Source organism: Arctopsyche grandis, chromosome 1 (assembly GCF_051622035.1).
Source record: "Arctopsyche grandis isolate Sample6627 chromosome 1, ASM5162203v2, whole genome shotgun sequence".
In the NCBI taxonomy this organism is placed as follows: domain Eukaryota; kingdom Metazoa; phylum Arthropoda; class Insecta; order Trichoptera; family Hydropsychidae; genus Arctopsyche; species Arctopsyche grandis.
This window is the reverse complement of record NC_135355.1, coordinates 20,259,590-20,331,678: the sequence shown is the minus strand read 5'-3', so window position 1 is coordinate 20,331,678 and position 72,089 is coordinate 20,259,590. Positions and strand designations below refer to the sequence as shown.

Genomic DNA, 72,089 nt, shown 5'->3' with positions numbered 1-72,089 from the left:
TTGGATATCATCATCGTTGTGTGGCGTGTTCGCTGTCGTGACGCCACCGGCGTCGTCTTTATGTTCGTACGCGTCATCGCGCGTCTTAACCTCAACTGTCAAAACTCCGCGTCGTCGTCTGACCGCTCCTGGCTGTCACTGGAATGTCTTCGGGCATCCCGGACGAGCCCCCAAATATAGGATCCGGATGTGAAGGATTCCAAGTGAAACGCAGATTAAGTCAGAACTATGTATTTATTAACACATGCTTCGGGCTTGTTCTCCAACAAGTGACCATAACAACACGCATCCGGTCTTTCCCAGGCATACCACACACACTCTATCTCGGCTCGTTTAAAAATCAATTCTACATATATATATATATATATATATATATATATATATATATATATATATATATATATATATATATATATATATATATATATATATATATATATATATATATATATATATATATATATATATATATATTTTACATCGCGTACAAATATATATATGTATATATATATATATATATATATATATATATATGTATGTACATATATATATATATATAGCAGCATAGCTCGGACGTTAAGCTTCTGCTTACCGTCAAGAAGGTGCCGGGTTCTATCCCTGAATGAAAATGAAGTTTTCAGAGTATGCTGTTGGTCAGACCTGGATTTGTGACTCCAGGTTGATCGTTTCCTATCAGAATTTGCCAATTTTCTCTGATTTCATTGTTGAAACGGTTCCCGGAAAAAAAAATTGGCTAAAAATCCTTCCTACCCACTATGTCACCACTATTTGAAAAATTTTTGATTGATGTACAATAAAAATTTATGTACAATTCATAGATGTCTCGTTAATTTGCGAGTTTTTTCAGTGTCTCGCAATTCAACGACTTATAATAAAAATGCTGTATTTATATTTGTAATTGGCCAGGAAGGCGCATTGGGATTTACCTGTAAGGCCTTCCTGGTACATATGTAAAATAAAAATAAAATATATATATCATAATTTCAATACATTTACTTACTACGATTTGGTTACTTTCTGTTGCCAATGAATTTATCAATTTAAAATAGCCTCATTCAATACTAAAAGTAAACGAATTCCAGACAACCTGTATTTATTTGTAAAAATAGTAAACCAATTATAATATTATAGATATAGATTGCTGTTTACATTATATTTTTAATTGACGTATTCAGAAATTCTATCTTTTTGCTATTGTGATATTATGTAGAATCTTGTAGATTATCGTAAAATAGCCTTTAGAAATAGTTACGTTTTGGTGAATTCATATAAATTAAATCAACTTGTCAGTTAAGCCTACGTAGTTTACGTTGAAATATCATTAACTGGGTATAAATTCTCCACAAATCATTAAACATTCATCGTTTCACATTAAATTTAATGTTATATTAAATAATCTGAAAAAAAGAGCAATTTCAATATAATTATAAATTTACATACATATATCAGTTTATCGAGTCAACTCGAGTAAACCTTTTACAACACCAATTGACATTGAATATACGTTATGTATGGTTTGTATGTATAATATGTACCTGACAGTGATTCCCAAACGTTTGACATTGACTTTAGCTGTTGACATTGTATGATTCAGCGGATTTATCGCTGACAAATTTATGCAATAATTTTTCCTATGCAATTCAATTTCAACACAGATAAATACATAGATATAAATGTATGTACATACATATTCTAACATTTCACCACTTGTAAATTTGACATATATTTGTTGTTCATGAAATCTCCAACGGAATTTGAACCATAGGACAAAAAAATAACAAAAACTTTGGTCACATTTATGTATAAAAAAATATATCACAATAAAATTTACTGCTTGCTTGTTTTAAGTATAATATATGAAATAAATACGCTTAAATTTTATTAAAACAATGGATTGAAAGAGTTGTTATTTGAGAGACTTTTTTATTATTCCTAGTAACGACATTTACCTTTCATAAAGTTTGCATAACTATACATAGCATGACGTAGTATAGTAAGAATCTAAATAGTACATATGTAAATTGACAAATATATTCGTACATATGTATGTACATGTAAAATGAATATAACGATTAATCAACATATAGTCTTACCGTTTTGTTAAGATTGTAGATAAATTGAATAAAGCTTTAAATAACCTTCGATTTAGTTAAATTTAAAGCTTTTGTCATATTCAATAGAGTTTAAAAAAATACTGATAAGATGTCTGAAAAGGTCATTATGGACTCTGAAGATATAAATAAATATCTTCAATTATTTCGGTATATCCAGAAATAATAATATAAATATTTCAAGTGGGAATTGAAATATCTATTTTCGTGTAACTCTTACACGTAATTCAGATTAATAATATTATAAATATACCGCAACAAAATCAAATTAATTGGTCCTGTTATTTTTGTCATGAAATTAAATGAGCAAAAACATTATTTTATAAGATATAAAATTTGAATAATAATTTCAAATTATTAAAACGTAACTTAATTTTAGCATAAGTTTTTGATTACCTTCATAAAATACATTTCATTTTAAACTGTCAAATATGTACATATTACCATAAAAGGAACAAGTATAAATACATATACATATGTACGTTCATGCAAAGGATATACGAATAAAACGGATATAAAAAATCCCATATTGAATTCTCAGAAACATTTAAATACGGATCTACATACGATAACGATATACATATAGCATATGTATGTATGTATGTACGATTTATACAACCAATACGTAATCCTTTTAGTGTATGACAGGAAATAATAATGCGTTATCTGAACGCCACAGTTAAATATACCTTTTTTCCTCGTGCTTTGCGTGTTTTTCTAAAACATTTTCACATGTACTGTGGATTCCCCTTTTCCACGAAAGCCTGTTCTATGATTATTACAATTGAATTATCCTATCGTCGTGTACGTATGTTGTATTGTATATACTTGTATCTAAAATGACTACACTTAATAGACAATTGTAAACTTGTACGCATGTACTTTGTAGGAAAAACCTGACACGGTTATTGACGACCTCCATTGTGCATAACACGTTCGAATTGTTGTCGTCACATCTACATCACAATCACATTTTGAATGCAGCCTCTCTGTTAGGTCAAGACTGTGAACCCTCTCCATATATTTATAACTTTTTCAAATACAAAATCTTTGCAATAAAATTTTCAATTTTTTCAATTTTAATTTGTATGCCAAACAAAAGCAGTTGAATGAGATTTAATTTCAATTATTTTCAAAAAGAATATATAACGCTGAAATTTATTTCATTTTATTAAAAACTTTTTAGCAATGGAGATGAAAATTGTTGAACGTTTTTAACGCTAATATTTAAACTATCAATCGATTTGTCTTAATATAGAGAACGTTTAGAATCTAAGCTTTAGATGAACATGAATGAACATTTCACTCAAACCAAATATTTATGTGTATTTAATTTATTTTATATTAATGATCTTTAGCCGTAATAACGTTTTTATACCTATGTTCTTCTTCTTGTTAATGCCTTGTCCGCATCCGGACGTTGGCGACCACCTCGTCGATTATTTGAATATATCCGCATCGGTCTTCAGCGGCTCGGAACAGCTCTTCGGCGCTCATATCGGTCCACATGCGCATGTTTCGAAGCCAAGATAACTTTTTCCTGCCAATCCATTTTTTTCCTTCTATTTTCCCCATGGTTATCAAACGGAGAAATTCGTATTTTGGACCCCGTATCATGTGTCCGAGGTACTCCATCTTTCTCCGCTTGATGACAGAAACAAGTTCCCTGCCTCTCCCCATCATGCCGAGGACAGCTTCGTTTGATATCTTTTTGGTCCACGGAATCTTCAGCATACGCCTATAGACCCACATCTCAAAAGCTTCAATGCGGCTGATCATCTTGGTTTTCAGAGTCCACGTCTCACATCCGTGTAGTAATACTGTCCAGACGTAGCTCTTCGCGAATCTCAACCGCGTATGAAGATTGAGATGCTTGTTTGTAAGGGCCGCCTTCATTTTTACAAATGCTGTTCTAGCCATCTCGATGCGGATTTTTAGATCTTCATCTGGGTCCATCTCTTCATTCAACCAGGTACCCAGGTATTTGAATCTTTTTACTCTTTCTATCACCTCTCCATCCAAGGTTAGATTCCCGGTGTCTGTTTGCATTCTATCTACTATCATAAATTTTGTTTTCTTTAGATTTATGCGCAGACCTCTTCGATTGCTTTCTTGATGTACACGGTCTAGAGATCTTTGCAGGTCTGCTAAATTTTCAGCGACTAGTGCCGTGTCATCAGCATATCTTATATTGGTGATCGTCTCGCCGCCCACCTTGATGCCCTCCGCCTCTTGGAGAGCATCGTGGAAGATGGATTCGGTGTAGGTGTTAAAAAGAGTAGGTGATAGGATGCATCCTTGCCTGACGCCCCGTTCTATAGGAATCTCATCAGTGAATTGATCATCGACACGTACTACTGCAGTCTGATTCCAATAAATATTTCGTAGCAATCTGACATCTCTGTCATCCAAGTATATGTACATGTACATACCTATGTACATGTACATATACTTGGGTATATATGTACGACAGAAAATATAAACTTTCTCTTTACTTTGGATATTTATTTTAACATTAGTTTTAAAACAAATATTGTATACTTTTACATAAAATAAAATGCTCACTTTTACAAAAGTTTAAAGGCGCCAGATAATTATTTTTCTGCTGCAACAAATTGTACACAGCAAATAAATTTTATACATAAAATTATACCAATAACGTATACCGCCAAAACCCTAAAAATCTCATTTAAATCTTTGAAATTTAATTAATAATATTAATGGTATTATCTCCTGTAAAGTTGAAGAAGTTTTTGTTTTGATCTTAAGCAGGATTTAGAAAATTAATTCGAAGTTTGAATATCCGTAATTGTTTTACCTATAAGAGATGTTTATTGGCTATGAAGTTAAATCAATTTAGACTTGACAAAATATAATTATATATAAAAATTTGCCGTTTAAATATTTAATAACATTGTGTAAATTTATAATTTTGTGAACAGTTGATTTTACTTTTCCAAAACTTTTAAATATACATATGTACATATCTCAGACAAACAATCTGAATTACTCATCACAGAAATGTGCAGAATTTCTTAATGCCAAAAATCATTTTCCTTGGCATTATTTATCATATATGAACCATAATAGTATATATTATTATCTATAGCCCATTAGACAGTAGCACAAGCCATACTAATTAAAATAATGCTCAAACACAATTTCTAAAATTACTCATACCACAAACATTCCGAATCAACATAAATCATCACAAGAATACAAACACGTATATATGTACATTCAATATATAATATGTAAGTGTGAAGTTCTAGAAATGCTATTTCATTAATTGAATATTAATCGACTGAATCGTTGAAATACATACATTTCACTTTGTAGTGCGTAATAAACGTTAATTGAGACCAGGTAACACGTAGATATTTACACGTGCGATTTAATTGTCAAACGTGCTTGTGTCATACACTTCCATATTAGTTCGGAAACGCGTCAGAAATTACCCTCGTGTATACATATGTGTAAATATATATATATATAAACATACATACATATATCAGGTATACGAGTATGTACAAATGTGCGTAAATAGATATTTATGATTAGCGTGTTAGCTTACGCGATTTCTCACGCTTGTAGATGATCTCAATCGCGATCGACAGTTTGTTAAAATAACCATAATTTGTAATATATTTTTAAGCACAATTATTATAATTTATACATATTTCGATTAATTTAATATGTGAATGTAGATATTTGTATGTCCAAGCAAACATAAATGTAGATATGTATGTATTTACCCAACCATTTACATTTCATGTTGAATTCAAATTTGAGTTTGATTTCGAAAATTAAAGTACTAGTAGATTTACTCGGCTTACTATATTAAAAACTGTAGATTTTCATTGCGCAAGCAAACATTCATTCGCATATTTAGATACATATGTACATATATCTCACAATCTGATCCGTAATTCAAAACAATCATTTTTAATTTTAATCCTACTACAACATACCTCAGTTGATGGCGTATACATAATACTAACAACTGAGGGATCATGGGTTTGATCCCTGATCCAGTGTTGCTGGCCAGACCTCGGATATATGTATTTTTTACATAGATACGTATATACCAGGAAGGCCTGACAGGAAGACCCCGATGTGCCTTCCTGGACAATTAACTACAAACAATGCAGCATTTTTATTACATAAATCACTGTATTTCGAGAAGCTGAAGAACATGAAATTAAAAATGAATGAATTAATTAAAGAATTAACCCATTGAAACATCTATGGATTTTAGACTTGTACATATTTTTTTATAAATTGTACATACATACATACATAATGTGACAACAGGTCCGATGATGTTTTTTTTGCCAATTATAAGGAACCGTTTCATCAATAATCAGATAAAATTGGCAAACTCTGATAAGAAACGATTGACTTGGACTCACAAACACCCAAGTCTGACCAGCAGTAGAGCGGGCTCGACCCCAACAATCACTTGGTGCTAAACATACACGCTGAGCCACTGAGCCATACTGCTGATATTTTATTTTATTTTTATTTTATTTTACATATATACCAGGAAGGCCTTACAGGTAAATCCCAATGCGCCTTCCTGGCCAATTACAAATACAAATGCAGCATTTTTTTTATTATAAGTCGTTGAATTGCGAGACACTGAAAAAACTCGCAAATTAACGAGACATCTATGAATTGTACATAAATTTTTATTGTACATCCATCAAATTTCAAATAGTGGTGACATAGTAGGTAGGAAGGATTTTTAGCCAATTTTTTTTTCCGGGAACCGTTTCAACAATGAAATCAGAGAAAATTGGCAAACTCTGATAGGAAACGATCAACCTGGAGTCACAAATCCAGGTCTGACCAACAGCATACTCTGAAAAATTCATTTTCATTCAGGGATAGAACCCGGCACCTTCTTGACGGTAAGCAGAAGCTTAACGTCCGAGCTATGCTGCTAGCTAATATAATATGTGACTCCAAGTCGATTGTTTCCTATCAGAGTTTGCCAATTTAGTTTATTTTCATTGTTGAAACAGTTCCTATCAAATTGGCCACCTATCCTCACTTATCACCATTATTTTAATTTAATTTAAAATTTATAATAATATCATCTATATATGTATATATATAAAATTGAATGTCTGTGTGTGTGTCTCGAATAGGCTCCTAAACCACTGAAACGATTACGATGGAACTTTCAGGATTTGTTGTATGCGTGTCTGGGAAGATTACCGTGAAAAAAAAACGGGAACGGAAACGGGAAAAATGGGAATGAGTGTTATTGCAACGCTATAATTTCAAATGTTTTCGTGTCACGACCAACGTGTTCGCTGCCTGCGTTTTTCCGACAAATGGGAATGGGAATGAGAACGGTAACGGGAACGGGAATTGCATGCGTTATTGTGGCATTGCAACGCATGCCGGGTTCAGCTAGTAAATTTATAAAAATTACATATATATATATATAGTATGTGCACATTTGGCCGTAGGTGTCGCCTTGGGGGCAATCCCGTAATGACACCATTGTAATTTAATATATATTTTTTAATATTATTTTATTTATATATTATATATTTATATGTGGCTAGAGGAATGGACGAAAGGTGGACAAAAGAAGTGCTAGAATGGTACCCGAAAGAATGCAAAAAGGTAAAAAGAAAACCGCAGGGAAGATAGGTAGACGAAATTAGGAAAATGTCTGTGGTGAGATGGATGAGAGTAGCACAAAACAGAAAAAAAGTGGAAGCGTGTTGGAGAGGCCTTCATTCAGCAGTATATTGTGAATGCCTGTAGATGATGATGATGATGATATACATATACAATCCTTAAAGCTAAGAAGCTATCTAACAGAATCGAACTACCCTATGGAAGCAATTTCGAGAGGTTTTATAAACTGAAAAAAGTTAAGTTTTATAAACTGAAAAAAAAGGCAGAACTACTACTATGTTTTGACACTACTACCAGGCGTCAAAAATGTAGTACATTAATGTGAAAATGACATACGTCACTAGACACTAGATACAACCTGTCACCTGCTCCCCACCCCCATCGGCCAATTTACACTTTGGCCGGTGAACCGAAGAAGTCCGTTTTTTCCAATTCATTGACGTCAACGGACGCAGTCAACCTTCCGCGTATATAAGCCAATGTCAGTGTACTCGTTTATATCACACGACGACGGTCACTCAGTGGGGTAACATACGCTTCTAGTCGATCTTCACTTACGATGTATCCGAATCCATTTGACCGAAAGCATTCGACCATCCGACAGGTGATCGATCGCCTCATCAATCCGGACGCGGTCAAGTGCAAAAAGAAAGGATGTCCGCCGAAGGCCAATCTGCACAGATACGACAGTTCAAATTCCTCAGCCTCCAGCGAAAGTTCCAAGTCTTCCAGATCTGTCAAGCAAATGTTTCTAATGCCCATCAGATCTTGAAGGAGTGTGATCTGTGCCAAATGTGTTCATCGAATCTGTGTTGATGTTAAAGATTCGTCTATTGTGATATTGGTGTCCAAAAAAACTTTAATTTATTATTAGCTTAGTGTGTGCTGTGGAGACGACGATATTTTAAAGTGAGTAACTTTTTTAATTATCTGCTGTAATAGAATTTGTCGGGGCAAAAGGATACTGCAAATTTTTTTTTAACTCATTCAAAATTTCCTTTTTGTGCTGGAATTTCCATATTTTTTTATATACCTATGTATACGAGTACAGAATTGAAATTAAGCTAATTTTTTGATATAAATTAACATTATATGTACATACATAAAATGTTCAAATTCTGATCAATATTGATTATGGACATTATAAAAATACATATGTACAAATGATCCGTTATATTTGAAAGTGGCATAAGTCCACTTTTCTTCATTTCGAGAAATAATTCATTAAACATTATGTTTTGCGTTTAACAATATTTAAAAAATATACTGGTGGCTTGTAATACGTTTATTCTGCTCTTTCCGAGATTCGGGACAAATTGAATTAAAATAAGTGATCACAATTTGTGACTTAAGTCAAACAGAAAGTGTTTTTGGAACTGAAAATTAGACTTCCGCCACTCTCAAATATAACAGCTCGTATATTAACCTACATGCGTACATATTTTTATACATAGGAGTATAACGTTTTTGCTATGAAAATATATTTTTTTATTATAAAATATTATTTATCACAATCCATTATTTAACTTCGTTTTATAATGGTAGATTTTATATAGTTCCTTTTTTGCGTAAAATAGGTCTCTTTAAATTAAAGTACATAGAATTTGCAAATTCATATAAGAAAAAAATTTCATTAAACCTAACAACTTTTCAAATAACACTTCAATATATAAATAGGCCGGTTTTATTTTCAATACAAATATCAAGAATTGTTCTTCAATAATACAAAAGGTGTCCGTTTATTATTGAATTTTAATATAATACAAGCTACTTTGGTAATTTCCCCACAGTATATATTAAGTATATTTATTTAATTTACACAGTAAATTTAATTTAATTTCCAATACCAATACGTTTTTATTTTCTTTTTTTTAATTAAATTTCTACATTTTTTATTTAAAAAAAAAATCCGATTTCAACAAAAGCGTATTTATTTACAGTAAAATCGATGAAACAGCACTACGTTTGTTTGAAAAGAGCTACTTATGTATTGTATATAATATGCATTAAAATATTAAATTGATGAAATACAAATTGCAATTCTACTTTTAAGTAATTGATAAAATTAAAATGCTATATTTTTAACAATACAAGTGAAATTCTATAATAAAAAGCGATGACATGTACAGATGACTTTCCAGAACGATCGATAAATTTCAGCAGTACGATATGAATAAGTTCTAACATACATATTTGTTCTTGTGTATATTTTTGTTGATTTATATTATATGCACTGTTAACTCCGGTCCATGTTAATTGACATTGGGATTTCCCCAACCGGTTTTATCTTCATTGCCTTTTTGCACACTTCCCATGCCGAATAAAAGTCGTATACATGTCTCACTCCCTTGAAAGTACAAGGATGTGTAATTTTGTAGGAAAAAATGCGTTAAAACATTTCGCAAAGCAGATACAAATAAGGCAATCCACTCTATATTATACAAACCGACATTGTTATCAGCAATATGCATAACAAAATTCAATGCACTTCATATGCATACATATTTACGTGGTTATCGCTATTCTTCAGTCTGGAGATAACGAGTCTCTTCTGAATGTTAGATACATATGTATGTACATAGTTGTTGTTTTATTTTTATTTTTAATTTAATTACAAACTGAACACGCCACTCGATAAGTCCAATTTATTGACCTGAAAATCTTGTCTTACTTAATTAATTTTGTTTTTTTTCTTTTGTTCACAGGTTTGTCGAAAATATGCTTGGATCGTTGAAGGGAAAATTCTTATTGACTTGTTATATGTATGTATGTAAAAGAAAACATTGTATCTACAAATAATATTATTTCGAATGAAACAGTTCCAATTTAGCAATACTTGTACAGTTTGAAAACAAAATTTCAATGAATCAAAATTTAAATTGTTGTCTATTTTAAATACATATACATATGTATGTATGTAAGTTCACTTTAATCAAATTGTGATATATTTTTGTAAGGTATTTATTATATATTATTTTTATACATTAAAAAACTAAAAAGTTAAAATAACTTATGGTGTCTTTAATTATTTAATTTATTTAATTATTTCATATTAATCAACAAATTCGAAAAAAATTCCTTTGGAGTGTTTTCTTTAAGTTAAATAATAATCAAGAAAAATTTAACTTCTTCCAAATAAATAAATAAATTGGTAAACCAGCTAATTCTCGGACAAAATACACGATTCAGAAAGTTTATCGAGATTTTATCTAAAGAAGTAAGTATTTTTACTTGAAAAATATTGAGCTGTACCATCACGCCGGTTCTGAATTTTTAACGAAAATGTTTCTCTACTTTTTTCGCATCGCAATTAGCACTATAAATTATTATAATATTCATTGTGAAAAAAGGAGAGGATATGTATAAACACATCGGATAACCTTTCTTTATACAATTTTTTTTTAAACATCGAAATTTATGAGATTATTGGAAGGTTCCGAGAAGTGGAACTGAAAATCGACCATCCTGTTCCTGTCGCATTTAAAATCAGTTGAAATATACATACATATGTATGTGTATGAAATACACAAACGTATGTACATAATTTGTTCTTAGAAATTAAAAAATTATTAGATTCTTTGTCAACGTGGACTTGGATTTGCAAATTAAATTATTAAAGCACATTTTTAATAAATTTTTACGTACTTCGCGTTCGTCCCGTCGTTTATGTAAAATTGTTTGATTTGTCCCGTTTTGTCCGTCCGCTGATGAACAAAAGAATTGTTTTGAAAAAAAACGCTTTGTGCTATTTTTTTCATCATAATTATTTTTATACAACTAAAATACAACATAAAACTATATTTAATTTTTATCTTATTTTATTTTCTCTTTTTAAATTCTGATAAAAATTATATTACATAACAAAAGAACAAATAAAAATTAAAGAAACTAAATATATATATATATATATATATATATATATATATATATATATATATATATATATATATATATATATATATATATATAAAACCAAAAAACCAAAACCAAAACCAAAAACCAAATGATCGCAATCAGATCAGAGAGCGGAGTAATAATTAGGAATAGAGAAGAAATCATAGACAGAGTTTACACGTTCTATGCAAAACTATACGAGAACAACAACGGTCAATTCCCCGCTCTGGAATCGACACACGGCCAAAGGGTTCCTGCAGTATTGCCTAGCGAAGTAGAGGCCGCGCTAAAAACTGCAAAGAACGGTAAAACTCCAGGGGAAGATAATATTCCCATTGACTTACTAAAATGTGGCGGCTCCCCCCTAAATAATATCTTAGCTAGGCTTTTCAGCAAATGCATCCAGAACCAAGCTATACCAGAAGGATGGAATAACGCAACTATCATCTAAATTCACAAAAAAGGTGATAAAAGCGATATCAAGAACTACCGACCCATTAGTTTACTTTCAGCGGTCTACAAGCTTTTCACGAAGGTTATTACAGAAAGGCTGAAGAATATCCTCGACGAGAACCAACCTATAGAACAGGCAGGATTTAGGGCAAATTTCAGCACAATGGACCACCTCCAAGTAGTTGGCGAAATAATCGAACGCGCCAACGAATATCAACGGCCATTGTGCCTAGGTTTCGTCGATTATGAGAAAGCCTTCGATACAGTGAGCCACAATGCAGTACTTAACGCTCTACAAAAACAGGGAGTACCAGAACCCTATGTGGGGCTGTTAGCTGCAATATACATATAAGAATGCCACAGCTTCGGTTAAAATTTTCTCAGGTACAGATAGATTTAGCATAGGAAAAGGAGTAAGACAAGGAGATAAAATCTCGCCCAAGTTATTCAATGCGGTGCTTGAGGGAGTTTTCAGGAACTTGGAGTGGGACACAGCCGGAGTAAGCATCAACGGTCGTTTCTTGAGTCACCTACGGTTCGCAGACGATATAGTTTTAATAGCTCGTGATGCAGCTGAACTACTTAACAGACTAACACAGCTGGACAGGGAAAGTAGAAAAGTAGGATTAAAAATTAACGTAGATAAGACCAAACTAATGTTCAATAGTTATTGCATGCCTGATAGCATCCCATTAGATGATAAACCAGTAGAAGTAGTAAATAATTATTTATATTTAGGTCAAATAATTGACATGTCAGGTAGTAAAGATGAAGAGATAAAGAGATGTATGAAATTAGGATGGAGTGCATTTGGACGGATGAATGCTGTTTTTAAATCAAAAATGCCACTCTGCCTGAAGAAAAAGATCTTTGATCAATGCGTTTTGCCAGTGATGACGTATGGATGTGAAACTTGGACACTGAACACCAAGATGCTACATAAAATCCAATGCACTCAAAGAAGTATGGAGCGCTGTATGCTTGGCATAACGAGGAAAGACAGAAGGTGGAACACGTGGGTGAGAAGTATGACAAGAGTAGTGGACATAGTGGATAGAGTGAAGAGATTGAAATGGCAATGGGCGGGTCACGTAGCTAGGAGGATGGACGAAAGGTGGACAAAAGAAGTGCTTGAATGGTACCCGAGAGAATGCAAAAGGGTAAAAGGAAGACCGCAAGGAAGATGGGTGAACGAAATTAGGAAAATGTGCGGGGTGAGATGGATGAATGTTGCGCAAAACAGAGACAGGTGGAAGCGTGTTGGAGAGGCCTTCATCCAGCAGTAAATGGCGAGTGGCTGTAAATGATGATGATGATATATATATATATATATATATATATATATATATATATATATATATATATATATATATATATATATATATATATATATATATATATATATATATCTTCTTCTTCTAATGCCGAATCCGTATTCAGACGTAGGCGACTACCATGTGCAGACATCGTTTATGGCCCGTGCGAATTCTTCCCTATCATGGGCAAGCCGAAATAACTTTTTGAGACCGAGTCCCATCCATGACCTGATGTTCCGGAGCCAAGAGAGCTTCTTTCTCCCAAGCCACCGTTTGCCTTCTATTTTCCATAATATATATATATAAATATATATATATATATATATATATATATATATATATATATATATATATATATATATATATATGTATATATATATATATATATATATATATACATATATATATATATTATGGAAAATAGAAGGCAAACGGTGGCTTGGGAGAAAGAAGCTCTCTTGGCTGGATATACATATGTACATATGTATGAACGCCATCTGAGTTGGTCAGAGTGCACGTTTACATACATGCAAATATGAGACTAATGTCTCACCGGTATCACAAGATTTGATGTTTTGTCAAAATTTAATCAAAGTCAAGGTTCAAATTTATAAGATTCATGTAATGTCGCCAATAAAAACAACATATCTTTTATATTATTATAATTGATTGAATTGCTAAATCAAATTGCTCAAAAAGATTAAGAAACCCTGTTCTAACAAATACATTTGTACTAAATGGAGTTCAATAAATTAAATAAGTCGTTACAATTGTCGATTTTCCGTTTCGAAAAAACCCGTTCCGAAAATCTTGACATAGCGCTCGTTACGGGTCATCCGATATCGTCGAGATAAATTATATCGTACAAAACATTGTGAATTCTTGTGTCATTTATTCAAACTAACCTTGTTTGGTATCTTATAAACGAAATTACATAATTTTTATGATATTAAAGTCAAGTACATATGAATTTAGCCACGTGCAATGCAATTTCAATATGCAATAAGCGATTATGGCACTTGCATATGTATGTATATGTTACACCGAATCCGTGAAATTTTCTATTACACACATTCGGCAAGAGAATTGCCGAATGCGTGAAAAATGCAATCACGTCGCCCAGTTCACGGATTCGGCAAATTGTTTGGCGAATGCGTGTAATCGGCAAGAATTTGTTTGCTCAAAACGTGAAGTCGGCAAATAGACAACGGCGCTCCGGTGTTGTTTTTTAGAACTAATCAAATGTCATTAGATCAGCGATCGCCAACATTTCGGACCTCACGAACCACTTATGTCATAATTTTAAATCCTTTTGACCACTAATATGATTATTATGGGTGACCGTGAAAAAGTCGAAAATATTCGTTTATCATGCATATGTTACACCGAATCCATGAAATTGTCTATTAAAAGCATTCGGCAAGAGAATTGCCGAATGCATGAAAAATGCAAGCACGTTGCCCAGTTCACGGATTCCGTAAATTCTTTTCCGAATGCGTGAACTGGACAGCGTGTTATATTATAACCAAGTGTCAAAGTGACAGCTGAATAAGGATGTTTAATTTAGTTTAAGTTACATATTATTATGTATAACTATGACTACATACATATGTTTCACTGTTAAAATATTGATCAAAATGTATAAAAATGACATTAATCTATGTATAAGTCATATGAGATGATCGAAACATATGTATGTAGTCATATTATACATAATAATATATAAATTAAACATCCTCATTCAGCTGTCACTTTGACACTTGTCCACGCTGTCCAGTTCTAAAAAACAACACCGGAGAGCTGCTGTCTATTTGCCGACTCCATGCTTTGGGCAGACAAATTCTTGGCGAATACACGCATTCGCCAAAGAATTTACGGAATCCGTGAACTGGGCAACATGTTTGCATTTTTCACGCATTTGGCAATTGTCTAGCCGAATGCGTGTAAAAGACAATTTCACAGATTCGGTGTAACATATATACATACATATGCAATATGTTTACCTGCACCCTTTTTTTTATCTTTCGACTTAAGATCTTTCGATTTTCGATCTTTGCCTTCCGATATTTGCGTTTTCGGTAATTTAACATTCCGGCTCGTCACGGAGACCGATATATATTATATGTATGACATTTTATTTATATAGGCTGATCTTTATTAATTAAATTCATAATCAGTTGTTGGAATTTATTTGGTGAGAGTATTAAGTTGAACTTTCTTTGGTAAAGATTACCTTCAAGTTGAAATCCGTCTAATAATATATTTAATCCGTCGAGTATAATTTGTCAAGGTTCGCTTCTTAAATTATTTTGAAACCATGTTAAAAATTTAATCAGAAATTCGTTACACTTACTCATCATCGAACTTTCCGGGGTGTTAAAAATATAAAAATAAATGGCACTCAGGTGCACATAATCTATTTAACTGAATTATTATACCTACATATGTATGTATGTACATATGTACATACATATGTATATAATTTAACATTGATACTTTTAATATTAAATTTACATTCATGTGTTATAATTAAAATATTTGTGTTATTATATAAATTGTTATGAGGTCATTCTTAGTAGTACATACAATGGTTAGCTTTTTTCTGTATTGATTATACTGTTCGACACGATAAATATGACTTTCCTTATAGATCTATGCCCAGTTAACACGAATCTGGTAATAAAAAATGTTGATTGGCTCGAGATTTGGAGATATAAATATGTGTTTTTTAAATCTTGCGATTTTTCTATATCTTCGTGTTGTTCGGTCGATGTCTCAAAATCTGTCAATTTCCTGTTCGAAATAAATATCACAACCTATAGTTGGGTATTTTATATTTTATTTTTAGTACTTTTCAGCTTTCCAATTTCTCTAAGTAGTCGTCCAGTTCAAATCAAAAGTCAAAAGTACGTATTTTCACTTGGGATTTTTTCCCACTGTTAATACTATTTTATATTGAATATTTTCTATTGAAACATGTTTATTGGGATAGTGTTCTGGCCACACTATTTTTTTTTTCGTTTAAATCCTATTATAATTATTATTATTATTTATATATTTATTTTTTATTATTATTCTATGTATACTATTGTTTTATTCGTAATGTTGATATTTATCTCAAACATTGTATTTATTGAAAGTACATATTATGTATATTTCACAAGAAACTCTTATGTATAGTTAGGGTTGAACCCTAAGGTCAATTATGGTACCAGGTTTGCCTTCATCCGAGAATTCGGAACCCCGATATGTAATTCACTTCGCAACGGGGTCTATTTATAAAATTGAGCCTATTATTCATGACCCTGCTCTCTAGTCGAATTTCACGTTTGAAATGCGCACTGTGAAGTTTATATATCATTGCGATGGCTGATAATACGGTTCTGTGTGGTTGATCATGGCTTAATTGCCAGCCGCGCCGTTTTCCAAAGTTTTGATTAAGCTCTCTTAAGGTTATCATTCGTGGAAAGTTTCCGGCGAACTTTCTCGAAATTATTATTGTGCGGGAATGACAGATACACACGTTAACTTCAAATAAAGCACGTGCGCCTTCCGATAGAATTAACAGGTCTTTAAATCCTCTCATTATGTCGTCGATAATTTCTGTTTATTTTATTTTATTTTATTTAAAATTTTGCCATAGTGAAATTACAGAATTGCTCCAAGTCGATACTATAGCCAAACAAACAAAAGATACAAAAATAAACATGGATGCAAATACAAAATAAGATAAAAAACAAATATATGAAACAAATCAATAAGTAAAAACAAATATAATATTAGAATATATGTATTTACGATCTCAAATAAAACAATCACTCAACCAAATCAGCATATTTTAGATTTAAAAAAATCCAAGCTAACAGAAATCTGGTTGAGGAGCTTGATGCCTCCTGGAACAGGTGACAAAGCTATGCAACTGGTACGTGCCACAGGACAAGAGAACAAACTGCGGCATGTAGTGCACCTGAGCTGGCTGGGAACAATGAAGCTTAATTCTGTATGGATTTGAGGATTGGTCACCCAGCCAACCAGTAACTTGTAAAAATGTTTTCCTAAATATATACATATACATACATATGTATTATTTATAGAAATTGACCTATTACTTAAAGTTCTTATTCACCATACAAGGATATAAAATTACATTTTCATTTTACTAAGATGTACATATGTATGTACATATGTATATAAAACTTTCGGGTCTACATCACGGCATCGAAAGGTCGAAAGATCGAAAAAGCAAATATCGGAAAGCAAAGATCGAAAATCGAAAGATCATAAGTCGAAAGATCAAAAATAATGTATGCATGGTAAACGGTACTATGTATATATAATATATATCAGTGGCATGCGGTTAAATTATCTCTCTTATTACATACCTCTTTTATATTTCACGTAAGATTACTATTATTGTCGTGCAGCCTTGCTTTATGTGCGCGGGCAGGATACGGGAAGAAAAGTCTGTTCCTCTTGTATCCTCCTCGCGAAAATAAGTGAGGCTGTACGACGGGGGGAGAGAGAGTTTTACCGCACGCCACTGATATATATACTACCCGCTTTTCATATGTATTCATGGTAAACTAACATTTTAGATTTTTCGACCTTTCGATGCGATGACGGTCACCGAATTGATACTTATTGTACCTATACATATGTACATATAAAGTTAGCTGTCGGGGCCGTGCCGTGCTGTATGATACAGTGATGCGGCCACATCAGGCGGCACCTAAAGCATAAGCAGCGAAATCAAAATACAATTTTTCTATGAAAAAACTGTCAATGAACCCTTGACTTGACAGAGGAGAATAAATTTAAAATCAAATTTTACAATTATATTCTTGAAATTACCTTTAATTCTCTGAATGAACGATTCACGCTTCGGAAACCCATAGCAAATTTTTTCAGTTTTTTTATGACATTTTAAAACTCAAAGATATACATACATACATATGTATTCTAGAAAAACGCTAGAAAATTATTGTACCAGTCTCCAGTCAATTCTTTCGTTCGAAAATGAATCACATAAAAGTGCAAATGATCTTCAAGAATAATTCCGTGTTGTATCTCGAATGCTGCTACCATATTCTATGAAACCTTAGGGTGTTTTAAATTATTTGTACCAAAATAACTTGATTACTTTGTATCCAAATACTGCTGTATCTCTGAGAATCTTATTAACACTCCTTGTTCCTGTAGCTAGTGGGAAAAGAAGTTTTTCCAAATTAAAATTAATAGAACACTACATAAGAAGTTCAATAAGCCAAAGAAAACTTAGACATCTGTCATTAATTTCTATTGAATCTACATTAGCTGCCACTCTATACTACACCCTATCCCTAATTAACAAATTTGCTGAAGCTAAAGCTAGAAGGGTAAAACTGCAGTATGTAGATTACCCTTCATTGTAGTTGATTGTCATAGTTGATATCGTTATTTTAAAGTAGTTCATATTTTAAAATCAAAAATAAAGGAGGTTTGTAATAGTATTCGTACACTTTGTGCAGTTTTTTTTAAATCACAATCGAAGGTTAGAAAAATCATTTTGGGGGAGGCATTTCGAAGACTTGCATAATACGGAGAAAATCTACCGCACGATCCTGTTGGCTGTACATAACATAACTTTTCCTATAATGTTACCTTCATATTACCAGTTTAGAAAAAGCCGAAAACAATAGCGTAAAAGTTTCTAAGCGGATCGGCAAAAATATTATTATGCGATATCATAATGCGAATACATACATATATACATATGTATTTATATGTACATACATATTAACATATGTATTTATATGTACATACATATATACATTTGTATTTATATGTACATACATATATACATATGTATTTATATGTACATACATATATACATATGTATTTATATGTACATACATATATACATACATATATACATATGTATTTATATGTACATACATATATACATATGTATTTATATGTACATACATATATACATACATATATACATATGTATTTATATGTACATACATATATACATATGTATTTATATGTACATACATATATACATACATATATACATATGTATTTATATGTACATACATATATACATATGTATTTATATGTACATACATATATACATATGAAGATATTTATATCTTCAGATTTTTGCAGAGGATAGCAATATATGTACATACATACATACCGATATATACCGTTGGGAAAAAATCAATTTACCAAAAGGTCACACGGTCTGAACGGCTGTTTAAAAATTCCATTAAGCTTTTGCTATTTCCTCGAGGCACAGAAGCGTGAAGCTCAATAACATTGTATTTATACGTAAATTTAGTATTTATACGTAAATACGCTTACAACACAATTTTCCTTTGATTTTCAGTAAATCCTTACACAATAATACATACATCTTTAAGAAAAAAATATAATTGAGATTTCAGTATGAGCACAACAAACGGCGCACCGACATCTCAGCGCAAACCAACTTAGCGCCGACCTTTCGGCGCAGACAACTCAGCGCAACGACATTTCAGCGCATGGACTATTCAGCGCAACGACAATTCAGCGTATAATATTTTTTTTCAATATGTTTTAAATTGGTTGAAATGCACGATATGGTCACCCATTGAAATGCACGATAATTTAAATCAATGGTTGATAAATACGTCAAGGCATACATACGTATACGCTTATATTTTAAATATGAATAGCAGAACCCATGAAGACGGGCTTGCGAACCTCCGTGTAGAATTCGTTCATACGTAAGATTTTATCCGGGTGTGGAAACTCTTTTTAAGAAATATTTTTTGCGGAACTTAAATTACAAATTAATTAAATAAATAAATTTTCAATAGTTCACGCTAAATGCTCACAGACTAATTTGCCTAGAGAAAACATTGGTAGCAAACAGTATATATAGAAGTCTTTTTCTTTTGTAATTATATTCGTATATTATATATTATATACCACCACAGCATTCACGTGATAAAATATGCTCCACGTATTTTTTTTCTTATTTATGTATACAAATACATATATGTATGTATGTACATATATGTATCTAAAACATACGTTCATAAAATGCAAACAACAGTACTTTGTTTTATTTCCTCACTTTTAGGAATTTTGTTTCAGAATTCCTCCTGGAAAACATTTAACCTTTGTTGCCTTTGTTGTCATTTTTTGTAGACATTTAATGTCAAAGTTTTTAAATACGTGAAACTAAATTCAAGCTTTCCGAACAATAATAAAATATAAATCTCAAATAGACATATGTACATAAATCTATAAAAGTCTTGCGAACTTATCATTTACGCTGAAAGTTTCTAACTGTGATTGCCATGTATCCCTAGAGAAGGTCGGAAAAAAATAATATTTGAGAAATCAACTCATAAGATATAAAATTTTTCGTTATATTGTTTATTACACTATTTATTACACTTCAAAACGATGTACCCGAAATTAAATCGTTATGTCCATGAATGGATTCCCTTACCAATCGAAAGGGTGAAACATATTTCTTCATTTAAAAAAAAGGTTATATGTATTAATATCTAGTACATACGTATGTATATGTATAGAACAGTGGTTCACAGGCGAAATTTTACCGTGGCCGCACAGGTGATAATAGTGGTCCCATGGAAATGTCTGGTGGCCGCACCAAATTTAATCAAATAAATTAAAGTTACAAAAAAAGTGGATCAATTTATTCATAAAATAAAAGAAATTTTAACATTTTGGTATCTACTTATTTAATAATAATGCAAATGGAAATTGCTCAATACTCCTTTCTTCCAATGCAAGCCGCATTGCTGCTTCTAAGTTTGCGTCTGTCAGTTGGTTTCTAAATTTGTATTTAATAAAGTGCATTACACTGAATGATCTTTCGCAATATACGGTAGTGGGAAAAATAGACAATATTAATAAAGCAATTGTTGCCAAATCTGTATATTGGTTTGTTTCATTGTCAACGTATATTTCCGACCAAAATTTTTGAACCGAAATATTATTAAAATGGTTATTAAGTACTTGATCATGACTAATTTCTAATAATGCATATTTTACGTTAGCCCAGTTAATAAATCTCAATACTGAAAATGATTTTAATCTATATTGTAGTACTATGAAATTTTCATTTGTCATCATAATATAAGGGGAAGATACAAAAGAAACAGTTTTAAAAATATTCAATTCGTCGAACCTTTTATCAAGTTCCAGATTCATAGATTTAAGACACTCTATTATTTTAATTTTGAAGTTATTTCTGTCATCTTATCTATGAAATCACTAACATAAGATAAAATTGTCATTTTCAACTTCTGTCACAAGGCTTTTCGCTATAATTTTAGTTTGTCGTTGATGAGCATGGTTTCTATAATATTATTGTTAAGTTACTTTTTTGTAGTTTTTAAAATATATTAAATTTTTTTTAAATATTAGTATTATTTACTATTAAGTCGCTGGTGGCCGCAGTAAAATCCACTAGTGGCCGCATGCGGCCACCGTGGCCGCACTTGAGAACCACTGATATAGAACGTATGTATAAACACAATTATATATTTATTTATTTTAATTTATTTAATTACAATATAATAAAAAGTCATAAAATATGTTTTTATATTGATCAGACCCCTGGGTCAATAAAATATTCCTATTAAAAAATTACCTAATCCTTAAATGTTTGGAAGCCCCTGCTAGATATCGTTTATAGCAATCAAAGAAGTGACCTTAATAATTTATCCAAAATTGCCATTTACTGACCGTGGTGGACTTTTCTTTTAGTGAATTTTCATATATATTCTATTTTTCTCGCCATATTTCGCGTCCATTCAACATTAAATATAGAGCTACTCGTTACGATGTTCTGTATTTTTTTTTACTTTTTATAGTAATTTCGAATGCGAGAGCAAGTAGGTGCGGCTCATGCTACATACTTTCGTAAATCATTGAATTTTATTCATGAAATACATAAAATGTGTTAATTAATTAATTAATCACATATCTTAAAATGTAATATTAAACAAAAAAAGACGTTAGAATTTTATTTCACTGAGGAGGAAATTTTAGACACGTCTCTCGCTATTTCCCGATGATATTTTCCCAAACATGATCAATGACCGAGATCACGCAAAATTTCACCCACAATTCAATAAACTAATTCGGAAACTTTTGGGTGTGTCTATGTACCTACCTACATATGTATGTACATACTAGTATGTATCTGCGGTGACCAACACTAAATCTGGGTAATTTCCCCAGATACTTTTGGCCACTTTTGACCCCTGTCTGAATTCGACTCGTTATACGCTCATTTATAACGCAATGTTCGAATAAATTCAATTTCTTTCTATTAATACTACCACTTCTGAAGAATTCCGATAAAAGAAGTGAATGGTTCGCACATTAAATTTAATTGGAGGGCAATATCTGCTCGTGAATTATTTATGGATTCCAATTTTATTAAGTCCGTATTTTTTCCATCGAAATTCAATATTGTTTGTTTCCTAACTTAGTGCAACTAGGCCTTTCTTTTTAAAAAATCTAGTCTTAGTGCCTCCCTCTTTATTCCATAAAATAATATAAACACATTTTTAAATGTATTATACAAATATAATTGACACAATAATAAAAATTTTCTTCCAACTATATTATCAGCAAACGGTATTTGTCGCAACTGTTTCACATATGATTCGCCTCGGTCTCCGTGACGAGCCCGAATGTGAAACGCCGGAAAACGCAAATATCGGAAGGCAAAGATCGAAAATCGAAAGATCTTAAGTCGAAAGGTCAAAAAAAAGGGTGCATGGTAAACGGTACATACTCACTTAATTTGCGCTAGCAGGATACAACAGGAACAAAAGGAACAGGCTTTTCGCGCGCGCGCAAAATATGGGAGGAAAAGCCTGTTCCTTTTGTTCCTGTTGTATCCTGCTAGCGCAAATTAAGTGAGTATGTACCGTTTACCATGCACCCTTTTTTTTTGACCTTTCGACTTAAGATCTTTCGATTTTCGATCTTTGCCTTCCGATATTTGCGTTTTCCGGCGTTTCACATTCAGGCTCGTCACGGAGACCCATAGCAAACACTTTGGTCTTTCCAAGACAACTATAATAGCACTTATAAATAAATCTCATTGATAAATAGGATAAATCGTATTTTCTTGTCTTGATATTTCTACTTCCTTGTTCCCTGTAGCTTATATTCCTACTATGTATATTTACTTATATTACCGTCAGTATATTCATTATTAATGGATTTTCTCTTTTAACCAAACAAAAATTACTTGCGTTTCAGAAACAGATTTCAATCTCATGTTAGGAAAATTTATTTATAAATATATATTATTTTATTTTATTAAGTTATGTTATAAACTAACTTTTCGCGCCTGATTTGTACAAATCTTCCCAGATTGGAAATCGCTGATATACCAATGATATTTCAAAATAAAAAAAAATTGCCATATTATGTAGAATAGATGAATATACCATCCTACACGTTTCACAAATAATACATAGGTGTCACTACATACATACATAATTTATAAAATTTAGTAAAATTCAATAGTACATATTATATAATGGTTCTAGGAACATTCCACTGTATTATTCATTTTTTTGGCTTTTGATATGAAGTATTAAAATTACCAATTACAAAAATAAAAAACAATTTTAGCAGTTTTTTTATTCCACAATTACTTTAACATAATTCAACTTATATAAATATAAATTGAAATTATCTGGTTAAACAATAATCAGCAAAAATATATGATACAATTATTATAACCTGACATGGGAGAATTTTAGTTACACACTAAAGGTACAATTAAACGTAAGTAGCTCATGTTATAATATAAAGATAGTACGACAATCCATACTTATTATCATTTGAAATACTGGAACTGCATTATTGAAAGTTAATTTTGCTTCCATGTGGTATCACTTTTATGCATGAATAAATAAATGTTACTGTGTCATAGAACCAAAAAACATTACAAAATTCCACTATTTTATATCCAAAATGTAGGTTAAATCATTAGTAATTATTAATCATTAATCATTAACACATACATATGTATATGCTACTTGGACTTGGAGGATTCACCAAGACAACAAATCATGAGTTAGATTTGGATTTTCAGTGGAGAAAAAAAAAGATGTTAGAAAATGAATCATGCAAATAAAAAATAGATTTGCAAAGAAAATTTTTATTCAATAGACATACAAAATATACTTATTTTTACCAGGTAAATATAGGTACATAGTTTCAAAGCATCATAGATACTTACCAAACAAAATAATTTGAATTTAAAATATGTATGTACATACAATGCCATGAAGAACTGCACATGTTATGAATACATACACAATAAGTTACTTTTCTCCAGATCAGAATTAGGCGGCCAGAACGCTTTAACCCACAAAAAATTGTCCACTATTGTCAACCTTTTTTATTTTTGCTATTTAGCTTTGTAGGACAATAGTAATTGACAATAGTGAACCATTTTTGTGGGTTAAAGCATCCTGGCCGTCTAAGTCTGCTCATGATACACAAATAAATGGAATAAATTACATATTCACATTACATGTCATTTTTCCGTAAGACACCAAACATGCAATAAGCAATTTTTTACAAATAATAATATTGAAAGAAATAATTAATGAAAGTGTGATAGAAAAAATTACAATATAAGATTCATTAAGAAAATATTATTTAAATAGTAAAGGTATTGTGTTACCAACTGCCATACAAATTAGAATATTAAAAGAGCAGACATAAATATGTATTCCAAAATCAGTTTAACAATGCACACAAACGTTTGTTTTATTTTAGTATTCAACTTATCTCATATAATATAAAATATTATTTCAATATAAAAAAAATTTAAACAGCATGAATTGATTAAATTGATGCAGATTCGCCTTCACATTTATATAAAATAATTAAAACATTATGTAGAATTCGAAATATGTACAGACATAAAATTGCCACATGTGGAAAAACACAAGTAAAATGCCAATTATATTCAAAACTACATTAAAAAATTGGCAATATTTGTATTCACCTCAAGCCTCGTTTATGTGTACATATTTTATAACTTGCATGTCTCATTGACAAGCGGCGGTTTACTACTTTATACCACGTACATTCATGCGCTTATGGAGCAGCTTCTGGATTATTACCTGTGAATTTCCCTTCATCAAAAGCCTTACGAGCCTTTTTCAGTTCTTCATTCATCGTTAATAAATCCTTGACTCTAGCATATTTTCGATGATCTTTGCGAACCAAGAAAACAATATCTTCAACTTGAACGCGTCCAGTGCGTCCAATCTCCATTGCTCTACAAATTAAAACAATAAATATTATTATACATATATTTGTCTTTGCGTCTACTCCGTTTCACTGACTCGAAAGGTGTGTCACGTTTCAATGACTTGACTTGTATGGGGGTGTTGTTACATATAATAAGCTGCCGGATGAAATTAGAAATATAAGTAATATTTATAAATTTCTAGTAGCTGTAAGACAACATCTATGTATGAAGGTGTAAATAGTTATTTTTAATACTTGTGTGCATGGGCGTGTATGTGCATATATGTATGTACATATGTACATATATACATGCATCAGTATATACGGGACTACCTCACGAGACCGAAAGTGAAAAGGTCGAAAAAGCAAATATCGGAAGGCAAAGATCGAAAATCGAAAGATTTTAAGTCGAAAGATCAAAAAAAAAGGTGCATGGTAAACCGTACTATGTATATATAATATATAATATATCAGTGGTATACGGTGAAATTATCTCTCTTTTTGTCATACAGCCTTGTTTAATGTGCACGCGCAGGATACGGGAGGAAAAGGCTGTTCCTCTTGTACCTGTTGTATCCTGCTCGCGCAAATTAAGTGAGGATGTACGACGGGGAGGAGAGAGAGTTTTACCGCACGCCACTGATATATATACTAACCGTTTTTCATATGTATGCATGATAAACAAATATTTTCGACTTTTTCACGGTCACCCGTTTTGTATATATACAAACTTGATGCCTTAGATACACAAAAAAAGTCGAAAAAACGAGTGTTGATAAATTTCAAGTTTGTGGAAAGGAGCGCACCGAACTTTGCTATTACATACAATCGAGTGTTAATATTACCGATGGGTTGTCTCAGTTATGAATTCGATAACGAGATCTTCAAGCAGGTCGACACTTTCTGTATAAGGATTTTGGTCATCACCAAATCCATACATCATACATCTCAATTCCTTGCTAAAGAGACGTTTTCTTCCAGAAGGAGTTGCTCCGAGTTGAGGTTCAGCATTTTCATCTTCATCAAACTTAAACAATCAATATAAAAAGGCAATATTAATTATCAATTATTTCAATATTACTTTAAATTGTTTTGGTAAGTTTCGCTGAAATAATTAAAATAAATAATTTATTGTGTGTTTACGATCAAAAGTTTCACAAGTTCTTCATACGTTAATATTGGAAGACTTTTATTTATGCTTCTGCAGATTTTAGATGAAGCATAAGACGGATCATTGTTCATTGTATGTATATCTACTAGAGCTCAAATAAACGTTCAACTTCAAAGACAATATAAAAATAAATGAACGAAAAATATAACTGCGACTATAAGAATGATTGAAATGTAATCTAAAATTCCTCTTGGATATTATTATATATGAAACCTCACAATTTCAATAGAAATGTGAGATTAGAGCGTCATTCAATTTTAGGGTTATGCGAAAATGTTTGACAATTAAAAATATATCATTAAATCTATTAATTACCAGTGCAATTTACCTCAAACGTGTCAATGAATATTTAGTGATTAATCAGATGATTAACAAATACATATTGTCCTCTTAAAGAGATCAATATTACATTGTATTATCTAAATATATAAAAAAAATTAGAATGGAAATATTATAAACATTTAATGCGTCCCTAGAAATGTGATTTGATGAGATTGCAAATTTTAAATATGTTGTCGTATACGAATGAAATAGCATATTGCACACAATTCAGTTATTTGATAATAAGTAATTTGATACTCCATAAGTCATAACAAAATAAAACAATGTCAGTAACGACCACAGTATCATTAGTGAAAGATATCGATTGTAGATCTCCGAGTATATTAAACAAAATAGATAATAACCTGATCGAAGACTTCAGATGCATCTTGGGAGGCCATCCCACGGCTTGGAGCCCCAATTTTAACGAGTATTTAAAAGCCCGCACTTAAAAATTGACAACTACCCTTCGGCCGATCGTCACAAACGTCACTATTTGGTCCTAACAACTTTAAAATATCTAAAAATTATTTATTTTACAATTTACTTCAAATGTAGGTAGATTTGTATTTTCAAATATTTTGTCATATTTTTCAACTTATAAAATAAAATACATCCATTTGGTTTGACGATATCCTCTTGACGGACAATGATGAAATTATCTCAATTTGTAAAAGTCAAATTTGTATTGCATATATCATACAACTTAAAATACAGTAAATTACAATATTCTATGTATATAGAAAGCATTGTCTTACGCTTTCATGGTTGGGCTCGAGTCTGACGCCACATTATCGCTTTCAATTCAAAGCCTAGAAAGACAGCATGTTTGATAGACGGATTACGAACAAAAGTTATAAACTTTACTATTTTTGTCGAATTTCGTAGACTAATTCGTCACCCTCACACATTATACTTTTTGAAGTGAATCTAAGCTATCGCAAAATATGACATTGTGTGTCAAATATTTTGCTTTTGCAGCGCCCCCCCAATTTGATGCGTTCGGGGGCATCAATAACCACGTCTCCCTTGTTACATCACTGATATAGATATCTTGTGACCACCGAGACTCTTCATAAGAATCTTGATCTGGTTATTAGTAATTTTTTCATAGAATATCCTGGTTAGATTTATAATAAAATCTCTTTTGTGCTTGTCTTTTTCCCATTATCCGGAGGCATTTATTTTAAACGTAATAGACATTTTTTTATTAAAATAAAACCTAAAATATTTTTTCATTAATTAAATAAACTTATATAAGTAATTTTGAATTAAATTATAATGCAGATTCTGGAGATCAAAAGTGGCTTGAATCGCTCGAATCTATTGGCTGTCTCTAAATGAATTCGACTTCAAGTGATAAGAGATTGTTCTTTAGTGTCATTTATTACACCACCATTTTTGCGTTCGACGCTGCAAGAATAGACATCAGAGTGAGGATCAGTAGTTGGGAGTTGTAGCGATAATTGACTTTGCAATTTTCAAATCCAGTTTTTTTCCATTTCTTCAACTTCAGTTAGTCACTTCAACTGAAAAGCAAGCACTAAAGTTTTCCAAAAATCCATTATTGAGGAAGTTCTCTACCGGAATTATTATTTCTCTTAGTAAATAAGTTTTCGACGATTGCTGTTTTTATCTCCTATCTACTATTTGGGTTATTTGTTAAGATTCTCAACGTAGATTTCTCCCATGTAGTTGCTCCAGTTGTTAGTTGTGTCTAATTTGTCCTTGCACAATTTGACTGACGTCAATACTCCAGCCCGACAATATAAGAAATTAACAGACGTCACAAATGGCAGATGACTGTTCTCAAACCTATTTCCATGTCGAATGTAGGATTTCTTTTAATAATATAATTAAAGTTTTATTTCATGTTTTCTTGCACACATATATTTGCTGCCGAGATTCCTCTTTTTAGTTAAGAATATCACGCCATATTCTTCGGTAGATGGTAGAGGGAAAAAGTATTTTTTTTAAACGCAAATAATGTAAACATATTGTTTTAAAAAAATGCCTCTAAATAGTGACAAACCAGAGATTTGAAGCGGAGCGTGGAGCAGTGGAGTAACGAGTTTTTACGCGGAGCAGGAATGGAGCCGAAGCTCTGAAATTTGTTGCGCTCCACTGCTCCGATATTTTTTCAATTATAATTTAAATAATAATTGTAAAATTATATAATTTAAATAATAATTATAATTATAAAATTTAAAAATTAAACGAATACGTTTTTAAATTTATAACAAATTCAATATTTAATGATTTATAGCCCTGGTATCATTTGACATGTGGCACATCATGCAGGCTAGTTATATTATTTGTATTGAATGGTAAACGGACTACTAGTCATATGTGAAGCAGTCACAGGACAACCGGTCGCTCTAGATCGGTCACACGTGATCACCCGTCACACTAAAACTGGTCACGAGAAAGCTGATTGACCGATTTTAGGGTGTGACCAGTTTTCTCGTGATCATTTTTAGAGTGTGACCAGTTTTAGCGTGACGGGTGATCACGTGTGACCGATCTAGAGCGATCGGTTGTCCTGTAACTGGTTCACATTTGACTAGTAATTACCGAACCGTATTGAATATGTATGTATTTTTTAGAATATACATATATTAAATATATTGTTTTATATAGTTTTATCATTTATTGTTGTTTTGTATAAATTCATGTAAGTATATACTTTTTTTTTAATTTGCCGTCGTCATCCCTTTCTAGTGGGATGAAAATATGAATAAATTGTGGCGGCTCACTATACGACATGGTCGAGTTTGGTCACCTTCCTGCGAGTGGGGACCAACTCGACGTGTGTTCAGAGTAGCTACCTCACTCTGTCTTCAGCTGTCATAAATAAAGCACGTGCATCAACATGGCAGTCGTCTCATTCGTTCATCCCCCATAAAATAATAGAATTATATTTTTGAACGAATGAAACCAAATGATATTGAAAAGAATTCATGACCTTGGATGAAAACTCTTAATATCCAAGATTCCAAATTCCGAGACCGTCGTAGTTGTTACTTGCAAACCGCGTATTTCGAACAAGCGATAATAACTAATAGGTTATTTACGTAAAGCATCCGACTCGAACATAAATTGAAAATTTACCGTACAAATGCAATTCAAGTGTTGTATTTGTCGATGGCATTGACTCAATGCGAGTATGTATAAAAATGTGTCGATTTGTAAATCTTATTGGTATACATTTTTTTCAATTTTCCAATTTTTCCAGGGAAAAAACCCGGTTTATTCCCGGGAATAAACCGGGTTTTTTCCCGACGGCACATCTCCAACTGTGGGTAGGCAAATGTGCGACAATATTGTACAATCGCCAAAGATGAGCCGTGGCGAAAAGCTGACTGTCGTGGCGCCGCCGGTCGCCGGTCGCCGGCCACACTCGGGCTCGCGTCAACAGGGGAGGGGGCGAGGAAGTCCACGGCCGAAGCGGGGGAGGGGAAGCGACACTGGCGAGGAGTGCGTATAATATATGTGTATGTGATTGTATTGTGAACCAAGTGGTGAGGGCGCGGTCGCGATCGCGGGTTCTGAGCTGCTCTCTCGCTCTCGCTCTCGCTCTCGTCCCCGTCCCCGTCCCTGTCCCCGTCTCCCTCCCACCCGCTCGTTGTCGCACTCCGGCTGGCAGTGGCAGTGGCAGTGGCAGTGTCCACTCTCTCGGTCGGAGGCCCGTCGCTGCAGCCACCTCATCTCATCTCGTCTCCTCTCGTCTCGTCTCGTCTCGTCTCGTCTCAGCGCGTCGGCTCTCTCACCACCGCACCGGAGCGAAAGCCTCCTCACCCCCACCCCCACCCCGCCCCACCCGTAAGTTACCCCGTCTAACCTCAAAAGCACACGTCACGTCATCAACGCCCACCCCTACTACACTCTACACTCCACACTTCACACTGGAAGTAAACAGCTACCGGCGTCTCCCCTCATGCATACGTGCGAATGCTCGCGAGCGCGCGTGAGTGTGTGTGTGCGTGTGACGAGTCACGTGACACGTCCGAGATATCTGACAGCGGGGCCTCACCTCGCCCCTCCACACACATTCCACTCTGACTCTGACTCCGACTCCGACTCCAGCACCGGCCGCTGCGTAGTCGGCCTCCTTTCGTAGTGCACTTTTCAGTGTGTTCAAATTTGTGCAATGTTTCCCCTTTTCAAAAAACTTTCTTTAGTTGACAGTTTTCTGGCCGCCTCCATGACAGATGACGCGAACATAACCTCACTTTAATATTGAAAAATGCGACTGAAAAAATACCATCCCTAGTGGCAGTTTAAACCGATGTAAATATGTCGATCCCGGCTCCCATTGGCTGATGAGTTTTTGTTGTAAATATCTTAGCTTTATTATGGTTCGGTGATTATTCCGCACAAAGCGATCTCGCACACGTCACTAAAATCTCGATCACGGAACAACTGGCACCTGAAAATTAATTCCATACATCGAGTCTAACGCGCTAACCATCATACTAAAGAGAACTCGAATGCCAGATATTCCGTATCAGTGGCGTAACTAGAAAAATTTTTCCCGTATGCAAAATTTACCAAAGCCACCCCCCCCCCCCATATTTTTTTAATGAAATAAATAAATTTTAAATGTCCTTAGCCTATATGTAAATTTTAAAGGAATTTTTTGAACTTTTTCATCCTAATATTTGAAGTTCCCAGAACAAGTAGAATTTTTTTATACATACTTCTACTGTCTTCAATTAGGGCGAATTGTTTTTCCTGTATTATTTTTACTATACATATGTATTAATATTTGGAGATCCTCCCGATCCTAAGGGTTCGCATGCACCGCATACCCCCGCGTCTTAATGGTTACGCCATTGTTCCGTATACGCGATCGTAATCTGCGACATAATCCGTTTACCCTTTATTATAACGTATTAATTCACGGGCTCCCAACCTATTGGTATAATTTTCGTGTTTAATCCAAGTTAAATGTTCGAATAATTTTTTTATTTCTATACATTAAAAATGCATTGGAATCGTCGGTCGCTAGGCTCTTATAAAAAAAAGGGGGTCGCCAAAACGGGTAGATCTAAGCTGACCAATAGGAATCGCGTATTTTTCTTCCTAATGCCGAGTAAATTCAAATGATGAATAAGTTGTGTGAATGCGTCAAAAAATAAAAACTTTATAAATCTAGCCTTAAATCAAGTCAATATGTCTTTTATTTCTTTTACATACTTATATATTATTGACTGATGGCTATATAAATCTTTTATATTGAATACATTGATAAGACTAGAAAAAGATGAAAACATTGTATGTATGTATATGAATCTTAAATTCCAAAAGCTCACGTAATCTTAATAGATCTTTAAAGCTTTTTCTTTGATAATATAATTTAGATTTTACATATAAATATTATAATGTAACTGTAAATTGCACAATTGCAGAGGTACTGTATAATATTTTTAACAATTATATATGCAAATTTGGAAACATTCATCATTCAAAATCTTAAATGGCATTATTAAGACCTATTAGAAATGAAATCCGCCAAATATGCAAATCTCACTTTGAATAATCAAACGAATAAACGATATTATTTTACTAACAATACAACAACTGTCAAAAGTGAATATATTCTTCCATGATATATTTGATACTTTGCATAAATAATTACTACAATATTCAGTACTAGAAATAGATGTCCAATTGACTTGACTTTTTGACACGTCATTTTAATAATTGAACACAATCATAATGAAGAATGGAATCTTAATTTGTTATATTGATATAAACGTGTCTCACAAAATAATGTATTCAAATATTTATTGACAACTTAAAATTTACTGATATAATATTACAAAAACCACCCAACACTTTTATGCCAACTTCGTATTAGTCGAATACAATTATAAAATTAAGATTGTTTTTCTTATTTTCAGTTTCAACAAAGCGGCGGAGAAAATAACTTCCAAGATGCCGAAATCAGTATGTATTAATTTTTCTTTATACAATTATGATAAAACCAAACCGAATCAAACTCATACCTATTCTTAGTAAATCATATCTGCGAGATAGAACAGTCACGCTCAGTAATGTTAGATTGTGAAACTTTTCTGTGAAGATATGTGTGAACACACATACCTGTGACGTGAGATTATGCTTAGCACAGTCGTCAAGTCAACACTTTGCTTGTGGATTTTGCTCATGGTCGTGTAAACCACTCGAGGTTTGAGGTCGTGGAAACCTATCTAGATATATCTACATATTGTGGTTTTTTTTGTCCGTGTGCCAGTGGTGGTCGTCCTTCGAGTTTGGCCACTGGGGTCACTGGGACACCTGACCCATGCAGACGCACTGGCTTCATGGGATGCTGTGAATAAAAAGTGAGAGGCGACACGTGGTATCTCGCAGTTCGTGTAACGGAGATCGATTTAAACTCGATGTTGTCACTTTTATGTGTGCATTGCAGTGACGTGCCGTAAAAATCTCCCTGTTTTTATCGTACAGTCTCACTTACGTGTGCGCGAGCAGGATACAAGGGGACTAGGTGACGTCATGCCGAGTCCCCTTGTATCCTGTTCGCGCACACGTAAGTAAGGCTATGCGACAAAAACAGGAAGATTTTCAAGGTACGCCACTGGTACATTGTTTTGCCATTCTGTTGATTTCGATGCATTTGGCCTTCCCTGAAGTCGCCGTTCGAACATCCGTGTATCGATGACGTACGATTTGGGTCCCTTTTCCAATGAAAAGTGACCGCACACATCTTCGAGATCTTCACAGATTTTTGGTTAAAGGTCAAGGTAATGTTTCGGTGGAAATTCGTTGACTCTGTGCGGAATAATGGTAATATACTTGGATTCGGCGATTGGTATCTGTGCCGAGTGCCGTTATTTCGGCATTTTTGAAATTGATGTTTGTTTGTCTTGACTAGTCAGTATAACGCTGTGTCATGAATCTGCAACGTATGAGAAATATGTGTAATCACCTCCATAATAACGAGAAATTATTTAAAAAAAAACTGACAAACGCATTTTCTGTGTTATGACTGGTAATTATTTCGCATGATCATTGCCATCGCTCGGTCTAGTTTAAAATGATAGCAAATGAAGCACTTATGGTTATGACTAAACTGAGCAACAACAAAAAATCACGTTTTTTTACTTACTGGAGCGGAGACTAATCAATCTTTACTAAATTCGACCCAATGAATTCGAATATGACAATTTTTACTTTATCTACATATTTACGTAGTAACAATAGATGAAGCTTTTATTTGTTGGCTTACTCTCGTTTCAAAGATATGAGCGTTGAATAATAAATATTTAGTTCTTTTGTGCCAAAAGTAAGTATTGAAATCAATAGTCAAATATTTTTTCTATAGATTGTGATATATTTCTTTAAAATATATATAATTAATTGTTTAGCGAATTTTGAGTCAAATATATTTTCATCGCACGAACATTTCATTGTCGGGTCCATTATTCAAATATTTGGAGCAATGTTGTTTTGAATCAAAGTTACTCCTTTTTAATAAAAAAATAATTGAAAACTTTCAATCCTTCTTTTATCAACAAAACAGAATACATTAGAATATTTTGTTTGAAAAATTTTACTGCGGTATAATATAATTAAAAAATATATTTGCATGAAATCTGTCAGCGAGTTGTCCTCGCGATGAAATACCACTGCGGTGAAAAGTACGTGCGATAAAATGCCACCACGATGAAATGTCCGGACACGTTGGTGTCTGGTTCTTGCTATAGATTTACGATCGAAATTCGAAGAATTCAATCGACGCATAGTTATAAATTATCAAATTCCGAAATAAAACAGTGCGAAGGACCGCTCCATCTGATTCGGGGGGGGATCATCGAATCAAAAAATTAAATAAAAGTGTAGATTATCTGATTTATGTCTGCAGATATAAAAGAAGGCAATGAAAAAAAATTTCGCCCGCAGTGCGAAATTCAATTTTATTTTCGTAATTTCTATATGTTAAGAATTATATATTTAAATTTGCACTTTTATTTCAATATATTGTTACGTACGCCGTGGATTGAGCGAATTGTACTTAGACCAACGGATATCTGTTATCGGATTAACTAAATGCATGCACTTACTTCCAAAGATTATATCTGGACTCTAAGTGCATTTAGGCTAAACAATGACCGATATTAGTTATTTCTCAGAATCGGTACGGGGAGACCCAATATCGGGGAAATACATATCCGAATACGTGACTATACAACAGGTAAACAGATTAGGCGTCCTGAGAGATCTACCCTTTATAAGGCGGTACGTAGGCGATATCAGGTCATTCTGGACTGAACACTGGCAATACGTGTATCTCCTGAATCATCAATAAATGCCGTGAAACGACTGTTGGCCTTTTACTTGGATCCTCCACCCACCCCTACGCAACAATATTATACAAATTTTTGGAATAGTTGGCCCAGGGCATCACTAACCCTCTGCAAACCAATATTCTCTGAAAAATTGAGTGTTAACCATAACGTTATAGGGCCCGGATTTATTTTTACAGGGCCCGGGATTCCTCTCGGCGGCCCTGTGTGTATATAATAGACACTAAGATCACATTTAAGAATATTTTCATTTATTTTATTTTATTCAAAATTGCTAAAAAATCTATCAGGAATTCCTATAACGCCAGTTTTTTTGTCATTATTTCGATTCGTGGGACTTTGACTTGGTAGAGCCCCCCATTGAGTGCAAAGGCGGCCATAGGTCTAATTTTCACGCATTCCCTATCATTTACTTTCCAATACCTCTATTTGATGTATTCGACTAATGCTAATAACAAAAGCAAACGTCTACTATATGTGCAAAAAAAAATATTTTAATAAAGATGCACTTACATGCTTTCACTACATGCGCAAATTTGTTGTACTTACATATATGTATGTACATGCAAATGAGTTATTAGTCGTGATATAATGACTAATAAGTCATTATATCACGACTAATAAACTCACCAGTCTTTATGATGCATTACCTTTATCTATACACAAACTAAGATGCTGGAAAATTCCAAAACAAGGTTATTTTATAATATTAGTGTGATTCTGTCGGCCAGCTAAATGATCATTATGGGTACTTGGGTGGAAATTGACCGATGTGAAAACAGTTTCCTCGGAGAGTTAACCGTTTGGGTGTCGCTGACCCAGGTGTCTCGAAAACTGGCTCGTTTCGATTCCGGGTCAAGTGTGTGCCGTTATCGGCCCGACACCAAAACGACGCGTGCACCTGCACCTACCTGCATTCTATGAAAAGTGCACTCGACTGGTACCTCTATCGGACGTCTGCGATGATGTTTGTTTGGGTTTTTGTCATAGCCGTGCTAGGGATAACGTGACCGTTCACCTAAAGCAGCGGCTTCCACCTTGTTTGACTCACGTACCCCATGGAAATCCACTGACAAACGTTGTACCCCTCATATTAAAATGTTTTGTAATTTAATAAGCCAACAAACGCTTCCCCTACCTATCATCCTTACTGCGCTTATATAACTCGTACATATTTCAATATTCACTATACATGCTTACTAGACAAAGCCAAGTGACCAAATGGTCATCGATACTAAATATGATCCATAAATAAAAAAAAACAGGGTGGTCACGGGTTTAAATCCCACTGGTTTCTGCTGGCTTGGATTTGTGACTCCAGGTCGATCTTTTCCTATCAGAGTTTGTCAATCTATCTGATTTACATTGAAACGGTTCCAACAAATTGGCAACCTTACCCATTTTCTCGCAAAATCTTGAGTTTTCGGCAATCTTGAATTTCGCTGAATTGTATAAAATGCATTTTTGGTCAAATTTGTAAAATTGCATTTCAAACAATTTAGTATTTATTAGACATCGGATAGGGATTGGGGCAGAGGGTTTTACTATTGCTAACTTCGTAGAAAAACCTTTTTCTTTTTGCTCTTTTGCTTTGAACACTGTTGGAACGTACCGTTCCAACTTTGCCATTTGGATATTGTTATTTGCAATTTCCCTGATGACCAGCCGATGTTTATTTATTAAAAATCCAGTGTTTAACTTATTTCCATTTAGTATCATATTCTAGATTCTACACAAACGAATTTAACGTTTGGCAAAAGAGACAAAAATACTTAATAATCGGTTCTCGGGAAAGTCAGAGGTGACAGTGTAGCAATGTTTATCCGTCATTATTAATATTTTTCAAATATTCCTAAACCACTTATCGTTACCCCTCCCTGGTTGGGAATCGCTAACCTAGAAATTTTTCCGTAAACTTATCTCGTCAGGTTTCGTGACTATGACATTTGTCGTATATACATATGTACGTCATACATACGTACTAAGAGACAAATCTCCCGACTTAATTTCTAAGATTTTGCTAAATGCATTTTTTGTTTTGAAATGAAACCATATTATTTGATCACATTATACCTACATCAGTGCTACTCAAACTATGGTCCGCGGCCCATTACTGGTCCGTGCATCGGCGGTAGCCGGTCCGTGGGCAAAGAAGTAAATAAAAAATTAAAACAATAGCTTATGATAACGTTGCATCATCTCATCCATTTCATATAATAAATGACATAAAGACATGCCCTACAAACTCGAGATTATTCGGGATACTATGCCAAGATATATGGGCGGATTATAAACGACTATAATCGCATGCTGCCGTTAGTTGTCAAGCGATAACATAGGCGGATCCAGAAAATGATCAAGGAGGGGGCCATTTCGAAATTGAACATAAAAAAATTAAAAATTATGTGATTTTAGACTTTAGATAACATTACAATATACATATATATATAAATAATAGTAGATATGATACTTACATTGTAATTATTTTTTTTAAAAGAAAACTACTATGATGTAAAACCCCATTCAGGAAAAATGTGTTAATAAATTAAAAGAATATAAAAGAAATGTTTTTCAAGAAATATTTATAAAAATATAAATCCGTTATAAATAATATAATATATATTTAAATATGAAAAATTTACAGTATATATGAAATTAAATTCGTCCCAAGGGGGGGGGGGCATGGCACCTATATTTTACTACTTATATTTAATACTATTTTTATTTTTTATATGAACAAATTTTCACTCATATACATAGATAAACTTTTTATTTAAAAATATGATGCTGGTCCGTGAGAATTACTGAAAAATATATGATGGTCCGCCAACTGAAATAGTTTGAGTAGCACTGACCTACATACATACAGTGCCTTTTTTCACTAAGAACGCGGCGGAACATCGAAATTGGACGAAACAATATTCGTCCATATTTATATAATTGGCCAAATGATAAAATATGGCGTCCTTATGAAGAGGATAAAATATGGATGGATTGGAAATTTTGCGCAGAAAAAATATGACAAATTTTGTTTAATTAAATTTCATTTAACTGATATTTGAATATACTTTCCCTTGGTAAACGCTTAACAAGGAGTGCGCCTTGCTTACATATGTATATAGAAAAACAATACATAAACAGTATTATTCTTCAATAACATTCTGACGCACAACTAGGATCATCCGACCGATTGTATTGTGGTTTGAACTAAACCTTATCCATCTTAAGTTATTGCTCTCTGAGAAACCTTTACGACAGACAATTTTGGTCAGAACAACTAGTCTGCAGACAAATCTTTACGTAAATGTCCACCTTTAGATTAAATAGCTGATGTTTAAAAATTTTGTGGATTTCGTGGAATTTCGTACTTCGTTATGTACATTTATGTAGGTTGTATGGTATGCAATTGTTAGATCGTGAGTTTTTGATTATAAACAAGTTAGTAAGATACGGGTTTCACTTAACATTTGTTATCGCTCTAGTTCAGGGGTCCCCAACCTTTTTGGGAAATGGGCCGGTTCAGAATTGTAAAATTAATGGAGGGCCCGATGAAAAAAAATCTTATTAGAATGCAATTCAAACAAAAATGCATATATTTTATATGTATGTACATACATTTATTAAAAAAATATTTTTTTTTATTATATGAATATAATTTAAACAAGCATTTTATACCTAAATTATGCCTACATGTTTATGTATGTATGTACATACAGTCCCTGCTCAGAATATTACGCCACCCCGATTGAACCGCGTTCGCGCCCATTTGTAACGGTTATAAATAATTCACAATAAGGTCTTTTGGGCTAGTTTTTTTTTTGTAAGCTCATCCTTATTTGCTACTCTATTCACCAACAAAAAATAATACAACATTATCCTTCAAAATTTCTTCAAAAATAAAAGTGAAATGATAGAAATGAGTTTGCTCCTGAATTACGTAAAGTATATACGAGCGTTTCTGCGAAAAATTTTTATTATTTCGTTAACAACACCGTGATTTTTTTCCTTTGCTGCAGCTTTATTATATTTTTAGGGTAAGTTGGTGATTAATTTGTAAAAAAATTACTTTCATTTATGTTTTAAATTGCTCGTGAGTCTTAAACAGATTATTTTTTAGATTAGTCGGAAAGCAATTTTTTTTAAAGAAAGAAATGCAAGTATTATAGCATTAATAAAACTGGAATGTTTTATAAACATAAAATCGCGACAATAGAGGGTGTAAGTAATACGGCTGTTTGCAAAATAAGGAAACATCTGGAACAAATTGGCGATCCCACACTCAACAAGCGGGTTAAATGTGGCGACAAAAAATAATTAACCCCCATGACGAGCTAAGGATTGTCAAAATTGTTACTAGGAACTGCTTTATAACAAATAAAAGGATTTAACAGGAGCTGAAAGACGAAAATGTGGAGATAGACGAGAGGATCCAGCGCTATCTCGCCGAGGCTAGGTCGAAAGGACGGCACCTTGCGAAATCGAATCATCAGAACTATGTACATATATATTGCAAAAAAAATAATAACTTACTCAGACCATTTTATTTTATTTTGATTGACTTTTCAAGTTAATTAGCATTTTTTTTTTTATAAATATTTGTACTACCAATATTAGGATACATATTTTTTAAGTAAAGAAAAAAGTGGGGGGTCGTAAAAATTAATCACCACCCTGGTACTTTTTTATTTAGCACCTCACCACTGGTCTTAACTACCTGGAAGCTATACCCCAATAGAAATTATAAAGGAATTTGACCTTTTGTTCTTGTATAAAATATCACGATCAGGTCAAAAATTTTACATTTTAAATTATTTTTTTAAAAATCAGGTAATTTTTTTTCCTTGGGCCGGATGAAAATCTTTCGCGGGCCGGATCTAGCCTGCGAGCCGTAGGTTGGTGACCGCTGCTCTCGTTAGTTGTTTTGAACCTTTTTGTCGAATTAGATATTGTCCTTCGGTCGCGTTGATTTATTTTTTATTGGAGTGTTCGTTTCTACTTCTGCTTCAGCTCTAAATTTATTTTTCGTGAAAATAGTCACAAATAAAAAGTGAAATAAGCCGTAAATTATTGATGTCGTGGTAGTAGCCAAATTATTCGTATTATATTGATGTATTTAAATTATTACTAGAGGTCGGACCGGAAGCGTGCCGTTCTTTGTTTATTGTTCGTTGTGCATTGTTCATTTTTATGATGAACCTTTGTTAAAGGTTCGCCGAACCTTTTTTTATTGCACTCTGGCTTTGTGAATAGACCCAAAATGCCGTGATTCCTGGAAAAAGCACGCTCTCTATCCGCCCTTTAATTATTTTACACTGAGCAACAAAAAAAAATACCAGAGTGGAGACTAGCCAATCTTTTCTAAGTTTGACCCACTGAATTCGAATATGATATTGATTTTTGTTGGTGGGCGATCGTTTACGAGATATGAGCGTTTAAAAAAATCCGTGATTTTTACAGTTTTTTGGCTTTTGCGGTCTTTAACTCAAAATTTAGGATAGTTACGCTCAAACTGAGTATTGTAATCAATAGTCAGATATTTTTCCTATTAATTGTTATATTTCATTGCTTTAAAATACCTCTAATTAATTGTCTAGCGAATTTTAAAGTCAAAAATATATATTTTTTTACGGATTTTTTTTTCCGTGCTATTTTTCATTTATTTGGCAAATTTTTTATTTCACCACGTTTATAAGGATTGGTTTTATATCTCAATATTTTTTTTTTATCTAAACGTACTAACTAAAGCGGTAATTGCAATTTAAATGCTTTCGTTATATATATGGTTGTATCGCGTAATATGTTAGGTGCAAGCGAGATGGCATATAATCCACCTCACGGTCTGACTACATGCCATCTCGCTTGCACCAATAATTCCCACCTCTACCATGCTGTTGATTTCGCGTAAAGAGGGGGCACAAGGTGGGGAACCGAATTGACTGAAAATTATACCAAAATATGAATTTTAGATTTACATGTTCAATGAAATATAAAAATGACCATTTTCCGTATCAAGTTACCTTGGATATTGAATAAAAACTGTGTATTACGCAATATATTTTATCTTTTCATTTTTTAATTAAACAGGGAATTTGTCTAACGAAATGACTTATGATATCGTACGATTTATATTTTTTTATATCGACAGGAGGGTTGAAATGCCTTTGTATCGTTTTCAGCCACTTTTCACTTTCATCTTTTCATTCTCAAAATTGGCATGGTATTCACGCCATTTTTTTTTATTTCACACGAATTTAACCTCCATTAAGCGTCACATCTGACTAGAAAGGAAACTTGTCAATACGAAATTTACGGAACGTTTTTCAAAATTTGACCTAGACATCGATTTACCCGTAGTTAAAGAAGAAAAAATAGAAAAGTAACTCTCACGAAAATTAACGTTAATTGCATTCAAAATCGATTTTCCTCTGGAATTGCTCAATATTCCACAACCTTGATTCTAATAATTTAATTTTATATTTATAATTTATTTTCATCGGAAATAACTTCGTAGTGAATAATTCAATGTCTCACTTTTTTGTGTCTCATTATCAACGTATACACTTGTAAATGGATGTTAAAAATTTGCGATTTCGCCCATAAATTATGGCATCCAAATAGTAAATTGTGCGTATCTTTGAAAAATTCCGGTTGAAGCTATTTGAATTAGCGGACATAGATAACTACGAATTTGGTATTCCTCGCGCGTCTAACGTTTGCTATCCACACTGAATATATTATCAAATTTTCAGTTCGTCATCGGAAGTCCTCCTACTCTTTTTTTACGTCCTTCAACCGTCATCACATCTCATATTTTTCAATATTTGTCTTGCTGTATCACCTCCGAACTAGTTTCCCTACTTAAATTGAAATTTAATTATCATTATTTACCTTAAGATGTACATATACATTCTAGAATACCTAGTGGAAGTTTTCACTGAATCACTGTATGATGAGTAATTCGCAACTATACGTAGATGTGAGTGAGGCTGTTCTCGGGCGCTCTTATCGACAATGGTTTCTATAACGCCTTTTTGATATTAGTTTATGTCAACTTACATAACCATTCACATCTAATCACAAAAAGTTTTGAATAAAAGAATGACGTAAACAGTAAACGTTACAATGTATTATTCAGTTTGATTTTGTTTTTGAACACTTGCCGCATTGTGATGGATAGCGTGACCAGGATTTATATTTTTTTATTTCTCCTGATATGCTGAATACCGGGTCTTCATATTTAACGTATTCTTCTGTGATTCGAAATAGAAACCTCTGTAATTTGAAATAAAAACGAATCGCATCTCATTACGAGATAAAATCTTTTATCAACAGAAATCATCATTTTCTCGGTAAGCCTCTTGTACACGTGCCTCACAAATGCAAGAGAGAGTGGGACTTCAGTACTCCGCGCTCAACGGTCAGTGTTAGAATGATATCCGCCTTAGAATGACGGCTCTGCTTCAGCCGTTATTTTTTTCATTTCTTTAACTATTTTGGATTATTCGACGCCCTAATACATGATAAAATTATTTTTATAGCTAATTACAATAATTAAAACCTTGCAGATTTTACTTTTTTTTTAATTTAAACACATTTTCAACTGGACGCTTTGCGTCTAGCATAGGCACTAGCAGATGTTTTTAGCACAGTAAGGCAAAAATTTTGATGCTAAAAACACCCTTTTTTATTTGTTGGTATTTGTATGCACTTCTTCAAAGAAAAAGTAACAGTGATTGAATTCTTAGAATTCATAATGGGAAACATCCCCTTTCAATGTCTTTTTGAATAAAATCGGGAGATTTTTTTCTACTTTTGGTCATTCTGGCGAGGGCGTTTGGACGAAAAGATTTGTTATGTTTAACCTGTTTGTAGTTTTAAACCAAAACGTTTTTGTTAAATTTTGCTAGATATTTCCATGAACAATAAAAATAAAATGCTGAAAACCAGTGAGTTAAGTGAATCCAAGAAGGTGAAAATTGTTTTACTCAACTTTCAATGGGTGAATCAGGCTAAAATTGCACGGCAATTGAACTGTTCACACAATGCAGCTTAAAAGATGTTTAAAAGATTATGAACAACCAAATCAAATATTACTTGTTCGATCAGCAAAAAAAATGTTAAAACAGTAGCAGAACCGCCAAACAAAAGCGGCTTCGACGAAGTACGATTATGAAGCGGATTCTGGTTCATTGAGACACATCGGAGCTGAAACACTTCTACTAGGATATGTTGCTCGATTATCTGGAACATACATAGTGTACTGACAAATATAGCTACATCATAAGATCACATTTTAGTAATTGAAAAAATACTAGGCACGGAAAGGGTTAAAACCACCGAGTGTCGGTCAAGGCAACGCATGCCATTTGCATCGCGACATGCGTTGACCTTCGCACGTCACACGATTTCATTTATTCAAATAAATTAAATTAAAATATCATTTTATCGTGCAGATATCATATATATATTTTTTATATAAAATTTTGCGATCGTCCTGTAGATGGATGCCCCGCGTCTCGTTCAGCCGAACGTGACGCACCGCCATTGGCCAGTTTGAACAGCGTCTGGCCGTTTTTCATCTCATGCACCCCGTACACTCCTTATCGCATCTCGTATAATATAGTATAATACATAAATGTATTGTCGGTTCTTTTTATCGACTTTTACGCGCCCTTGTAAATTTTTATTATAGCGTCTTATCGCGCTCGCGATCGTCACGCGGCCTGTTAAAATATTTTCCTTTCCGCTATTGTTCATGTAATTTTGTCACCATTATAGTTCAATTATATTATGCAACGGATACGAATGATTCGTATTGTTTAATAACTTCTGGTTCGATTCGGTCGCTAAAACACTCCAAAGTTGGCGTTAGATTATGCTGCCGAAGTGCAAATCGGATTCTGAAGTTAATTTTACAAATTGACAGATCAGCCAACGTTTTCGTGATAAATATTTGGAATTTTTTCTAAAGAGTATCTTTATTTTACAAATTGTATCTCTCGAATGTATATTTTAACCAAAATATATAATTTACTATTTTTAAAAGATGATTTTTTCTTAATTCGTTTATTGACTTAAATTCAATTCGTGTTACATTAGATTCGGGCTAAAATTGTTAGTTGACCAACCGCATCGTTTTCAGCAAATATCAGAGGCTCGGGATACAAAAAAAAAATTTTTGAATAATACTTGACATAAATGCAATATTAAAAATATGGTTCGATGATTTTGGGTCTCCGCCAAAATTTGTATATGTGTTATTAGAGGCTTCATGATTCATGAAATGCCATTAAATTAAAAGTAAAATATATTTTTGCACTAAGTAAGAAACGAGACGACTCTCGTTTTCTTACCACAGGTACCTTGCAATTGTTGACGTTTTGATAAAGAGAGATCGGATGATGATTAGGGCGATGGCAATTCACAATACACGTTCCAACAGTTCTGAATGCAATAGAACAAAAAAAGATTTTATATGAATCAAACAATACTTCAAAAATACATATACCATAATCACCATCCGCTGTCTATTTGGTAAACGGATTATTTCGCACATTGCGATCGCGCACGCGACTATCATTGCCACGAAAATCGTGGATACGGAATAGCTGGCACTCGAGTTCTCGTTAGTATGATAGTTCGCGTGGATAACTCCCGATGGATGGAATTTTCGGATGTTCCGTGATCGAGATTTGAATGACGTGTACAAGATCGCTTTGTGCGGATTAATCACTGAACCGATTTTGTAGCATCTCGAATTCGCTGATATATAAATATACTAATAAAATTTATCGATTAAAAATTGTTATGAAACCGATACTTGAATGATGTCCATAAAAGTAGAATGAAATAGAGGTAATCGGAAAAAAAGTAAATAGTGCAAGACAGAATTACTGAATCCAGTAGTGGATGATGCATGGCTAATAATAATGAAGCATGTGTGTAGATTACGAGTTGAATTTTTTCACTTTCATTCAATATACATTTTTGTTGATTACGTCACATTTAATTTAAACAACCGCTTTTAGTTTACATATTATATGAACGTATTTAAAATATACAATTCGCCTTTGACGACATTTCGGTGCGTCACACTTGCAAACTTTGATCTGGAAACAATCGAATGCCTACTACTATTAAAGTACACGCCGTAAAACGCAAAAATAATACACATATTGGTAATAATAAAATAAAACGTTTCTCACGTGCTATCGGTGGTGTGCGGGCGCCCTGATGTAAGTGGCCGCACACCTGTGGCAGTTGTGCTCGCGACGCTACTTGCAACGGACGCTTACTCCTCACTTTCGGAGACGAGAACACACCTGGTGTAACCTTGAACCTTAGTATCAGGAACAGCATCAGTCTGCCAAAATGGTGGCCGGTGGGAAACAGGTACGAGTCGACGAAAAAAATACTATTTTGCCAAATTTCACTAATTGCACATCTTTTTGGCCTCAATTCTTCATACATTCAGTGTATGTAAATTGCCGCCAATTGAATTTATCGCAGGTGATAAAATTTCAAAGCGTTTTCAAGTGAATTGCAACCTCTTAGCTGTGGTGTCATTTATTCCCATTTTATGTGATTTGCCGTACTTGTCTATGCACAGCGTATGCACGTCCTCGTTCATGATGGCAATTAGAAACGATCGTAATGATGATTGCTGGTGTGTCATTGATCATCCGACTGGTATACAATGTCATCGTGTCACTATTATATGTACATACATATGTGTTTTTAATTTGTGTCGTCTTCCTGTTCTTTTATTTTTATCTTATTGGAAACACAAAATTACTATATCGGTTTTTTTTATTTAATACTCGTGTTTGTGGAATGTCAACAACTTAAAATGACACATTTTTCCACGATAAGATAAAACATTTTTCGCTTAAATGTGAGTCAACGGTCCTTAAACTCTTTTCAATATTTAGTCGCCCTGTTTACCAAAGATTATATTATAAACATAGTTGCCTCGACGTTACATGCAAACTTGTGATATTTTATTCTACTTAAAAGAAGACATTTGATGTTTCTCAATTTTAGGAGAAATTCTTTACAAATTTTATACGTTTTTGAACTTGTGTATTCAATTGATTTTTTTTTTTCTTTAATATGATAGCAAAAGTCAGAGCAAAATGGTTAAATATATTTTATTATATAGACGGAAAAGGTTAGACGGCTCTTTTATACTGCACGTTTCCTAGTATAGTAGGGTTTACACATATTTATTAAGATACATATCAATAAGTGATAAGATATCAAATATTTGCGACATATACATTTTAGGAAAATATATCGATGGGTGGGGTATTTGAATTTAAATAACATTTTCATTTTATGTATGCGTGAAATGTTTAAATTCATATGCACGCATTTTTTGGGATGCTCTTCACGTTCCAGTTGCTCCGCAAATGTTTCCGTCTCATATATAATACAATTACATACATTCCATTTCGGTAATGAGCCATCTAATTATTCTAATCGAATGCGGCTACAAATTAATAAATAATAAAAAGGCAGCCAGTTACGTGGTATATATTGATTTGATGTTATTATTATTGAATTGGTAATTATATTAAAATAGCACCATTCATCGCTCGCAACAAACGGGTTGCGAGACTTGCTTTAATTGCTTGTAATATAGCTTATGCACTATAAACGTCTCATTATTTACACGCATCCGTTTTATATATTTTTTCTAATGATTTAAGTCGACCCGTAACCTTCTGCCCACTGTGAAAAGTCGCGTGTTGGTCGCACATTTTTAATTCTTTTTTTGCGATGCGGATTGGTGCCGAACAACGTGGTTGTATCCTTGAACCTACGTTTGAGTCCAACGGTTCGTCATCAGACATATTACGAGGAAAAGTTTCAAAATGTAAATCGACTCTTGACTGAATTGGCCACTAAGTTTTAACAAAACAGAATATTTTTCATAATATCAGAATCAAATATTTTTTGATTTCTTAAAAAATTATTACATATAGAGATCTTTAATAAAATGACACGTTTACAGTTTATGCATAAAATTGTTGTCTTTTTATTTATTTTTTCTTAACTTTGAAAAACGCTGATCAACGACAGTTGTTCCTCCCCAATTTACCTGTACATACATATTTCTTTTCGGCGCTCCCCTCCTTCCGCTTTGCTACAGGGTGTTCGTCTGTTCATTTCTCGGAATTTCTCACCGTTTGAATTCCCCCGGTGGAAACTCAAAGTCGTCTCGGAAGTTTTTATCTCGAGATTTCTCGTTCGCTTAGAAGAGAACTCTCTCTTTTTCCACGTGTCGCCGCTGTGCGCGTAATTGCCCTCAGTGTACGTTTGCGTGGTTTCGTTTTTTATTTCTCATTATATTCGATTTCTTTTGCCAGAGTGTATATTATTGCCGTATTGGAATCTAGGTAGAATCTCAATTTCGTGCAACGGCTGAAGTTTTGCTTTTTTTTTGTTATTATTTCAGTCACAAAGACCGGTTTGTGACTAACGGTCGTCCGATCAAGGTTATTTCGTACAATATGGTTGCTGCATAAATTCTCTTGTATCAGACACTTGCATTCGCAACGACAAAAATCGTGTTTTAAAACCCTACATAAATTTTAATCTGTTTTGTAAAATCAACATGTATGTATTGAATAATTCCAGTATTGTGGTAGTTTAACGAGTCAAAATTAATCATATTCATGACATCATCAAATTTGATGATGTCACTCTTTAATTTCAAATATCAACATATTCTCGATCTGAAAGAACATCATCCATGCTTTTAATGAAAAGCAATGGCTGAAAGCGTATTTGTATTTATTATCGGGGCCGACGGGGGTCATATTCCCGGGGGCCCGTGATATTTGTATGGTTCCTATTGTAGAGAAAATCCAGTGACGATATTTGGGGGCTCAGGGAGAAGCGTTTGCCCTCCCCCCCCCTAGATTTTACCCGGCCATGAACGTGCATATAATTTGCTGAAATATATTTAAATCGATTATTCATATCTAAAATTTTAGGCCAACAGAAACTGCAACAAGTTTTAACATATCGAACTAAAACTTCTTTAAAAAAAAAAGATAAAATATTATAAGAAACAACCTCAAACTTGCTAACTTTGCTCCAAGTTTTAAAATTAGTCTTTCCCCCCCCCCCCTTCACAAAAAAAAGTCCAGAATTGTTGTTTTCCCACAGCCCGGATTCGCTCTTGACGACCCTGTTCGTTTTTACTAACCTCTTCTTACTTTCAATTACGATTTGTAGTCTGAAGAAATTTGAGTTCTTATCCGATCGTTTTCAAACGTTGCCATTTTTACATACCTCTTCTTAGCTTGCAATCGATTTTTACTAGGCTTTTTTAAGAGCTTGTATGTAAGTGTTTTATTTGACAAACACTGTATGTGATGAAGACGTTAATATTTTTCATCGTTCAATTAAGTAGGGTCGTATAAATTAAAGCTGCGGCCAAACATTAACTCCCAAATACGGTTTTATAAAAATTGGAAAATTTCGTTAATTTTGTGTTAAAAATTTGTGTAACTGTCCTGAGCTTTCAATAGACATCTAATTAGAATTACATATCGATATCGAAAATTATTAATCTTTTTATGAAATATACCGGCATAAAATCAAATGGTATAATTGTTGACATTCATCATTAGTCGATGTATGTAATGGATTTTGGCCGTAACACAAATGCATACAAATGCGGTCATTTTATTTATCGTTTGCATTGAGAAATGTGATCCTATCACCTCGCGTCACCGATTATAGTTCGACATGTTTTCAAAACGATTCGTAAAAAGGTCATATGAAATTTGTAAAAAAAAATCTAAACAAATTCATATATCGAGGGTTATTACAAGTATTTCGGTCGATGATGTACATATGTGTGTATTTCATTAACAGCTGAAAACGCGAATTCTGAATACATGTATTATTCATCGATGAATATTCGTTTATATGTATGCTCATAATGGACGAACGATTGCAGATGCACCTGCTGAAATTACTTATAATATCCCTCAACAATAAACGGAAATTTATTCTCAAAAGGTGAAGCTCGCCCTAAAGAATTTATTTACATTTTATAAAATTTGTTTATAATATTTGTATGGATATGTTTATCATACTGATTGACCAATCAAAACCAAACATGTATAATATGTATCTACTATCCAACAGGTGTAATAACTTTTTTTTTTCACTACTAAAAAAATTATTTTATATCAATTATATTGTATAATAAAAATATACAATATTTATTTCTTGTCATCTTAAAGTACAAGTGAATAATATTTTTGGAGGCTTGTTTTTCGTTACTATGTAGGTATATTATGATATCTAATAATACCATTCAACAGCGTTTATGAAATTCTTTTTGTTTAAAATTTTTTTTAAAAAGAGTTAAGAGTCAAGCATTTTTTATGTTCGGCTTTCCTCTCAAATTTTTCATTGTCTCAAAATTTAACAAAATGTACTGCAGCGTGTGAATATTTAAGTGTTCCGCAAAATAAAATAAAAAGTACTTGATTAATATTCGATTCGTCCGATTTGGGCAAATTTTGTGCGCGTCATTATGATTTTTGATTCAATTCTCATATATTTAACAGGTTTTATGTCGCATAAACAATACATACCGATGGCTTGGTGCGTAGATATTGTATGTCCATTTTTGAATTTGTATCGAATTTTAAGTTTGTAGATGCTGGAATAATTCAGGATTTTCCTCTTATTGTGATATACATAAATTAGGTTAGGTTATTGCCTTACTACTGTGCAACAAGCCATCGATATTTTGATGTGTATATTTGACTGTTACTTATCTGCTTATCTCAACCGCGCTTCAGACCATCTATAATATCGGCCTCCTTGATGAGCCAGAATGTGAAATTACAGAAAATGCAAATATCGGAAGGCAAAGATCGAAAATCGAAAGATCTTAAGTCGAAAGATCAAAAAAAAGGGTGCATGGTAAACGGTACATACTCACTTAATTTGCGCGAGCAGGATACAACAGGAACAAGAGGAACATACTTTTCCTCCCGTATTAATGTGCGCGCGCAGAATAATAAAATAATAACGCAATTAACATAATCATGCAAATAACGCGTCAGTCGATAATATACAAATGTCTTACCTTTGATACCTATATATGTAGGTATGTATTTTTATTAGACTTACATCATTAATCAATCTTATCACTGCTATAAACTATAAATTAAAAGTAGTTTACGGTATTTCGTTACCAAATAAGTCAATGAGTTTTTCCTCTACGTTTAATGTCACGTATAACCGTTTGATTAACGTTATAGAATGCAAATATAACCACAGGTAAACTGTCACATGACGTACTCGATCAAACATTCAGTATTCGCATATCTGTACTTGAGAGGTTGAAGAGGTTTTCGTCAAATTAACTAATCATTTAGCATGCATGCATATCTGCTGTGGAAATTTTTCGAAAAATATACTGATATTAATCGACCGATACACAATAGATATTGAAACGAAACAAATTAAAATGGAAAGTATGAGAGACGACGATCGAATAGAATATGTATAACATGAGCATAGCTAGCAGTATAATTATACAAGTGATGTCATCATGTCTTTGAAGAGAGACAAGTGGTAACCGTCTGTTGTAACCGTCGTTTGTGCATTTTATATATTTTATTTAAAGTTTTTATTTGACTTGTTTATACATATATATTTATAGAATCAAATTGCTAATAAATTTAGATATATCACTCTCGATTACATGTTCGAAAAAAATTTGAAATATTTCTACAAAATAATAGAACACTATCTCACTGATTAGATTACTGCTTGTAATACATGGATATATGTATCGATATTGATTAATTTTATTATAAGTAATATATTCCTCGTAAAATTTTTAGTGTGTATGTGTGTTATTTCAAAACTCAGAAATGACACATGTCTCGTTTGCCTCATCGTTTTATTTATGCTGATGAATTTTGTTCCTTGAAAAATAGACATGAAATGCAATCTGACAATATTTCACAATTAATAATGCACTTAAAAAATCGTGTCAAAAACAATATTTGCATTTATATTATGAAAATCAATATTGTACTATCTTCAATTCAATGCGAATGAATCATTTAAATTGGCTCTAGTTCACAGCTGTTGGTGAATGTTTTTTTCTAAAGTAATGTCATTAATTTATTAGCGGTCCAAGTTATGACGCGGATGAATTTATCATTAGTTTATCTATACAATGAATCATTGCCAATCTTATCATTCAATTTATTGTGAATTTGAGATTTTAATAATTGATGCATAAAGTCGCCTGATCGGGCGTTCATATACTAGTTAATTTTAACACACAGGTCAAATCGTTCAGACCAAACCTGATTCGTTCGAATAAAGTATCACCATTCGACTATTCACAATCGGTACATGCAGCCAAAAGTCTGTTATATAACTAGTCGGCACGCATCAAAACTGCTGCAGCTTCGAAATCTTCTAGACTTCTTGTCGAATAAACCGAGTTCAGGCCATCCATCAAAATATTTTTAAAATGTAATCCCATTATATCTACGTTTTAGTGAATCTTACAATATACACAACTTATCAACCTGACCTGCCTCCACTGACACTCTTAGAAAGCGACCCTCAGTCAAAAAATTCCACGTGGTTATCCATCTGATCAGCTTATCAACCTGACCAAATAAAAGTGTCAACTTAATTTAAATCAGCTGATATTCCATCGGTTAAACTCCCCGTAAAATTATCATTCATCAGATCTTTAAAACACATTTACTACCTACTTATTTACTTCCGCCAATTAAATAATTTTGGACTTATATTTTTACTTGATTTGATAATTCGCAACACCATGATATAAATTACCACTTCCCTTGCGGTGAAGAAAATACAGTCTCCAATTGGAAAACCGCAACCAACCTTCCTGTGGATTACGCATCGCCTGCGCAAATTGGCGCAAATTTTTTATTCAAACAATCATCATTCTTACACATTTACTTCGTTTCGCTGCATTGTCATTCGTATATCGTCGTATGCAAATGTTGCACAGAGCCAGTGCTATATATAGCCGATGCGTCAATTGCAGTTTCTTCAATTTTGTGTATGCTTTGTGGTTGAATTTTCGTCTTCGATCTCAAATCCGTCAGATTTACGCATATGTTGATTATTTTTGTAACATTTCTTATCTTATCGATTAGCAAGGAAAGCCGATTAACTGCGTTTGCGACCTCCCCTTATCTCTTATTACACTATTTGTATATACGTAGGCTTTTGTAAACAATGGAATTGCTTTCGGTTGACTACTTCAGCTGGAATCCGGCTCGTTTACCGTTTTATTTTGTGCTTAATAATCAAATTTTGCATTCTATTTAATTACAAATTTATCTACATGAGTTTACATATATTCTTGTCAATTTATATATATATATATATATATATATATATATTTATATATATATATATATATATATATATATATATATATATATATATATATATATATATATATATATAACATCCTTAAATTAAGTACATAATACGTGTAGACCAGAGGTTCCCAAACATTTTTGTCCCGTAGACCACGTGCCAATTTTTTCTGTTTTGGGTAGACCCCTTGGTTTCCTGATATTGATATTTTACAAATTCATCAGCTTTAAATAATTGTTGAAGCTGACACGGAACTACTGACTTTGATAGGGTTTACTATAGAGTGGAAATTTTAAAATATGTTAAATTTTATAGTTAAAAATTTATTAATGAAAGCGACATAAAATGCAAATCTAGTAATATTTTTACATAAAATAAATACACAAAAAAAATCAATGCTTTTAATGTCAGGGATGACCCTGATGCTTTGATAGAAAAATTTCAATCTTTAACTTCAATTTATTCAGGTTTACTCCTAAATCTTCTCGGCGAGTGATTTCCAATGTTTTTCTTTTTTTGATTGGCAACCGCACTAAATCTAAAAAAAAAAAGTATGAAGATGGAAAAGCTATCAAAAACTTTCTCGCGATAGTCCATAATGCAGGATACGTAATAGGTATGTCTCCCTGATGCCAGAATTGCTGATATCCCATTCTAAACCGCACCCTTAAGTTCATCGTTGGTGATTATTCCGATCAGTTATTCTTGTAACATGACCTCCCATGACATCAGATTTATAATCCACTGTGGTATTATAGTCAATAAATCTTCAAACCTAGTTCCAAAGTCTGTGTGAAGGATATTTAAATGTTGAACGTAAGCTGAAACGTCACTATCCTGGCAAAACGTCTGCGCCAAATTGGGGAATTCGCGCCGTCCAATGTTTTGCTCCATTAATTTCATTCTGGAAAGAAAACTGCAATGATAAACTTTGTTTTTAACAAATTTAGACTGTCGCCTTGTAAACTGAACGTTTGCCACATTAAATTAAGGGAAAAATGTCTGGTTTCCATTTGATTAATTTTTCTTTTAAAATGTTATATTAAGCATCCAAACAGTCTCAAAAAGTGAAAAAAATCTTGTCAAACATGGACCACCATTTACATGGCATGCACCCGTATTTTTTTTCATTGACATGGACCCCGGGTTGGAGTCGACCCCTGGGTGTCGATATACTCGTAAACCACTTTGAAAATGACCAGTGTAGACGATAGGGATAATATTACCAGTTAGCCGATTTACCGGTAAATCGCCAAAATTTAGTCATCGGTAGTTACTGATAAACTGGATAATTTACTGGATTTTTTTATCGCAAATTTGTACATAAACAGTCATAATCAGAAATCAGCGTCGAAGTTGCTTTAATGCACAAATATGGTTCACTATTGTCAATTACTATTGTCCTACAAAGCAAGGGAGCAAAAAAAAAGGTTGAGTGGCAACCCAGAACCACCACCAAGTCATAATAAATCCGATCAGACAATTGTTTAAATTATGATTATTATTTACCCGGCTTCGCTCAGTATCTGTAATATAAACATCAAAAACATGGCGAAACTAATAGTAAATATTCATTTGCTTTTTTATTAAATTTATTTTAATCGAAAAAAATCGCTCGTCATAGAAATTTTTGACTTGTTTACGATTCCCAACCAAAGATATATAAGACTTATAAACATACATATATATTGACATACAAAGTCTCTTTCGAAATTATATATTAGATTACGAATTGACTTTTCGTTCACCGGAGATTTATTTTTTTAATTAATTACGATATTGGTTAGCGTTTTTTTGTTAAAGTATCCACATAAAATTATTCAATCCACGCAATTTTTTTTTTTCATTAATATCTGAAAACATTTGGATTTTATCCATATCTGTTCCCTAGTGCCGTTGTCTTGGGATCTTTGGGGTTCAACTCCTTGGCAAAGCGAAATTTATTTCTTGGGAAGAAAATTTACCGATAAATACCGGTAATAAGACACTTGTCAATTTTTTTCATTCAATTATTGTTTGATGTAATGATGTAAATAGAACTAGAATTAGTCGTATTGAAATTGCAACCAAATGGTCAATTTATTTGAAGACGATCATGCCAAATATAATCATTACTAATCGTTTTATTAAGAACGAACCTCCATGACGCGTTTGAATGATGCAAAGATACCAACGCAGTCATTACCGCAGAACGCAAACAGTACCCACACACTATTTGTGATAGCAAAAGAAATAACCGATCAGATATGTACATACATATATTTGACTTGTGATTCATGTCTCGAAAACTTTTCCTCGTCAAACAAATCCTATGGCAGAACTAACGTCATCTCGTACGTTCCCCAATCTAACTATGTACATATATTTATGTGTTATTATTATAGTCAATCGATACGACATTTCGGAGCAATAATATTGTTATTATTTTCTTAATGTTTTTAAATAGTAGCTTCGAAGGTTTCATGACGATCAATGGCGATTATTATAATATACGAACGGTCTTCGGCTTAGCAAATCCCCATTGTTTTCGTAATCGAATCGACACGTTTATTGTTATCTCGACACAATTTTCTCGAGGACGCAAACCGCGTCACGTATGTGTTGTAGTTAGTTTGCGCTTAATTATCTTCTGGGCTTAAATATAAGAATTAGCATCCCCGTTTGTTTATCTTAATTTTCTGAATTTTATACGTGTCGCTTGTAGATGCGATAACCGTCTAAATTTACTTGTGTTACTTTAACGAATGTGTTGCTTTTTTCGTTAGCGGATGTTGCACTATAGCGTCAATGTTTACACGTCAGTGTATTTGACTTTTTTTTTGCATCATTTGGCAACGTTGAAGATTCCGTAAATTTTAGAATTTTTTTTATATCTGAAAGATTTGTATGCAAAATCGACCGAGCGTTGACTGATTGAATATGTAATGAGTGAAAAATGATTAAAAATAAATTGAATAGAATAATAGAACTATTTTAAAATTGCTATCAATGCTGGTTTAAATTTTAACGCCACTAAATCAAGTCTGAATCTTGAGATTTTATTTAAATTGATCAAACATGTCAAACTAAAGAACTGTATATTTCTCTCTACTTATGTAATGAGAAGTTTATTGGAGTATGTTTTACAATATTTACTAAAATTTTATATTATTTTTGTTAAAAATTTCTTCGCTTGACATTATCGTTATCATTCCCTACGCCATGGATAGAAGATGGTATTTAGCTTATCCATAAATATTTTTAGAATCGCAATTATCGTATGTTATTTTTCGTCCACCAAATCCCTTCATATTTTCAAAGCATTAAACTAACTTTACATTTTGCTTGCTTGCAGATGAACGTCCGCGTGACGACGATGGATGCGGAGCTGGAGTTCGCCATCCAGCAGACGACGACCGGCAAACAACTGTTCGACCAGGTCGTGAAGACCATCGGCCTACGAGAGGTCTGGTTCTTCGGTCTACAATACACCGACTCCAAGGGTGACCTCACATGGATCAAACTCTACAAAAAGGTAAAGTTGTGGTCAATTTGTGACCCACAAATTAATTATCTGGACCGCGATCCAAATCGCACTACAAATTCTGATGCACGTATAATAATTTTCAAAATGTACATTTGTCAAAATACAAGATGCGACTAAAGTATCTTTACTATTTTAAAAATATATATCTACTTTCGCCTTTGGATATATCGTTGGAACTGTACGTGATTGCAAAATTCATCAAATTCGTTATCTTATTTCTACAAAATAATCGATCTTATACACAGAAATTATTTATAAGATATAATTAACAACAATTTATGTGGTAGTTAAGAAGTTGGGGCCGGTGAGGATCCGACCGAAATGAGACCTCGAAAGATATCACACGAAAATCTATTGTACATAATGGAAATCTCCACGAATAAACATACATTTTGGCTGACATTATATAAACAATATTAAATAATTAGCTGGTCACTAGTTGCAAGGGGACTTTTACCGCACTTTGTATTACCAATTTACTATTATACAGAAATGTATTATTTAGCTAATACAAAAAGTATTTATGTACATATATCCGAAATGAAATTCAGTGGTTGGTCTACGATATACATATTCTGCCAAAAGCCTATTAAAAAAAAATAGACGTTCTTGATGTGCAGACTGGTTATATTGAGAAAAAATTGTAAACACGATCATGTCTCATTCAAAAATTCAAAAAAATATTCCTATACACACCATCAGTACTATAATATGTCAATTTCTTGTTTTTCACACGGATATTGGTATTGTTATTGGTATTGCTTTTATTTCCTTTGATACCTGTTGCATTACAACATTACTAAAATTGCTTATGTATTCGGACCTAGTTTTACGTAACACTGCATAGTGTATCGACAAGGGCATTTGGTATTCCGTTAATCGCGTGACTTTCGGAAAACAAGATGTCTTCGACTTTTGCGACCTTTCCCCATCTGCATCTGATTTTTCAATGATTGCCAATGTTGTTGCGGGTTTGATTGACTCTCTCACGCACACACACAGAAATACTTTTATGTAATTATTTCGACACGATTCCCACCGCTTTCGGTCTGATCAGCTAGAAAGTGATTTGTGCGAAAAAATTCGATGTCGCAATGGTGCATAAATTATGGAAGCGTTGATCCATTCAGATCTCTTCGGTTTATTCTTGACGATACGTGTTTTTTTTTTCATTGCACGTTTCCTTGAAATCGAATAGCCTCAGTGTTGATGATTCACTCGCTGTGTCTATTTTCATTCATGAAGACATCGGGTACGAATTGCTCCATAAAACCGGATCTTGCTCGAATCACGTGCAAACGATCGATATACCGATCCGATGGAGTGACATTCGATTGCTTTTTATATAACTTTTTTTTAGACGCGTTTATGTTGCCTTATTCAGAAACTGCAATAGAATAGAATTGTGTAGGTTAGACTTGTGGTCTTTATTGAGTCGAGTTGTCTGAAAACCTCCAACGCAATTCCACAACATTCAAGTTTGACCACTGCAAGTACTTATATATTTATAATAGTTTTATAAAATAAAACACTCAAAAAAAAACTATAACTATTTCGAGTGCAAACCTTTTAGGACGTGGTATAAAAAAATGAATGTCATTTTTGTAGAAAATTTAATAAAAAATAATATGTATAATTAAAAAAATAATATTTAATAAAAAGCAAGATACTTGATGCTAATATTTAGATCATTTATTTAAGCAATTGTTCTTCCTATTCTAAAATATAATAGAAATATCAAATATACATAGTAAGTAATCCTAATCACTTGTCTAGGGATATCAAAGATACACAAAGTTCCCACAATCAATGTAGGTAAGCTTAATTTTGAAAGATATCTAGGATTCTTCAACTTTAAGTTTTACGAAGGGCTTGGACATTAGTCGAACGTTGTCCCTCATTTTGCTAGTTTTGCGTGCGGAGAATGCAGTTAAGTGTGCACTTGTCAGTTTTCTCCCTGGTGCATAATCTGCGTTTGTAGCTCAGCACGACAATCTCCAACTGAGCTGGCGATGGAATTCTGACTTATCTATTAATATTAAAAAAGTGGTATTGTTATTATTATTGAAATCTTTATTATTATAAGAGTTTGCGTGTCTCACATTCCGCAAAGTAAAAAATAAACAAATCATCGTCATTCGTACATTCCAATCTCAATTTAAAAATAATGTATGCACATATCGAAAAAAATGAACAGCGGGTCAAATTATCTCTTAGGACGATAACAATAGAAAATTCGAATTAGTGGAATGAATGGTATTGCGTAATCTAAATAATAATAAAATAGCATATTGTATTATGATTATGATTCACTGAATTTAAAAAAAAATAGTCAAAGAAAATTTCAGATTGTTTGATCGTGTTTAAAATGCTTATAAAGACATAGAATCATCTCATTACAAGATCATGGGAATCATCTCATTTTTTATTTTACTAGACTAGCATCGTTATAGTGTATTACATATTCTGTAATACCGCTATCTATCGGTATTGATTTATTTAAGAACTTTACAATAAAATAATAATTAATTATAGATTAACTGTCGGCTTGCTTATCAATATTTTATTTAATTAAAAAAAAAAAAAAAAAAATATATATATATATATATATATATATATATATATATATATATATATTTATCCCGCTTGCGATCTCCAATATGTAATATTAATTTTCACACAACCGCGCACGACATATATCTTTATTCCACTGAGAAATTCATGGCCAATCAAGAAGCATTTTGAACCCCTTCCATTTACATATAAGAGAAAAACTGTGAATACAGATCGGTAGCGGATGATACTATTATTTAATAATAAAATAAAATAAATGAAAATTGTTATATACATATGTAACATCTTTATTCGGCTGCACGCTTCAATTGTTAATTTTCTTGCTTTTTTTCAAAATCAATAACAGAATAGTCATTGTATAGGTTGTTTTTTTTACTCCAGGCTCCGTTTCAATGCCCTAAATATATCTTCTATCACCACTTATTCTTGTTGTGTATTGTATATACTTATTGAACAAGCATTGTTTGTCTCATCTTCTATAACCGTCAATCATCATCGTCATCGTGGTTGTTGTTGTCTGATTCTCCTCCTGGGAATATATTTTTTTTACTTTGCCGACACTCACTTTCACCTGCGCTTCCGTTAACCCCATTGTTGCGGACAAGAGACGAGCTCGACATTCCTATCGGCTCTCAAACTGTGCAGCGCGACGCACTTGATCGATGTTTCCGAAGATTCGGCCAATGCAATTTAGATTTTACTACGCATTGTTCCGATCGAATGCTCACTCACATGACGATACCTCATTGTCAACCTGGTCTTTTGAATAATTTTACGGTCGGTGATCGTCCAAATGTGGGCCAACGTAAAAATGTGCGTTTGGATGTTCATATGTATGTGTGCAATGGTGCATCGATGCTGACTAAGCAACTGGAGAACCCTGGTGTCGTTGAACCAACAGCATAAAATCTCCCTTCTCTTTCTATTTCTCTGACAACTAGTAGATACCTTTCTCTGGACTGTCTCTCGACTAATTTTCTCGGAAAATGTGTATTAATGCAAATTGAATGTTCAATTAGCTTCTTCACCTCGTGCACCTACAGACAATCAACGGCTCATAGTGTAGTTTCGAAGTTAATCTCTCACTTCAAACGTGTCTTGAATTGAGTGAGCAAATGCTCTAAATAATTTGGATTATTCTCAGGGCTGTGGAGTCGTAATCCTGTTGCTGCAGTCGTGCTTAAGACAAGTTGAGAAAGGGCCTGATATTTGACAAATCCGTTATATGTATGTATGTATATGTGACACCAGTGGCAGCTCGTCCATATGGGATGCGGGCTGCAGCCCTCCCACTATAGTACACATGCATGCTATTTTTATTTGCATTCGGTCAACGAGCTACTACAGCCCGATTATAATATCTGCAGCCACCACTGTGTGGCACGCTCTATTAATACTCAAGAGATATTCGGAAGGTAACCCAATGTAAAGAATTGAATTTTCCATTTTTAAATCAGAATCAGAGTTAAGTCAGATTGTAGGGAAATGTCGGAATTGTGTTTGTTTTCAACTCCAAAGCCCTGATTTATTCCACTGAATTGACTGAAGAAATAGATTGACTATATAATCATCTTAAAGTCAATCGAATGTGATGTGTTTCAAAATAATGTACGTTATTTTAAAAAGTTTTTTATTTATTTCTCTATTAATAAAATTGCGTCAAGGGGCCATAATGGTTATTAGTATAAATTCTATGTACAAGGAAGTCTAAAATGTATGTTAGTAGGTTTGGGATGTTCTATTATTTAGCATTGCCTTTTCACTTAATTTTTTTTACCAACCTTTGTCAACTGTCAGTGATGTAATCCAATTTCCAATTTTATTCTAAAGTAATAAAAAATATATGTATATTTATAAATATTGTAAAATATCTGTTCGTCATAAATTTGTTCTCTATTCTAAAAAAACTATCTTCACGATTTTTGCACAATTTAATTAAAAATTGATGTACACAGAAAAATCTAGATTCATCAGCTGACCTCATAAGTCGAAAGCATAATATAATACTAGGCCTGTCAGGATTAAAATGTTATGTATGTATTTGCTAGGAAGTCGAGTGTAACATCGTCAATAATCCTATTATGTGAACAATAAGTCTTATCTATCCAGGTGATTTTAACCTGAGCAAGCATTCGTATTTTGTTTATTTTATATTTTCAATAAAGATTTATTTATTTATTATTTGTTGCCGTATAAGCCGGATAGCATCATCGAAAAGAGCGTAAAATGTATTGGGAAAAATTGGAGACGTTGGAAGTCTGCCGATAATATAGACCGAGAAGAGTTGGAGTATGATGAGCAAGATGATCTGGTAAACAACTTGTGCATAAGTTGATACGGCTTATTTTGTATTATAGAAATTAATTGATCCTCTCTCGATCTTAATTTTTTTTCATGTAAATTATTATAAGTATTTGATAGTATATGGATGGTTTTTAGTCATACTTTATTGTAAATTATATTATTATATTTCTCTTATATGTATATTATTATACCTAGTAAGCTAGAAAAAAATTGGTACACGTTTTATAATATGTCACATTTTTCTTATGACCTTTTCACTCTTATTTTGTGCTTGCTTTTTGGCGTCCGAATATGGAATACCCAAAGACAGGGTCGATGCCTTTCTCTAGTTGGGTAAGATGAACTAAGATTAAATCGTTTCCATATTACATATAAGTTTGTTTTGTAAGTTTTTAGGTAAAATTATATTCAACAGCAATTTAAAAAAAAAATTTCAAATATTTCAGGTGATGAATCAAGATGTTAAAAAGGAAAATCCTTTGCAATTCAAATTCCGAGCAAAATTCTATCCTGAAGATGTTGCTGAAGAACTCATCCAAGATATCACATTGCGTCTTTTCTATCTACAGGTATGCGCTAAATTTTACTATTTATTGCTGTAATGTATAAATAGTATTAATAATTGTGATATATAAATATATAATATAATATTCAAGGTTATAAAATTCATTAAATTATTTTTTTATCAAATAGGTGAAAAACGCAATTTTGTCTGATGAAATTTACTGTCCGCCTGAAACTTCAGTACTTCTAGCTTCATACGCTGTACAAGCGCGTCATGGAGATTATCACAAGACAAATCACAATTCCGGATTCCTTGCGAATGATCGTCTCCTCCCTCAAAGGTTTTTACATGCTCCATATGTCATTTATATTCCTTCTTAATATTATGTATGTAAATCAATTTTAAATGTTGCCATTTCGACAATTGAATTTTAATCATTGTGTATTTATTCTACAGAGTTATGGATCAACACAAAATGTCGAAAGATGAATGGGAACAGTCTATTACGACGTGGTGGCATGAACACCGTGGAATGCTTCGAGAAGACGCAATGATGGAGTATCTCAAAATCGCACAGGACTTGGAGATGTACGGCGTTAACTATTTTGAAATTCGCAATAAGAAAGGCACAGAGTTATGGCTCGGTGTTGATGCTCTTGGCCTCAACATATACGAAAAGGAAGATAAGTCAGTATTTTGTTTCATTTTAATTCTATCGCCTTATATTGTTAAGAATTATGATGTTCATTCTAATGTCTTTGTAGATTGACACCCAAAATTGGTTTTCCGTGGTCGGAAATTCGCAACATCTCGTTTAGCGAGCGCAAATTCATCATCAAACCGATAGACAAAAAAGCTCCAGATTTCGTTTTCTTTGCTCCGCGAGTACGCATCAACAAACGCATCCTCGCACTGTGCATGGGCAATCATGAGTTATATATGCGTCGGCGAAAACCGGACACAATTGATGTGCAACAGATGAAAACCCAGGCTCGCGATGAAAAGATCGCCAAGCAACAACAGAGGTTAGTTATTTTAAAATTAAATCCATCTTTGCACAATTAAATAGATATGCAAAATATACAATTTATTTTTTCTTTTATTAGAGAAAAATTACAATTAGAAATAGCTGCTAGAGAACGCGCTGAGCGTAAGCAACAAGAATATGAAGATCGCCTACGTAACCTTCAAGAAGAAATGGAAAGATCACAAGTATGTCTCATATTAATATTATCGAGGTTTATATTTGGTGCGATTGTTTCACATGTGTATGTATTTGTCTTTCAGGCCAATTTGATAGAAGCACAAGATATGATTAGAAGATTAGAGGAACAACTGAGACAGTTGCAAGCAGCTAAAGAAGAATTAGAAGCTAGACAGAATGAACTTCAAGCGATGATGACGCGTCTAGAAGAAACCAAGGTTTTTATTTATATAACTAACTTTAAAACACGATTAAAAATGTAAAATAGTTTTAACAAATACATATAAAAATATTTTCATTCTTCAGAATATGGAAGCTGCTGAAAGATTGAAATTAGAAGAGGAAATATTAGCTAAACAAGATGAAGTGCAACGTATTCAGCAAGAGGTAGAAGCCAAGGATACAGAAACCCGTCGTCTTCAAGATGAAGTTGAAGATGCTCGTCGCAAACAGGTAATATCGTATACCGGTATTTAGTTTTATTTCGAACGAATCTTTCGCATACTAATTGTTTAATTATATTTTAGAATGAAGTTGCTGCCGCTCTTTTAGCAGCAACTAGCACACCTAATCATCACCACGTTAGAGAAGAAGGTGATGAAGCTGAAGGTGAAGGTTCAGAAGAAGAATTGGCTAACGGAGGCGGAGGAGACCTCGTAGGTGCTGGAGATAACATTGTCGATCCAGTTGAAGATCGTCGAACTCTAGCAGAGCGTAATGAACGCATACACGATCAACTTAAGGTTATAATCTAATAAATTGTTTAATTGCTTTGCATATAATCGACAGTGTCTATAATTTAAGTTTCTATTTTGCAGGCTTTGAAACAAGACTTAGCTCAATCGAGAGACGAGACAAAAGAAACGGCCATGGACAAGATCCACAGAGAGAATGTTCGTCAGGGTCGAGACAAATACAAAACATTGCGGGAAATTCGAAAGGGCAACACGAAAAGACGTGTCGATCAATTTGAAAATATGTAGATCCGTCATTTTTAATTTTTACTCCATCCTTAATTTATATGTGTAGGCCTAAACCTCCTTCGTGTTTCTTATTCGATATTCTCCCACAAAGGTGCTCATTTTTATAAACATATAAAACTAAAAATAATTAAATATAAACCCAAAATTGTTTTTCCACTTTTTAAGGTTTTCTATTTAACATCATCAAAATGCGGTGCTTACAATTTGTACGATTTTGAAAAATTATGATATCTCATACAATTGCTTACGTTATAATTACAATCATCGTCATAAAATGTCCTGTTTTACTATCTTTTGATTGATGCAAACGCATATGAATGTAGAACGCGTGAATTGACCATTTAATAATGCATTTCATATTTAAATAATATTTAAACGTATTTCCTATTAATAGTGTTAAATGTAATCAAATACATGTGTAATTAATAACAATCCGTTTGGTGGTACTTTTCAGTGTGTTTTCGTATTTTTGATGAATTAAATTTTACATTACGTATGATCAAACATTTTGGGGAAAGGAGGGGGAGGAAGCAATGGCCAGAGAAATTTATTTTTTTAGGAAGGAACTTATATTTTTTTCACATAGAAAGTAAAACGTACGATAAGTATTATTTGTACTGTAATGTCCAGTTATATTTTTGTAAGAACACCCATAAACATTTAGATTTGTCCACACAGCAAGTGACTTACTCGACAAACGAAGCTTTTTTTAAATTGATATATGTATATTATTATCCCACTTCGTTTGTCTCTTATATGGTAGATAGAAAGGTTTACACTAGGCATAATAAAGCTGACCTATATTGTGAGTGGCCTTTTGTAAAGTTAAGAAGTTTATTGATTTTTACGTATGTATTAATATTGACTTAGTAGTATGACGTTCCGCAGTTCCATCTCGTGTTCTCACACTTTTCACAGTAATGTTAACGTCACGTATGTATGTATATAGTGAGATCCTAATTCATCCTATAAATAAAATCAATCAGGGTTTCACATATTCACATCAAATGTTGGGGAACAAGAATGAATAAATATTTTTGTATGTCTTAACTGCAGATTGGGCATTTTGGATCTAAACGGTATCCATCGTGTGATAAATAAATATAATATGTATATGTTTAAGACAAATTTATTACTCTTTCTTGTTTATTAACTTGATTTTTACTATATTTTTTTAGTATTATTTTGCACTGTATCTGATCTGCCAACAGTTAATAATAATTCAAGATATTTTAGCCGAATGATATTCTATCATTTGTTTGATGGAATCAAATCGTAATTCAATTTTTAATAAATTTACGAATGCATTTTTCATTTGTTTATGTATAATCAAATTCAGATTTCTTTATACTATTATTGTATTATTATTGCTACTGGGGTATAAACAATGTTGGTGTTTTCTTTTTTTTTTTTACTTACAACGGTTAATTATAGCTCTATGAAAATATATTCGCATAATTTGTAAAAAGAAAGATACTTTATAAACGGTCATTTTAATTTATTTTAAAAAGGCATTCCATGTTACTGTTTTAATTTTTTGTTATTTTGGTAGTATTATTATTGGCCTTATTATAAATTTATGTTTAGTGCCATTCAACTATTAACTCTCTCCAATTTTATTGTTTTGCCGGTCTGAGGTGGTGAATATGAACGTGGGTGCTTCCCTTACAATTTATTGTTGTAAATAAACCGTAGGACTATGCAATACAGTATTGATAGAGCCACTTAATGTTTTCTATTTTATTCTATATACCATGTTGCCTTTTCATTCTGAAAGGAAAAATATTTTCCAATAAAAAAAATAATTAAAAGAGATTCATTTTTTTTATTTTCGACACCCAATTCATATAAACAAATGACTTTAGTCATTTTAAAATTTAAATATATATTTTTATATAACTTTTTATCTATGACTAGCACAATCAATATATGTATCTAATATGTTTTAAAACATTTTATAACTCAATTGCTACATTGGCACAACTTTTTGTCAAAAACAAAATCACACAATTTGGGGACTAGACAAAACATTTAAAATACTGTGAAGTAAATAAAGACTACTGCAAGGAGATCTACTGCAGTTTCTTTCTTAAATAATATATAATGTGATTTATGTAAAGTAGATATTGTCAATGCAATTTGTATTCATTTTTCAATTGTTCTATTCTACTAAACTACCTAAAAACTTTCAAAATCAACCAAAAATTTAACTATTCTATTACAAAATATACACAACTACTTCTCACAACGCAAAGTCTCGCGATGGAAGACAAAGAAACTACAATACTAATGTAACTATTCGTCAAACCTCACCACTAGCTGATAAAAACTTCCATTACCATGAAAAACGCGATATTTAGGTATGAAAATTGAGTACTTCACATCTCATTACCCTGTCATAATATACACATATAAAATGGTTAAAATTATACATAAATCTGAATCAAACATCAACAGTGATAGTTAATCTTATAATAATATAAAATATTGATTATGTAATTTGTACAAAATATACTGAAGTGTCTCCAGAGACGACATCGTACGTTTCAAATAAATACATTATTATGGCCACGATATATCAGTCACGTCTTATATAATTATGACGAATTAAGTAAAATGAATTTACTTGTATTACAAACGTATAAAATATATGAATAAATGATTTTTAGTCGTTTAATACTGACAGTTCCTTTTTTGGTTATTTGTTTTTTGTCTTAAAAAATATTAATCATTTGTCGTATACCAGAAATGGACTCGTGAGTCCCTTATCACAACTCTGAAAATATACTGCTTTATGGATAAACCCATAACGCATCATAAATAAACGTGCCATTAATGGACTATGAATGTGGCATAAATTACTTGTCTCTTGTTCTGAGATAATCGAATAATTATAAACTAATACCAAGAGGCAAATCCTCAATTCAATTTTTTTTGTTGTGGTTAAGACAATATATATGTATATGTAATCTAATCACCAGCACAAATGCAAAATGGTATTTCTATTCGATATGGCTACCACATGACGTAAAATGACCGTCGACGTAAATTAAACAACGGCACTATGATATGAAGTAGATCCGGTATCATGAATCCAATATCGCGCACAACCTAAAATACAAACAATTATTTTTACAGCGTCGATATTATTGAGGTGAAAATAATTTATATTGTCTACCTGATGAGCGTGTCCTTCCCCTTGCAATACATTTAAGACAAACTGATCACGTGATGAAGCAATAACATGATACACACCAATCATCGATATCAGCATAGCTGGTAACAACGTTACTGAGTGCTCGAGACTAGACAACCACAGTACCACACATGTAGAAATCAATTCAGTGATCTGAAAATATTACTAACATTAGAATAAATTTTTTTATGATATGATACCACATTATCAATTATATTAGGAAATAACACAAAATTAAGAATTTCTTATAATATACACATGCATGCAAGTTTTGCTTCAATATTTCCTTTATACATACATATATATATGTATATATATCAGTGGCGGCTCGTCTATATGGGCTGCGGGGCTACAGCCCTCCCAGTATAGTACAAATCCATGCTATTTTTGTCGATCCATATGGGCTGCGGGGCTGCAGACCTTCCAGTATAGTACATATTCAAGCTATTTTTGTTTTCATTCGATCAACGGTTTGGTTACCGAGCTACTACAGCCTGAATACTCTCTGCAGCCCCCCCACTATGAAATCTCACGAGTCGCTACTGATATATATACTGATCACAATCACAATAAATAATTATTATCACATTTTATTCAATATTCAATCATAGTTACATTCACCTTCTTCAACTTGAATTCATTAACTAGAAGCAGTGCCAGTTTTAGGAAGGGGCTGGGTCGGGTGGTGACTGAGGGCGCTGAGTAAGTTAGGGCGCCACTCGATGCGCCAGAGGCGCTTTAAAATTTAAAATTAGAGCGCTAAAGGCCCTACAAAACTTTAGATTAGAGGGCCAAAGGCGCCTGCCTCTACTTTCTAAAGTGTAAACATGTTAACACTATATTCAGCTTCAATATATCGCTAGAAGTTGAACTGATTCGCGTGCAATTATTTTCCTTAAATAATACCTTATCTGACACACGATGGGAAGCGAAAATAGCAAGTGTCAAAGCAGTTCGTTATCAAATTGTTGACATCATGATGCTTTAATTACTTAATCTGAAACTAAAAGAAAGGATCTAGGTGTAGCTTATGAAGCAACGAAATTAACGTAAAATTAAAAGATTTCAGCTTTCTTGTTTCATTAATTGTTTGGTACGATATCCTTTTTCAGTGAAATTAATTTGTAATTCTTAGATATCTCATTAGTGTCAATGAAAGAAAAATTCGAACAGTTGAACAAATATTCAGAGACGTGGGGGTTTCTTGTATTTTGTAAACAATCTACCGGAAAGAGCCGATCTTCAAATTAAGCTCACGGTGGATTAAAAATCTGATATTATTATTAATGAACTTAGCGATTAATAAAATCCTTTTTTTCGAATAAAGTTCGAGGTAGAATGAATCCACTCACTGTATTCAATTTTATAAAACAGCATGATTTACAATAATTGTATCCAACCATTTGAGTTGCTATGCGAATATTGCTGACACTCTATCTACTGAAATTGATACCGCTGAAAATCTTGATTTTTCAGATTTTATTATAGATTTTGCTGAAAGAAAGGCTCAGAAAGTTGACTTCTGAATTATTATTATTTTTATTAATTTTTAACTCCACCTGGGGTTGGGAAATATTTTTAACCATTTCGCTGCCGGTCCCGAACCCGGAAAAAGAGGACAGTAACCCATTTTTTTTTTTTTCTAAGGGCGCTTAAAAAAAATGCCCATGGGAGCCATAGGGTGTAAGGCCGGCACTAACTAGAAGGATTACAAATATTGGAGAATGTTGAAGACTGCTGCTTTGAGGCATTTGGCAAAAAAGTAAAAATTCAAACTGGGAATTCTAGCATCGATAACAGTACTTTTACTTGAATCTACTCTATTTGACCGACTCGGTATACATATTTAAATTTCTCGTATGCTTGAACAGTAGTTTGTATACATATACACAATTTTTTTTTGTTTTGTATACATGTATGTAATATCTTTAATAAACGAAAAATATTTTGATCATTAATAGATTTTTAAACTGTTAAAACACCTAAAAACATATTCTAAGAATGTTTGAAAATCAATTCTTACTATATTTTGTATATTTTATGTTTACCTCGTAAAATAAACATTTCACGGTGTTATACATTTTTGTTCATATGTCGTTTATCCCTAATACCAAGCAGACGAGAAGTTTCGAAATTCCAAGAGTCAGTCAAACGCCAATCGATCAAACTAGGGGGCACCTCTTTTATATGGGCTAACTCGTATTAAATTTTGCCTTTTTCATCAATATTTTTAATATTTCTGGATACTTACTACCCATAATCCTATAAAACTTGAGAATTTTTTTATAAAAAATGTTATAAAAGTCCATTCCAAATCTATTTATACTAAAAAATTTTAATAGACCAGAAAATATTCAATGGAACATAAGAACAAATTATATACGGTAGCTTAAAAATATAAGGAATCTTACGATAAATTTCTAACTACAATACATACATATAAGCAGGCGCGGCTCGTGCATAGGAACTGCGGCGCTGCAGCACCCCCAGAAAAATTACAAAAAAATCGCATTTACAACTTGTATTTAGATATATTTGACATAATGATTATGTCAAATATCTAATCATTTTTATTTAAATTATATTCACAAGTTGTAAATGTATACAAATGTGATTTTTTTGTATTTTTCTGGGGGTGCTGCAGCGCCGCAGTTTCTATGCACGAGCCGCGCCTGCATATAAGTCTCTAAAATATGCAATTAGTACCGTGAAAATTAATTGATGATTCCACTGCGAATAGAATTCGTCATTGTAGTAATTAATATAAATCCACCACGAGTAATAATGTGAAAATAAAGAGCTGAAAAAGAGTAACGCCATGGAGCAACGTAAGCGAGCAGTGAGCCACAAGGATGCCAGCCATCGAACACACTCGTACAGTATCACAAGAAAGCCGGCAACCATCAACCATATTTTGAACGTGTTCTCAGTAGCATTGAAATAGAAGTGTTTATAAGATGCAATTCCAGACTCGTACGTTCCTAAAATTACACAAATTTTAGGAACGTAATTTCAAGACAAATGTGTACGTATTTCAATACATATATATATATATTAGATTACCTTTGAAGACTGTGTCCCAGCAAGAGCAGGTACACGTGCTCCTGTCAACTTGTCTGGAGTAGTTCTGCCAAAAAAGCCAGAGGCAGAAAACATGCAACGGTGGCAGTAAAGCGGCGACGGCAAATGCCAGGAGTCGAGGCGCCGCCCCCGCACATATTCGCCAAAGCAAGGGCGCCCCCCGAGAGGGACGAGAGGGGCGCCCCCCCGCCACAGGCAGCATCCCTCAGTCTATTTGCCTACCGTGCCTGCCGTGCCTAGTGCGCCTACGGACACCCAACAACCTTAAATCGCTGTCGACATATGTACTTATTCCTCTGTGAAAGAGTGGGGAGACTCCAAAATAGAACACGATTTCGCGCTCGAAAGACGCTCGGAAGCGGCGACTCCGCCCCCCATCTCGACCGAATGACAAGCGGCAGCAACCATCAGCTGTCACAGACACGCCTGTCTTGCCATCGCTTAGGATAGACATTCGAAAGAATTACATTTTTTGTTGCAATTTCAAGTCAAATAGTTTTGTACAATATTAGTAAAGGAAAACAGTGTAGTCGTTGGCCACTTGAATTTTTAACTTTGAAAAAATCAACTATCAAGAGCCTCTGAAAGCTTCTGATAGCAAGGCTTTGAACCGGAATAATTGCTATTTTTACATATCTCCTTTACGTTTCACGTGGTTTTTTGCCGGAACCGAACCGAACCGAACCGAATAAAGGTCTCTTCATACCTAGTCAGCACGTACCGACTTCAGCAGGTATCCGGCCGTACGAAAAGTATTCTTTGGTACATTTTGTATGGGTATATTCATATCAACCGTCACGTTTACGCTATGGCAGGCTTACAGCAGTACCCGACATTTCCTGTTCATACCTTACAGCAACATCCGTCAACGTATCGTATCCGTTTTTTTGGCCATCGTGGAAATATACACGCGAATTACGTGCCATGAGTCTGCCGCTTTGCTGTTTTGGACCAATTATCGATAGTGACAGTTGACAGCTGTTCAATATTTCGACATGGTTTTGGCGCAAATATTTTAAAAAATTTTAATTTTTTTACGGAAATATTTAAAAAAAATTTGTCCATCATCCACAAGCTCCTTATACAGTGTCCAAAACTCTCCTTCCGTTTTTCTATTTTTTAACATGGGATGCACATCAAAACGCCTCCGTGCTTTTTTATTGCCTTCTTGAGCTTCTTCTTCCAACAACAACGCGGTTATACATAATTTTTTGTTCGATAAACGCCGAAACATTTTTGCTGACTTGTATTCTGACGCGTAGCTACGAATGCACGTGTATGCATTCATATTGCAAGTACTCGACAATACGACGTAAGCAATATTGTGCCGTATCGTCATGGTCTGTAATGTATAAGTAAGCCGATTTTGCCTTGCACTCGGCCAAAGTGTTGTGAACGTGACGTGCTGCGACGTGTAGGTAGATATGAATAGAAATGTAAAAAATTACATATTTGAAACGGATTCGTGCAGTGCTGAAGCCGTGCAGTGCTGTTAAGTATGAACAGACCTTTACTCGTTCTTTCTCCATTTTTAAACGGTACAGGTATGTAAATCTGATATATTTTCAATTTTATAGCAAAGAAAATAATTTCACACAAAGTAATGTAGGCGGGGTACATGTGTGTTGACCGTATCCCGGCCTAACGAAACACTGTTGTGCTAGTTTTATAAAGTTTTATTGTTTGCCTATGGTTGTACAAAGGTATGGTATTTGTG

At 33.1% G+C, this 72,089-nt stretch overlaps 3 protein-coding genes and 1 long non-coding RNA gene across 10 annotated transcripts; 2 read left to right on the top strand and 2 right to left on the bottom strand.

The window, feature by feature from the left end:
• Window positions 1-8,298: 8,298 nt before the first annotated feature.
• Window positions 8,299-10,776, top strand: LOC143918124 (uncharacterized). The gene is made up of 2 exons (XR_013261099.1): window positions 8,299-8,699; window positions 10,496-10,776. It is a non-coding gene; the product is annotated as an uncharacterized LOC143918124 (long non-coding RNA).
• Window positions 10,777-24,093: 13,317 nt separating this feature from the next.
• Taf13 (TATA-box binding protein associated factor 13) lies at window positions 24,094-28,362 on the bottom strand. The gene is made up of 3 exons (XM_077436699.1): window positions 27,611-28,362; window positions 26,599-26,780; window positions 24,094-25,781 (listed from the first exon to the last, which is right to left on the bottom strand). Exons 1-3 carry the CDS (start codon window positions 27,644-27,646, stop codon window positions 25,598-25,600), a joined length of 402 nt encoding a protein of 133 aa, XP_077292825.1. The 5' UTR covers window positions 27,647-28,362; the 3' UTR covers window positions 24,094-25,597.
• A 2,238-nt stretch (window positions 28,363-30,600) lies between these two features.
• Moe (moesin) lies at window positions 30,601-65,910 on the top strand. Of its 6 annotated transcripts, none has more exons than XM_077436662.1 (12): window positions 30,601-30,722; window positions 33,152-33,197; window positions 56,334-56,513; window positions 61,850-61,972; window positions 62,097-62,248; window positions 62,365-62,595; window positions 62,673-62,933; window positions 63,015-63,120; window positions 63,196-63,330; window positions 63,419-63,565; window positions 63,640-63,855; window positions 63,931-65,910. In XM_077436662.1, exons 2-12 carry the CDS (start codon window positions 33,186-33,188, stop codon window positions 64,093-64,095), a joined length of 1,728 nt encoding a protein of 575 aa, XP_077292788.1. In that variant the 5' UTR covers window positions 30,601-30,722; window positions 33,152-33,185; the 3' UTR covers window positions 64,096-65,910. The 6 variants fall into 6 exon arrangements, with proteins under 6 accessions (XP_077292788.1, XP_077292782.1, XP_077292776.1 ...); XM_077436656.1 differs by having other exon boundaries at window positions 30,606-30,739; XM_077436650.1 differs by having other exon boundaries at window positions 30,606-31,067.
• On the bottom strand, window positions 58,198-71,080 carry LOC143915860 (uncharacterized). Of its 2 annotated transcripts, XM_077436690.1 has the most exons (5): window positions 70,355-71,080; window positions 69,998-70,272; window positions 67,274-67,444; window positions 67,074-67,206; window positions 58,198-58,554 (listed from the first exon to the last, which is right to left on the bottom strand). In XM_077436690.1, exons 1-4 carry the CDS (start codon window positions 70,572-70,574, stop codon window positions 67,111-67,113), a joined length of 762 nt encoding a protein of 253 aa, XP_077292816.1. In that variant the 5' UTR covers window positions 70,575-71,080; the 3' UTR covers window positions 58,198-58,554; window positions 67,074-67,110. The 2 variants fall into 2 exon arrangements, with proteins under 2 accessions (XP_077292816.1, XP_077292809.1); XM_077436683.1 differs by lacking the exon at window positions 58,198-58,554 and having other exon boundaries at window positions 65,903-67,206.
• Between the last annotated feature and the right edge of the window lie 1,009 nt (window positions 71,081-72,089).

Bases quoted from the DNA above. Each gene is read 5' to 3' on its own strand.
- Moe (XM_077436643.1), top strand. From the start codon at position 45,950: ATGGTGGCCGGTGGGAAACAG. The intron at 45,971-56,333 runs GTACGAGTCGAC...GCTTGCTTGCAG, and splicing joins TGGTGGCCGGTGGGAAACAG to ATGAACGTCCGCGTGACGAC. The intron at 62,249-62,364 runs GTTTTTACATGC...TTTATTCTACAG, and splicing joins GATCGTCTCCTCCCTCAAAG to AGTTATGGATCAACACAAAA.
- LOC143915860 (XM_077436690.1), bottom strand. From the start codon at position 70,574: ATGCTGCCTGTGGCGGGGGGGCGCCCCTCTCGTCCCTCTCGGGGGGCG. The intron at 70,273-70,354 runs GTAATCTAATAT...GTGTAATTTTAG, and splicing joins CTGGGACACAGTCTTCAAAG to GAACGTACGAGTCTGGAATT. The intron at 67,445-69,997 runs GTACTAATTGCA...TAATATTTTCAG, and splicing joins ATCATCAATTAATTTTCACG to ATCACTGAATTGATTTCTAC.
- Taf13 (XM_077436699.1), bottom strand. From the start codon at position 27,646: ATGGCCTCCCAAGATGCATCTGAAGTCTTCGATCAG. The intron at 26,781-27,610 runs GTTATTATCTAT...TGATTGTTTAAG, and splicing joins CATCTGAAGTCTTCGATCAG to TTTGATGAAGATGAAAATGC. The intron at 25,782-26,598 runs GTAATATTAACA...TTTAATTTGTAG, and splicing joins ATAACTGAGACAACCCATCG to AGCAATGGAGATTGGACGCA.